Below are 72089 nucleotides of genomic sequence, written 5' to 3'. Positions count from 1 at the left end.
GTTAAGCACTTTATGTGCATGATAATATTGAAGCAACATCATAAGTTTATGCTATAGACTCTAGTATCAACACTATGTTTTAGATGAAGAAACCGAGGTGCAGAGAGGTTAAGTTGCTTACTCCAGGTCCCATGGCTAGCCAGGCCAAGGGCAAGGAACTGTGCTGTAAGGAATAACTATGTTACTTAGAATGGAGTTTTTTGAGGATCAGTCTAGTGTGGACATGGATAGCACCACAGAGAAACACATGAAAGCAGCAGAACTTCATTATACTCATTGGTCCTAAAAGTGGGATGTGTGGCACACCGAGCAGGGGTCCATAAGGGAGGAGCACCCTGGACTGGGCTCAGTAAAGTGGACGGGGAGCCAGCAGAGAGTGAGGATCTGTGTACCTTTGTTGAGTGTCAGGGTGCAGTATGCAAGCAAAGGGGTAAGGGGGCTTCACTGATGTGTTGGAATGTGACCAGTTCTTAGAGGAACCTGTGGCAGGGACCAGCTCTATCACACAGGTGCCCCTGGTTATCTGGGCAGGGTGCTCACAGCCTGTTTGTGAGTGTGTTGAAGCATCAGGAAAATAGGAAAAACTTACAATATAGACTCTAACCCAAATGTATTCAATACTCAAGTGTCTCCTCCAAACTACTAAACTTCCCAGTTCTTTATTAAGTTCTATTGATCACAGAGCTTTATAGTTATTTTTTAAAATATCAATATCCTCATTTCCATGCTTTATTTTCAGCTGCTTCAGGTTAAATGATTCTAGCATCTTACAGTTGTATCCTTAAATACTAGCGTTGTCTTACAATATGACATTTGATCATATTAGTTATTGTCACTAAATCCTCCCAAAAAGACAAAAAAAGTCAGATTGAACATACACATTTTTATCAGTTTAAAAGTGCTTTTAACCAAGGAGAAATGACAGAAATCTATGCCTTTATTCATGGGAGAAATAAAACGTATTTTCCAATGTAAGTGACAGGTCTTATTAAAATACTTCCTTCATTTAGTTTAGAATATATATATGTGGATCTTAAAATAGATATTTTAACTATTTGGTATAACTACTTCTATTTGAAATGTACTTTCCTGTGCATTATTGCACTGAAAGCAGGGAGCCATTTTTCGTCAGGTATAATTTTATTACTATTAACCCTTTTCATTCAGAGTAACTCCCTAATTAGATCTACTTTTATTTCTCTGATTCAATTCAAGTGCAGAATATTAAATCTGGGGAAACCATCAAGATCATGAAGTAAATCCCCTCCTTTTAGAGATGAGGAAGGTAAATTCTAATTCCATGATGATGAAATGTTCATACGTGCATATGGCCTCCCATTGTAATTTCCCAGTCTCCTTTCAGCTAAGCTTCTTGTAGCAAAGCTATGTGTCTATGTGACTAAAATCTGTGGAAGGAATGAAAACAGAAGTATATTACACTAGCTTCCAGAAGCCTTCCAAAAAGGACAACTGGAATGTTTTCTTTGTCCTGTTCTTTATTTTTTCCTTGTTTTGCTGCAGGAGTTCAGAGGTCACCCACTTAAGTTAAAACAAACAACATCAACAACAAAAATGTAGCCCAGAAAGAAAAGAGAAAAGGAAATAAATTTCACCTTGCTTAAACTGCTGCTATTTTTCTGTCACTCACAGATAAGCCTACTTCTAACTAGTACACAACTGCCTTGTCAGAAAATGATCACAAATTCCCCTTTTGTACACTACCACAATCTACATCTTTATAGACAACATGGAAATAAAGGAGATAAATTTCCCTCAAAAACAAGTCAATTCCCAGATTCAAAAAGACAGATGCACCCCTACGTTTATCGCAACACTATTTACAGTAGCCAAGAAATGGAAGCAACCCAAGTGTCCATCAGTAGTTGAATGGATAAAGATGTGGTACATATACCCAATGGAATATTATTCAGCCATAAGCAGAAAACAAATCCTACCATTTGCAACAACATGGATGGAGCTATCGGGTATTATGCTCAGTGAAATAAGCCAGACGGAGAAAGACAAGTACCAAATGATTTCACTCATCTGTGGAGTATAAGAACAAAGCAAAAACTAAATGAACAAAACAGCAGCAGACTCACAGAACCCAAGCGGACTAACAGTCACCAAAGGGAAAGAGACTGGGAAGGGTGGGTGGGAAGTGAGGGAGAAGGGGAATAAGGGGCATTATGATTAGCACACATAACGTAGCTGGGAGCGGGGGGTCGGGGGGGTTGCGGGGGGCGGGAGCGCAGGAGAAAAGCAGTTCAGCACAGAGAAGACAAGTAGTGACACTATGGTATCTTACTACGTTGATGGACAGTGACTGTAAGGGTATGGTGGGGACTTGATAATGGGGGGAATCTAGTAACCGCAATGTTGCTCATATGATTGTATGTTAATAATACCGTAATAAAAAAAAAAACCAGCGGATGATCTCAGACACCTCTCCAAGAACATATCACATGGCAAATGAGCATATGAAAAGGTGCTTAACGAAAACAAACAAACAAAAAAAAAACAAGCCAGTAAAATCTATGCCCTGTGAATAGATTAGTAATAGGAGTAAAAGAAGAGTATCTACAGTTTTGAAACTGAAGAGTTCTTTTCATTTTTACTTTTAGCAGTTTCATTGAGATATATTTGCAGGAATTTAAAGTGTACAGTTTAAGAGAGTTTAACATTCATAGACACCAGGGATGGGACTAAAAAGGTACTCATCTCAGATGCATTATTTAAGGAGACACCAAAACCATACTTATCTAGATGTATATTTTTTTAAAAATTAAATTGACAAGCAATGACATTTGGGCCATCCACTTATTTTTGTAAATAAAGTTTAATTGAAACCACAGCTTGGAATAGGGTGAGTTGTGTGAGATGGTTTCCTGCAAGTGCAGTCAGATCTTGTCTTCATCTAAAATTTTGGTATTTTGTTCATTATGTTTTAATAAATAACTTGGATTTTAAGAAACATCACATTAAAATATTATTTATCTAGATAGTATACTGAGTGTTTGCCTTCTCCCACACCTCCTTCTAACATCTCAGCAAGTATTGGGTGCAATCTCAGGAGCACTTAGAATCCCTTAATGGCAGACTTGCACTGAGGATCTGGCTGGCCAGCTCTGTTTTTGACTGCCCTTGAGGCAAAGTCACTCCAAAATTTTGTGCTAACGTTCTCCTATAGCATGCTGTTTATCACTAGAAGAGATTTTTAGTTGCAGGATGTGTTGGAATATGGTTTCACTCTTAAGTTGATGTTTATTAGTAGGATTCAGGCAGGAAATATACTGGAATTTGTACAAAACCACACATAGCCAAATCATTAGTTAGAATTGCACTTTGGAGTTTTCTAAGGTATTAATTTTAAACTAATGTTTATGAAACAAGCATAAAGCCAAGCTCAGTATGGCAAATATAGTATAATCAGGAAATGTCTGACTTAAGCTGCATATATAAGTAGACATGAATATATATCAAAACCACACACAGATTTACAGGGACTTCCTGACTGAATCATAAAGAATCATGTTTCTGAAATTCTTGAGCAGTTACTCATTTTGAAAAGGGTGTGTTTTGGAAAATAAGGGATAAGTTTGAATTATAGTTTTATAATAAATGTTGTATTTGCTTTAAACATAATCATCTTGAAAGTAAAAAACTTTGATTCAGGGAAGCTTAGCAGCGTGGGCTCCTCTGTTTCTGGAATAAATTAGAATATGTTGAAAGGAATATAAAGATGAAAACATTTCATTAATGTCTTATTTACTTGGATACAACACATCATCTTTGCTTTATATGTATAACCTATGTATTGATTTCTGTGTTCATTTATTCACTTAATTTATTCATTAATATATTTTAAGGAATAAAGCTGAATGACAGGAATTGATTATTCAGGTATGTCAGTTCCAGGGTTTAGCCATTAACCTGGCCTTTTTTTCACCCTTTCCTTTTCTCTTCCCCTACCTTTCCATCTTCCCATTTCTACCATTTGGTAGGGGGAAACATCCAAAACTGAAAATAGAAAATAAGACAAAAGACACTGTAGTAGTCTTGACTTTGGCTGCCTTCTCTTTTATTTTTCCTTTGCTATTTTGTCTTTTACAGCAGAATTAATCTCCTGCCAATGGTCTCTCTTAATCATGTAAGATATATGCCATATGTGATCCAGTACCACTCTACATTCAGAACAATGGGGCAATAGAACAGTGGACACAAATGCTGTTGTACCAGCCAAAATGAATCACCAACCACTGGTAAGTGGGCTGGATTTACCTAATCCTGCACATGCCCTAAGGATAGTCATCCCCAGGAATCATCTCCCAGCAGTCAGAGGGTAAAGAGATGCCTGGAACAGCACTTAGACATCCCTCTCCATATTGTTTCCCCCATCCCACTCCAAACTGGACTTTATACTGGAGGGTGGTTATGGTGAAGGACCATCCTGGAGTCATTCCTATCATTTGACTGAGTGTTGTTTGCACATCATTCATCCAGTCATGTTGATGTATGTTACCTGCATCTTCAGGATTATTTGCATTTCTTGAAGACAGCTCTGTCCAGGCTATCCTCATCCAGTGAAGATTGAAATGAGTACAAATGAGTATTTGCAATAACTTGGTAATTCCTAGAGGATCTCTCTAGAGATCTCCTAGGCATCTCTACAATGGTAATGACCCTGGTAAGGCAGGACAATATGAATACTCCCAGACTCTCCTTGTAGTCAGACAATACCTGAAATCTTTGAAAGAAAAGGCATATTAACCATCTTACACTTATAATTCAGCTTACCCTGCCTTCATGGGTGATGTCCATCTCAACTAGTCTTTCATGATTCTAAATCTGCCATCCGGTACTGGACCCAGAGGAGGAGAACTGATATATCCATTCTAGTATCTCCTAACACAATTCTTTCTGTGCTTCCCAGCTTCCAGAACACTCCTTCAAATTACACCTCCAAATACCTACTGATGAAACTGAATTCAAACAGTAAATGAATTAAGTAAAGGAGCCGGAAAAAATGTTAGCATACAAAATTAATAGTCTATAAATATACAAATGATAGTGAGATATATAATGTAAAAGAAAACCACATTTATAATAGATACACAATAAAAGATAAATTATGTATAAATTGACTTAAGAAATGTAGAAAACATATATGGAAAAAACTAAAATACTCAGGAAGAACACAAGTCAGCTTCACTAAATGAAAAGACATATTTTGTTCTAATTCAACATACAAAGATGCCGCACATACTTATCTCCTTCAGATAACTTCTAAGTGTAATGTGATCTCAATAAAAAATACCACCAAGTTGTATTTTTTTCCTGGAGCTAGACACATTGATTTTACAGTTCATATAGAATAATAAAGATACAATATTTGCTTATGAAATCCTGAAACAAAAAACCAATTGCAGGTGATTAGTTTAATAGTTATTGAAATTCACTGCAAAGCTTCCATACTTAAAAGTGTGATACTGATACATTAATAAACAGAAGACTAAAGGAAAAGAATAGCAAAGTTAGAAATAGACCCATGTCCATGGGTCTTTAGTATATGATATGGGAATTTAGTATGTGATAAATGTGGAATCTTTAAGCAATGGCAAAAAGGTAGAATTTTAATAAAAGATATTGGGACAAATGATAGTAGAGAAAAATTAAACTTGAAACCACACTTCACATTTAAAATGTGAACTCCAATAAATCAGAAACAAGTCAGAAAGCTAGTGTAAAAAATAACATAGAATATAGAAGTACTAGAAGAAAACATACAAATTCCTTTATATTCTGAATATAGGGAACATCTATTATCTAAAATCAGAAGCAAAAAAAAGATAGGTAGGTAAGTTCAACTACCTTTTGAAAAGTACTTTTGCAAGCCACCAAAAACTCTAGACAACAACAAATTAAAAAATAAATTGGGATGAAATATATGCAATATAAGTCATAGAAAAATAACTAATATTGTTGAATAAAAGTTTAAAAGTTGATGCTAAAAAGTCTTTAACAAACACTAGAAAAAGAGGCAAAAGTCTCAAACAGGCAGTTCACAAGATACAAAAGCCTAGAATATGTGTAACTGAATTCCCAGAGGTAAAGGGAGGACCCAAAGTATATTTGAAGAGAAAAATGGCCAAAAATTTATGAATTTAATAAAAATTATTTACCTCTAGATCCATCCAAAAGCTTAATACATCCCAAGTATGAAAAACACAAAGAAAGCCCATCATGTAAATTTCTGAAAACTAATGGTAAGGAGAAAATACAAAAGCAGCCAGGGGGTGAGGTTGGGGAGGGAGCACATTGTTATGGGGTGAATGTGTCCCCCCAAAAAAATTTGTATGTTGAAGTCCTAGCCTCCAGTACCTAAGAGTGTGACTGACTGTATTTGGAATAGGGGCTTCAAAGAAGTGGGTAAAGTTAAATGAGGTCATCTTGGTAGGTCACAATGCAGTCTGGTGTCATGATAAGTAGTGGAAATTTGGACACAGAGAGACCCCAGGTGTGCACACAGAGGTAAGGCCATGCCTGGACACAGTAAGAAGGGGACTATTGGTAAGGCAAGGAAAGAGGCCTTAAAAGAAAGGGAGCCATGAATGAAACGGGGGTTTATTGAGACTGTAAGTCCACTGCCACTGATGCAGTTTCCAAATCTTAAATAAACTCAATCTCACTTGAAGGAAAAAAAAGAAACCAACCTGTCTAAGCCTTGATCTTGGACTTCTAACTTCCAGAACTGTGAGAAATAAATTACTTTTGTTTAAGCCAGCCAATATGTGGAATTTTTCTATGGGCAGCTCTAGCAACTAATGCACATATTAGGAACAGAGAAACAGTGACCCCAGAATTGACTCTTCAAAGTTATAAAGTACAGAAAGGCACTTACTTCTCAAGGGTTGTGTTGCTGTTAGTAGTGTAGGGCATTATAAGAGTATAGAAAAAGATGGGAATAAATTACTGGTGGAACTTTTATACCATAGAGATTTTTTTAATCTTATAATTGTACCTTGCCCAGCATTTTCCAAAGTATGATCCTAAGAACATTAGTTCTATAGATTCTCATTCCCCCATTTGGCTCATGTTCTTTGTGCACAACTATTTGGAAACCAGGTGAGGTCGGTCATGAGTGACTTGCAGGGCAGGATTTGAGCTTTCTATGTTGTTCGGAGTTAATACTGTCAAATGGTATAAAAACATCACTTGATTCCTGCCTTACATTAACCAAGACATTATTTAAGATTTACAACATAATGTGAATAGTTGTATTCATTGGTCATCAGACTATGGGGACCCAGTTGAATATGTAAAATATCCTAATGCAGTTCTTACACGTAAGTATATGTATATTTTTAAAAGACACAGTGAGGGGTTACTTGATTATTTTCTATTACCTTGCAGGCTTATTTGTTAGTTAATGGAAAACCCAGATACACCTTTAAAAAATGTTTTTATTTAATTGTCTAATGCTTGGAGAGAAGGCTGTCTGTTAGTGGCTCACAGACAACCACTTGTATATAATAGGGCAGAGATACAGCAATGCTAGATGGAAAAGTAAGCGAAATAATCATACCCTTTGAGGGCTGACCTTCTTGAATTTGCATTTAGAAGCAGGGTTTCAAACCCTTTAGATTGTGTATGATTAATCAGACTATATTGTCCTAAAAAATGAAAGATGCTAGATTACTAGCACTAGTGGCATAATGTTGCTGCCCATTAGTCAGAGACCACAAGTAACACACCTGTTGGCAAACACACTTGGCTTTATTGATGTTCACCACAGCATGGGAGACCCTTTGTCCTGGAAACCATGGGGTGCCTTAGAGGTAATAGAAGGAACTCACAGGATTTGGGTCTGTGGTAGGTGGTTTAGGAGAGGGTTCAAGGAAGCTGTCAGAACAAAGGAGTAGTTCTATGATTGGATACCTTAATGACTTTTATTTCAGAAGCCAGAAAAATGCTGTAACTTGTTTAACATTCAAAAAGTCACAGTTACTTGTGTTAACTGAGAGAGGTAGGTTTTGGGTCATTTCCATGTTTTCACAGTGACCTAGTGTCTATCCGTGCACAATTCATGATTATGAACTGGTTTTGTTTTTGTTTTGCTTCACTGTGGTCACAGGGTGGCCTTGTTTGATGTTGGTCATCTGTGGGGTTATATTCAACAGAAGAACACCATGGCCTCAGTGCAATACCAGGTCAGCTACGGGTACCCTTTTGTTTTAGTTTAGGCTGCTAGGACAAAATCCCATGAACTGGTGGCTCATAAACAAAAGAAATGTACTTCTCATAGTTCTGAAGACTTGAAGGTTGAGATCAGGGTTCCAATGTTCTGGTGAGGACCCTCTTGCATGTTGCAGACCACCAGCTTTGTGTATCCTCACACTGCAGAAGGACAGAGAGCTACCTCTGTGGCTTTCTCTTATAAGGGCACTAATCCCGTTCCTGAGGGCACTGCTCTTCGAGCCTAATTAACCTCTCAAAGGCTCCTTTTCCAAATACCAGCATACTGGGATGAGGGCTCCACCATATGAATTTTGGAAGGACACAAACATCCAGTCCCTTGCACCTTTCTTCAAATGATAGATTATAACAAGAGTAGAAATAGGGATTACTGTTTCCTTCAAAGAAAAATATTGGAGTTTGCTGTTTCTGCAGCTCAAGGTAAGAGAAAATGTTTTGCTTCAAAGTGAGAAAAGAGCAACTGTGATTTCAGTTTGACCAAGTGTTTAACAGCTCTTTCCTTCAGAAAATGGAATTCCTCCAGTTCAGTATATTTACCAATAAAATCACCCTTTTCTATTCCTTAGACCAGGCATTGTTCATAAGCAGTAGGACCATTGTCTCAGGAAAATAATGGGTATAAGATAGGTCTTCTGTAAAATGTAAAATATTCCATTGAGGAACCAAGAGCTCAGCAACATGACATATTAAAATACCAAAATATTAGTAAAACTTTATTTTTGTAGCTTATTTCTTAACTTCTTAGCTTTGGGTCTATGTGTGGGAAAATTGGAAAACTTCACTACTAAAATCAGTTTCATTATGTGTAGTATGATTTATAATGCCTTCTGCTCTTTGTGTTAGTTGAAGACAGCTCATGAAACAATACAGATGAAGGTTTAATTAAGCTTAAGGATCAGGTTTTTTCTGTCTATATTCTATTTATCAGGCTAATATTTGGAAACTGTTCTAAGTATGTTTATTTCAGCTTTTTAAATCTTTAGCTAGAAATTCAAGAATAATTTTTGCAAAGAATAAAAATGTACTTTCTTATATTTGGTGATGGTGAATAATGGACTGTGGTTTGTTACTTACGACTAGTTTTTAAGATTTCCTCCACCTTAGCCCCTTAAACAGCTTTTAACCATGGTATATTCAGGTTGCTCAAATCCAGTATCATACAAAAGAATATATTGTTCTTCCACTAAAAATTTATGTAGGCATTCATCTGGAATTTTAGTCCTTCCATCTAAAATAGATAATGTGAATGAAATACTCTTTGCCATTATTTACAAAAATAATATAAAAGACTCTTTAGACAATTGTCTAGTCAGTATTAGGATCATTTTAACGTGTTAAAATTTTTCTTCTGATTATAATTAATCTCTCTGCATAGTTAGCACATCAAATGATTTACATTGTCTGATTAATGGTAACCTGCTGGACTCACAGTGCAAGATAAATGAGACCTTCAAGTTTCCTGGAGAGTCTGTACTTTGTCTAAAGCAAGGCATTTTTTAAGGACTGTTGGTATAACTTTTCATTTGATTATGTAGTGTTTTTCTTTAATAGGAGCACTAAATCCTTAATAAAACTATTGAGTTACCTGGGGAGAGAGATTGCATCTAACATCTGCTAGTTTGCTAGAGATCTAAGAACAGAACTATTCACTGGTAAATCCTCAAAATACATTCCTTGACTAATTTAGAGATAATCTGGGCTATTGATCAGATTCTATTTCTATTTCTACATTTTGTTCAACAAATTCAAATTACTGGGTGTGAAATTTTGCCTTATTGATCTTCAGATATTTTCCTGATTTATTAGTAACTTTATCATTTTATTCATGATTAGTTGTGCAAAAGTTTAAATTTGGATACTTCCAATCCTTCCTTAGGACCACAGTAGAATGCTACAATCTCAATCTCTTGCAGCTGCAATTATAAAGACATGCTGAGCTACTAGAATTACAGATAAAATAAATTTTTTTAAAATTTAAGAACCCTTAAATTTAAAATTCATCATAATTTATAGGTAAGCAATAGACCCAAGGAGAGGTCAAGCCATTTCTGTTAGGTTTAGAATAGGAATTAGAATGTGATCTAATTTTCTCAGATGTCATTTATTGATACAATCTTTTCATTACTATTGACCTGTTCTCTCTACATATGCAAAAAGCATAATTTTTAGAAACTGCCTAAAATAATAAAGGTGTTTCATTTCAGTTAGTGCTGTTGTAGAAAAATGCTATGTAATTTATATCCAGAAAATTTGTTTAACTCATATTTATTCAAATAATTTACCAATTAATTCTATCAGTTTTTCCTAGTAAATGATCATAAAATCTTTAAATAAAAAACTTGCTCTGCCCTTCTAAGACTTATACCTCTTTCTCTGTTTTTTTTTTTTTTTCGTTATGGCTTGGACTAGAATTCCATTAATATTTTAAATTACGTCAGTGATAATAGGCTTTATTATAAGAAAGATAAAATTCTTTCTGTAGCACCTGAAATTAAAAGGAGTGCACCATTATTTTCTCTATTATGTTTAGCACTTGCCATATTATTTTTATATAAAATTTTTATCAAGTTAAAAAAGCTCCTTTCTCTTCCTGGGTTGCCAAACATTTTCATTAGAAATAGCAAATTGCTTTTACTATATTGATTGAAATATTCAGAAGTTTTATTATTTAGACCAAGAATTGACAAACTTTTTCTGCAAAGGGCGAGATAGTAAATATTTTATTTTAGAATATAGACCACATATATAGTCTCTGTCATATGTTCTTTGTTTTATTTGTTTACAACCCTTTCAAAATACAAAAACCATTCTCAGCCCAAGTGCCATATAAAAATAGGCTGCAGGCTGGATTTGAACCAAAGACTGTAGTTCATCAATTGCTGTTTTAGCTAATTAATGTAATAAATGATAGGGACAAATTGTCTGAATTTGTGTTGACAATCCCTGAATCCTGGAATTAACACTACTTGATCATGTTATATTATTTGCTGGCTAATAGTTTGGACTTGGTGACCTAGTATTGTATTTTGTGTCTAGGTTCATAAGTGTAAGAGGCCTTAAAATTTTATTTTCTTGTATTATTTGTGGCTTTGAATCAATATTCACAATTCTAACATCAGGTTGGACCACATGAAATTTCCACTAATAAAATGAGCCATATAGGATACATGCTTTTTCAATTTTCCAGAACTTTTATAAGACAGTAATAAGTAATTTATAGCTTGGCTGATTTAATCTATAAACCAAATGGGTCTATAGTTTCTTAAAGGGAATATTTTTATTAATATTGTAATTATTTAATACCTATTTTTCTATTTGAGTTCCATATTTTTATTGATCCAATTTTGGGTATTTAAAAGTTTTTCTAAGAATTTATTCATATGATCCAGTTTTCAGATTCGTTGGTGAATAGTGACTTTAATAGTCATGCTATTTTAATCTTTGTGTCTCAGTGATGATTTTTGTTTCCATTTTGTGCTTTGTTAATTTGCATCTTTTCCATTTTTTACCTCCTCTCTTCTCCTCTTAAGCAGATTTGCTATCTATCTTATTCATCTTTTTTTAACAAATATGATTTGGAATTTGTTAATATTTTCTCTTCATTCTTCATTTCACTTGTTCCTGCCCTTACCTTTATGTCCCATCTTCTTTCTTTTAGTTCACTTTTTTGTTCCATTTCCAACTTCCCCAGTTGGTATTTAGCTCATTAATCTTTCCTAATTCCTGATAAAGGTGTTTAAAGCTATCAGTACTCCTCCAAGTATGGCTTTAGCTGAATCCCACCAATGCTGCTGACATTATACATCTTTTTGTATACTATTATGTATCTACAACTCTATCTAATTATATGTATCTATCATTTTCTTCATTATCAAGTTGTACATATCTTTACATTTCCTTTATAATTTTATATTTTTGTCAACAACTATTTAGCAATATGTCATGTAGTTTAAAAACATACTGGTTTTCTTAGCTGTTCTTTTATTTCTAATTTTTATTTTGGTAAAAGAAAAATGTCTCTGAAAGACTGATCCTTTGCAATTTATTTAAGCTTCTTTTATGGCCTAATACGTGATGTATGTTTTTAAATGTTCTGTGTGTTCTGAAAAAGAATCTGTATTTCATATCTGTTATTAAACAGAGTAGAAAGATATAGATAGATAGATGATAGATGGTGGATAGATAGATAGATGATAGATGATGGATAGATAGATGATAGATAGATAGATAGATAGATAGATAGATAGATAGATAGATAGATAGATAGATAATAGATAGATAGATGATAGATGGTGCAAATACATACTACCTCAAGATTTGTTATTGTATTCTTCAAGTCTTCAATATCTATGTTTGCTTTTGGTCTTGCTCTATCAGTTTCTGAGAAAGTTATTCTTGAAACCAACTATAGTTGTGGGTTATATCTATCTTCCTGCTGTTTAGCTGTAGCTTTGATATATTTGGAGTCCATATTATTAGATGGGCAAATGTTTATGATAAACATATCATCTTGCCCTATTGTATCTTTTATAGGAACAATGTACTTATCATACCTTTTCACGGTAAAATCTATTTTATCAGATATTGGTATTACTTCCCCAGCTTTCTTTTTAGTTATATTTACCTGGTATATATCTCTCCATCCTTTTATTTTCATCCTGTTTGTGTGTTTTTAAGTAGATCTCTTATAGAGAACATCTCAGTGCATTCTGTTTCTGAATGCAATCCGAAAGTCTCAGTTACTGTGTTTTACATTTGCTCAATATCAGACAAATTTTCTGACCACAGTTTTATGTATAAAGACTTAGGAAGAAATAAATCCCAACTCTGAAGTCTGTAAAAGGAAGTAGTAAAGGAGCAAAGGCCTAGACAATTTGTACATGTTTCCATCATCACAGCAGGGATTTTTCCCTTCCTGCTTATTGTTTCAACAGAATCAACATCAGTAATCTGGAATGTTACTGCCAATTTCCAGTAATAAAGACGAGGCAATAATTATACAAAGATAATAAAGGGAGAATCAAAAACAAACTTTTATAAAGATTTTCCTTAATTTCTTTGATCAGTAATACCTTCAGTGGCCTCCTGTGCTAATTTTCAGCTACTCAGCATCCAAACATTCTAATTTAGGAATTATACTTTTACTTTTAGATATTAAAAAATGCCTAGCCCAAGGTCACAAATATATTTCCTTTGTTTTCTTCTAGTAATTTTATAGAAAAAACATTTTGTGTTTAGGTCAACAATTCATTTTGCATTTATTTTTGTGTTAGTTACAAGGTATGGATCAAAATTCATAATTTTGCATATGGCTAATCATTTGTTGTTGCATCATTCAATTTCCTCATTGAGTTGCCTTGTTACCTTTGTCAAAACTCAGTTGACCCCCCACCAAAAAGAAATCTGTTGACCATATAGGAATGGGTCTATTTCTGGGCATTATTTTCTGTTCCATGGATGTATTTCTCTATTTCCATGCCAATACCACACTGTCTAATAATAAATTACTGTTACTTTGTTGTACATTTGAAATTAGGTTTTAAGTCTCCAAATCTTCTCTTTTTCAAAATAGCTATAGATTTTATAGTTCAAATTCATTTGTATAAATTTTATGCAGCATGTGAATTTCTACAAAAAGATAGATTTTTTTTTTGGAGGATGGGTAGAGATTGTAATTAATATGTAGAGTCAATGGAATAGAATCAATACATTAACAATACTAAGATTTCCATTTTGGAACATGGTGTATCTATCCATATTTTAGGTTTTTATTTTTACTCTATCTCAGTAATTTTGTGGTTTTCAGTTTACAGGTCTTGCATATTTTTTGACAAATGTTACCCCTAAAGTTTCATAGTTTGATGCTATTTTAATGCCATTTTAAATTTCAGTTTCAGATTACTTTTTGTTAGTATATAGACATAAAATTGGTTTTTATATATTGACCTTGTATTATGCAACCCTACTAAACTCATTATTAGTTTTATAGATTCCTCACTATTTTCTACATAAACATATTGTATGTTAATAAGTTTTTCCTTTTTCATTTCCAATCTGGGCATATTTTTGTTGCCTTATTGCACCAAGTAGAGTCTTTAGTGTGACGCTGAATAGAAATCATAAGAATAGACATATTTGTCCCATTCCTGATATTTGGAGGGAAAGTATCCATTCTTTTCTCATTAAAGTCAAGGAAGTTCCTTATATTTCTTATTTGTTGATAAATTTGTCAAATGTTTTTCTTCATCTAATGAAGAGATTATTTTATTTTTTACTGTATGAACATGGTGAATTACAGAGATTAATTTTTGAATATTAAACAAAATCTTCATTTCTGTGATAACCCTCATTTAATCATGTTTGATTCTCCTTACAAACCATTGAAATAGATTGACTAAAATGTTAAGAAATTTTACATCTGTTTTTGTGAGGTATTTGGGCCCATGGTTTTCTTTTTTCTTTTTTTGCATTGTCTTGTGTACCAGAGAAATACTGAGGTTATGGGATGAGCTGTGTGAAGTATTCTCTCTTCCTAAATTTTCTGGAATAATTTATATAAATTTGATATTATGTCTTCTTTAGTAGAGTATAGCAGTCAAACCATTTGGGCTCCAAGTTTCCTTTGTGGAAAAGCTTTTAACTACAAATCTCCAATATCTTTAATACATGTAATGCCATCCTATATAATTATTTCTTCCTGATAAGCTTTAGTAGTTCATGTCTGTCAATGAATTTCATCTAGGTTGTCAAATTTATTATCATTATGTTGTTCATAATATTTAATAACATTTGTAAGACCTGTAATTATGTCACCTCTAATGTTCCTGATAGTGGTTATCATTTGTTCCACCTTTTCTTTCATCCTGATTAGTCTGGCTAGATATTTATCAATTGTGTTGATCTCAAAGAAACAGCTTTTGTTTCTCTATTGTTTTTCTGTGTCCTATTTTATTGATTTCTGTTCTTAAATTTTTATTTACTGTCCTGTTTAGTTTGGATTTAACTTGGTATTTTTATCTAATATTTCAAGAAGGAAGCTGATGTCATTGATTTCCAATATTCCTTCTTCTGTAATTTAGGAATTTGGTTCTATAAATTTGTCTCTAAGCAGTGTTTTACCTGCACCTCACATATTATATATGTTGTGTTCTCTTTTTCATGTACTTGAAAATACTTTATAATTGCTATTTCAATTACCTCTATGACTAATGGATTATTTAACAGGGTGTTATTTACTTTCCAAATATTTAGAGATTTTCTAGATATATTTTTTTAATTACAATAAAGTTGGCGCACAACATAATGTTGGTTTCAGTTGTACAACATAGTGACTTGATAATTGTATACATTACTAGATGCTTGCCACAATAGTTGTAGTCACCCTTTATTTATACCAAGATATTACATTATTGGTTCAGTTGTCTATGTTGTACTTTCATTCCTGTGTCTAACTTATTTTGCATTTTGCAATTTGTGCCTCTTTATCCCATTCACCTATCTCACCCATCCCTCACCGTCTTCCCTATGGTAACCAAGAGTCTGTTGTCTATATTTGTGGGTCTATTGCTTTTCTTTTGTTTTGTAGACTCCACATATAAGTGAATTCATATGGCATTTGTCTTTTTCTGCCTGGCTTATTTCACTTAGTATGCTATCCTCTAGGGCCATCATGTTGTCAAAAATGGAAAGGTTTCTTTCTTTTTTATGGCTGAGTAATATTCTATTGTGTATGTGTACCACAATAGGCACATGGGTTGCTTCTATATCTTTGCTATTGTAAACAATACTGCAATTAACACAGGTGTGCATATATCTTTTCAAATTAGTGTTTTCTTTCTTTCGATAAATTCCTGGAAGTGGAATTACTGGGTCATATGTTATTTCTATTTTTAGTTTTTTGAGGAACCTCCGTATTTTTTGCCACAGTGGTTGGATCTATTTACATTCCCATCAATAGTGTAGGAGGGTTCCCATTTCTCCACATCCTCACCAACACTTGTTATTTCTTATCATTTAGATAGTGGCCATTCTGACTAGTGTTGAGATGATACCTCATTGTGGTTTTGATTTGCAATTCCCTAGTGATTAATGATGTTGAGCATCTTTTTATGTGTCCATTGGCCATCTGTGTGTCTTTTTTGGAAAAATGTCTGTTCAAGTCCTCTGCCCATTTTTTAACTGGATTATTTGTTTTTTTGGTGGTGTTATATGAGTCCTTTATATATTTTGGATATTTGCCCCTTTTTGGATATATCATTTGCAAATATATTCTCCCATACAGTAGGTTGCCTCTTTGTTTTGTTGAGGGTATTCTTTGCTCTGCAGAAGTTTTTAGTTTGATGTAGTCCCACTTGTTTATATTTGCTTCTGTTTCCCTTACCCAGGAGACATAGCTATAAAGATATTTCTCATGTTGATGTTCATGAGATTCTTACCAGTTTTCTTCTAGGAATTTTATGATTTCCTGTCCTATATTTAGATCTTTAGTACATTTAGTGCTTACTTTTGTATACGGTGTAAGACAGTGATGTAGTCTCATTTTCTTCATACAGCTGTTCAGTTTTCCCAACACCATTTATTAAAGAGATTGTCTTTTCCTCATTGTATGTTCATGGTTTCTTAATCATTTATTAATTGACTTTATACTCATGGGTTTATTTCTGGACTCTCTGTCCTGTTCCATTGGTCTATGGATATGTTCTAGTGCCAGCACCATACTGTTTTAATGACTATAGCTTTGTAATATAGCTTGAAATCAGAGAGCATAACACCTCCAGCTTTGTTGTTCTTTCTCAAGATTGCTTTGGCTATTTAGGGGTCTTTTATGGTTCCAAATTTTAGTATTATTTGCTCCAGATCATTGAAAAATTCCATTTGTATTTTGATAGAGATTGCATTGAATCTGTAAATTGCTGTGGACAGGATGGCCATTTTGACAATATAGTTCTTTATATCCATGAGCATGAAATAGCTTTCCATTTATTTGTGTCTACTTCATTTCTTTCATCAGTATGATTGTTTTCAGAGTACAGGTCTTTCAATTTGGATGTCTTTTATTTCTTTTTCTTATCTGATTCCCATGACTAGGACCTCTAGTACTATGTTAATAAAGTGGTGAGAGTGAACATCCTTGTCTTGCTCCTAATTTAAGAGGAAAAGTTTTCAGCTTTTCACCATGGAATATGATGTGGGATGTGGATTTGTCATATGTGGCTTTTTATGTTGAGATATGTTCCCTCAATACCCACTTTATCATGAATGAATGTTAAATTTTGTCAAATGCTTTTTCAGCATATGCTGAGATGATTAATTGGTTTTTATCCTTCCTTTAGTATATTGACTGACTTGCTTAGATATCTATCTTTAACTGACTCCCAGTTCAATTCCATTGTTGTTGCTTTAAGCCTCTAAACTTTTTGGTTGGCGTGTAATATAGCAATTAGGTGATTGATTATTAAATATCTAAGCAATGTGACATGCCATATCAGTCAGGGTTTTGTAAATAAAACAGGAAGATATTTAACACAATAAATTATGTGCATATAAAAGCATTAGTAAAGTTGGAAAAACAAAGGTCAGAAAAGGCATCACTGACTTTTAGGAAATCTGCAAGTTGCAGGCAGTGATAAAGGAAATGATTAGTTTCAGGATACCATTGTGGAGCTATCAGTTGCCTGCATCACTGACAGGTGATGCATGGAAGGCCTGAAGCCACTGGAAAAACATGTCTGTCTTTTACCAACACAATGGCCTATTGCCTCTTGAGCAAATGGATCTGATTCTCTTTTATCTTCCAAGTATTGTGTGGTACCTCTCAACCATGGAACCTAAACTAGTACCCTGTTGAAAAAGTAGGGAAAACCCTGCTGAAGTGTTGGGAAAAGTAGGTTGCAGGCTTTCCAGATTCTGGAGAGACAAAAGGATAAAATAATTCTTAACCCACTTTTGGTTAAATCCTAAAGTAGGATAAGGATTTACCATCTCTTTCTTGTCTTCATTTCTTCCTGAACCTTTCTACAGTGTTGAATATAACTGCTGGAAGTAGGACCAGGGTTGCTAGACTAGGTACAAAGCTAATGCTATGCTGTCTTTCCAAGTGCCTAGGAGCATGTACCCTAATGGCATTCCCTTAGTGGTGTGTGTATATACTCAAACTGCAAGGCCATATAGTGTTCCAAGATTCACAAAACAGTAAAAAATTTTATCATTTATAAAGCACTTCCATGCATATCATCTCATTTGACCCTTTTAATACTTCTCAAGTTTGACAATAAAACAGATACGCAAGGAAATGAAGTAACATTCTAAAGCCATGTGACTAATGCTTATCAAGAGACAGCTAGATATCAAATCTGATGCTAATCAAGTGCTCATGTTATTTATAACTTCCTAATCTAGAGTGTATAGGACTGCTAATCTACAGAAAATAGGATTAAATAATAAAACGTCAGCTTCCAATAGTAGGCACTTCATAGTTTCTGGCAATAAGGTGTCTGGGAGATAATGCATATATATGTGGTATCAATGCCAATTGGAGGTAAATGTATGGTTAGATTACATGGAAGCAGCTTGGTAACTAATGTTATCTAATGTAACCTTAAAAGTTATTTCATTTCTTAGAATGGCATTTCAGAAATATTGTGCCACCCCTAAAGTAGGTAATAATTTAGCCAATATGTTGATTTCAATAAAATATTAATACTTTCTCCTTATCTTTACAACACTAGCATTGAGTTATATGTCTCCTGTTGAAATGTAGGATTCTACTACTTTTTTTTGAATATTTAAAATGTTGGCAGATTGCAACTTTTAATGTATTTTGTATTTTTCCTGAGAGATGATTGGCATAGCTGATTACTCCTCAAAACTATAATGAGTTTAAATACATCTAATAAAGTAAAAAGAAAATAATAATCAAAGAAAGCACCCTGAATCTAAGAAACTTTAATACAGTTCTGGTATTTCTGGGAGCTAAATTCATTTCTGAAACTATTAATTTAAAAAACTATTTAATTATCCTAGATTATTTAGAAAAGAATAGCTTTATAAGATTAACAATTAGGCTGAAAATTCCTTGCTGAAGTTTTTTTTATTATACATCTACTACATTGTAGCTTGAAAATGAAATTTGATTTATGCATTAAATTAATTGATATCTGTAAATAAATGTGGGCTTAAATAGTAAAAAGCATAAGCAGACTGATATTCTCTGTAATAATATTTTTATATAAGCATACACACTTTAAAGCTTCTGTTCAAAAATTGTTATAATTTTAAGACATACAAAAGAGTGGCTTTTATAATACAGAAACCTGAAATTTTTTTCAATAGATTCTTATTAGAAATCTAACATGCGAATAATGATGAATAATTGTTGGAGACTTTTTATCCTTTTTCCTGCTGTAAAATACTTTTGGCAAAATTTTTGGCCCTAAATCTTGGATCTCTGCCTGCAAATTTGTAATGATAGATAATGATCAAATTAGTGTGCATAAATCCAGGTTTTAGAAATGATGCCAACTTCGGTCATAGGATTCATTCAAATTATGGAAGATATTTCTGGTTGCATGTAGCTTCATGATGAGGAGAGGTAACCTCTCAGGAGCCACATTTCCTTGTAAAGGATGCTAGCATAAGTCCCTATGATCATTTAACCACAAAGTTCTGCATTTAATTTACAACATTAAAAGAGTTGTTCTCTAAGTATTTCCTAGAGTCCTAATCTCAAAATCAGGGTTATACAATATCTTTGTTAGGGTGAGAAAAAGGAGACTTTACACAGGAATTTCTCATAGAATATTCATCCAGTGCTATGGAACAAAAGAATTGTTATGGAGTTAATGCTAGAACTTTTTGTTTTGCTTTGCTTAATTTTTCTAATGAAAACAGTTCATATACCAAAGGATATTTCATAGCTGCATTCTCATATAAAATATTGCACATAATTTCAGGGATTCGTGGACCTCCTTTGAAGTCTAAATTTGGTCCAGGGATTCCAGGTAAGGACTCTTCCTACTCAGGACACTTCAAATGTAGACCCAATCTATCAGAGCTGCACATGAACATTTTTGACTCCCCATAATTTCCATTTGGTATAAGGTCATTAGCGTAATTTGAAGGATTCTGTTTTTGCTGTAAGGATGCACTTAAACACATTGTGATCCTTTGCTTAGCAATATCTTCATAATAGCTTTGAGGAAGGTACTTTCTGCTCTAAAGAGCAATTCAGTATTGTGCTCCCCCTAGACAATTGGTGTTCATCTTTTGGATTCTGAGTTGTATAATTGATTGTGATTTTTCCCTGGGAGTTTTCTCAGCAACCCACACTTATCAAGTAGCTAGACTTTCACCTACTAGTGAAGTGATTTGTGTATTTGCCTCATTGCTGACTTCATTTTGCATTTTCATTGCCATTTTCTTTTGCACTGTTTCTAATTTGGGTTACAGCATTGTATATTTGAACAATATCCTAAATCCTTCTTAGAAATTCAAAAATATGATTTTAAATTAAGTTTCTTTTGTACATTTAAGGAAAATAATTCAACTAATTAAGTTGTCTTGCAAAGTATCAAATGTAGTTGTAGCACATGGCAGTGAAAAATACATAGGGCTTAGTATCAGACAGATCTGAGTTCAAATAATCTCTCTTACTTTCAATAATATTGACAAAGTTTTGTAATCTCTCAGGAGAATCAGCTTCCTAAACTCTAAATGCAGAAACAACCTTACTAAACATCTCTCATATGCCATACATCATAAGTTATTATATAAGATATGCATTGTCTAATTATTTTGACAACCGAGGAGGAAGTTATTATTTACATCTTACAACTGAGAAAATAGAATTTCAGAATTATAAATAAGTTTTCCCTAGAGTAATACAGTTACTACATAGTAGAGTAGAGATTGATATCCAGTAAAGAATCCCTTGTAAAGTTGGAGTACCTATAATATGAGGGACCTGCATTTTGTTTTCTGGTTGGATATCCTTTTAGCCATCAGACTTCCTACTCTCTGTGCTAGCAAAGCATGGGTCAAAAACATTGGAGTTGGTTTGCTAAGATTTCCAGTCTGAGAAAAGAGAGAAAGACAGTGTCATCTCAATGACAGTGTCAAACAGTGCCCACCAGTGTTTCTAGACTCATAACTCACCAAGAGGCTAGATAGCACACAGAGCCATGGTTTTACAGGGGACCATAGGAGTGTGGGTCAAATACATGTACTTTTCAGGGGAATGAAATGTGAGGCTGCCAGAAGGATGAAAGTGTAGGATTTAATTTCATAAGGGACCACCAGTGTCCAGGTGAACTGCATGGGAGTCAGGCCTTCACCTATAGGGCCCCACCTGTCACTATCAAGCCCAAGACAAGGAGCAAGTTGAGGAGTTTGCACTGATTAATGAGAGGACCACAGTTTTGTCAGGAGCCATCATCCAAGAAGACAGCCTCCCCACCTCCACCCAGATCTGACTTTTCTAGGAAGACACACACTAGGGACAGTGTCAGGTAGAGATGTGGCAACCAGAACATCCCCCTACACACACACTTCTAAACCCCACACCATTCACGTTTAACCTCCTGGGGATGAGGTGAGTAGGAAAACTGTAGGATAGGGACTGTTTAGTAATGGAAAGTTATTGAAAATGAATTGTGCAAGTAGATTGAGATAAAGTCGTGGTAGAGGACTCCAAGGTGAATGTGTCCCCCAGAGAATTTCAGTGATCCACCTGTCAACTGTGGATGGGTTAGCTGTGCAACACAGCGCATTTAGTGCAGTTGTTGAAAGAAAAGAAAACCACTTTATATATTAGCTTTGATGCTTAGGTGATTGCCTGGGACATAAAAGGTACACAGCAAACAATATTTTCTTCTCTCTCAAGTCACTTCTACTTTTCTGGAGTTTACAAATCAGAATTTACAGTGCAAATTTATAAATTCAATATGTTCATTAAAAAATAGGTATCAAAAGTCTTCAACATTTTTATTTGATGAATGGAATCATTAAATCTTATTTAACAAATATATATTGAAAGTCAAGTATGTCACATGGCTCCATTTGATAAGTTTTAGGGAAGCGGATTATAATCAGAAGTAGCCTTAAACTCTAGTTTAGATACTTGTATTTCAAAAAAGTTTTTAAGATTGTAAAAAAAAAAGTTTTGCTTTCTGCCACTATTATAATTAGGTTTGTGCTAAATTCAGCAAGTTCAGATTGAAGAATTATCAGTGTCCTAATACCAACCATTAACAGTCGAAGAGTACTCAATTTTTGAAGTTCCACTAAATGCCAGCTAGCAGCTTTACAGAACTTAACTCACTCTTACAACACAAAATGTAGGGTTTGTTACCTTGTTTTTTTTTTTTCCAGTTTGGAAAATAGCAAAAACTATGAGACTTAGAGAAGTTAATTTCTTTATCTCTGTGATTGGGTAAGTTATCTAAAGTACAGCTACAACTAATACTAGTAGTGATAATAGTGATATAGTTGTGGTAATATGTGGCTTGTTCCAGATAAAGATGCTAAGCTGCTAGATGTTCAAGGTTAGATGCTTAATTCTTTGTCTATCTCCAAAGCTCTTGTTTTTTCACTGTCACACAGCTACTCATAGAAACTGAATTGTTCGATTTGTTCACCATCCTTCATGTCATCCTCAAGCTTCTACAGCTAAGTCTGAATTTTGTAACTAGCCACAAACGTTTTCTTACTTCATTCCAAGTTCTAATTAGGTCTCAAAACACCATTTGTTACTGAAAGCAGGTTGTTCTTCACCTACAGAATGTGACCTGTGAGTCAAGGCCCTGACTTGTTTAAAAGTCATCCCAAGTGGCTTGCTGACATGAATGAAATAGACTCCCAGGTGTATGTTCTCTAGTGGACCTTGATTATTTACAAGGCAGAGGGGTTTAGTAAAATATTTTTCTCCAGACTAGAATGATCTCAAAAGACTATTTTTTAAAATAGGCATTAATCCTTTGGTGAAATGATATATAGCTGAGCCAGAGGCATTAAAGTTGTTAGTATTTGATGATCTGAGAGGAACTTAAGGCTAGAAAAATATTTCTAGTTTGCAACATTAGGCAGCACTCATTAATTTAAAAACTATTTCTATCACTGCTTCAAGCAACTTTAGACTCTCAGATTCATCATAAATAGATTTGTTTCTAGCTTTGTGAGATCATATACTACTAGTAAGATCACAGTGTCAAATATTGCCAGATAATTGACAAATCATTTTGTAGATGGACCCAAAAAAATCTCACTTTTAAGTGAATAATTATAAACCCAATTAGACTGTGCTGGGTAGAAATAATTATGCCTAAAGAAGAGTACCTACTCTTTAACACATCAAATTACAATGTTATTTTATAATCATATAGGTAAAAAATGTAGTCAATGAAGCAGTTTTCTGTGGGAATTAAAGCTGTGTTAGTGTGTTTGAAATCCTTTAAGGACAAAAAGTAGACATTTTATGTTTCCTTACCCTTAAGGAGAGTCTTATTCCAAACAATGGAATATTTTGCTTGTAATGACATATTCTCTCATGTATGCATTTTTTTAAAGAAATTTTATAGAAACCTAAAATGCATAGAAGCCTAGAAATTATTAGAGTTAACATAAATAATTCAGTCCTAGGTATGATTACACATAAATGTTTAAGAGGGAATCCTGAAGCAAAATACAAAGAGAAAATTAAATAGGCCTATTAGTTGCTATATTATAAATAACTAACCTGGTTATTGCTAACAGATTTTTAGGCTCATTATTCTACCTTTAGTATTATTATGGTGGCCCTGTCTTTTAAGCACAGCTTTTTTTAGCTTGAGTGGAAACCAGACACTTGTGGCCCAGTGATAACTGCAGAAACCACTTTGCCTAATTTGGACAATCTGGAGACTGAGAAATGAAAAACAGAAGAACCACTGTTCTTTTGTGAGTCTTCATGTAAATCTCTGAATTTTAGATTATTGTTATTATAAGATTAAATATTTGAGTTGTCAGTATGCCAAGGGATTAAAGGATTAAGGGTGAGGTAACTACTAGGGACTAGAACATACTTCTAGCAGAAGTGAAGGAAAAAAAAGTAGTAAAACAGTACTTTCACTGTCAAAAATAAAGCACCTTCAATGATTCATTATATTGTGGGGTGCTACTCTTTCATCAAGTTCAATAATCAAATGTTTAAACAATGTCTTAACCACAATCCTATTGCCTGAAAATTAATAAAACATGAATTTGGTAAGTTATTTAGATAGGGAACTATTAAATTCTAAGGAATGACATGCTGGTAAGCAAAACAGCTTCCCAGAAATATTTAAGAGTCCTCTCTGAAGCAATAAAATTATAGTATTTGGCAGTTTTGATCATTACCTGTATTATGCTACATATTTTCTTAATTTTTGAATCTTCCAGTACTCAGCTCTCTAGAGACAGAGTGCAAGCTACTGGAGATACAATGCTAACAGACCAAGATTGAAACATAGCAGGCGAACAATAAATGTTAGTTGATCATGATATTGGTGGGGTACATAAAGGAAACTTTTAGCAAAGTAATGAAAAATATAGTGTTTCCTTTTAGAAATTAAAAGTAAAAACTATTTAAGCAAGAGTTGATGATTCCACATGTACCTATGTCCTTAAAAGTATTCTGTGAAAAAGAGGTTATCCTAAATACATCTAGACTGGAGTTATTACTTTTTACATGACTATTTCAACCCAAAATGTGTGTTGTAATGAACAGGTGGTGTTCACTTGCACAGGACACTATGCAATTCATATGTGCACCCTTTTAATTAATACTTCTCCAGAGCCTACTAGGTGCCAGTCCCTGGGAAGTAAAGTGAACAAGCAAAGTCCCTTTTTCATGGAGTTCACAGTCTAGTGGAGGTAGACAAACTCAAAATAAATTTTAAGAAATATATAACATGTCATGTAATAATAAGTGTAATCCAAAGAAAAATAAATCAGGAAAGGGGGAGGGGGGTAATGGTGGTGGAGGTGTGCTGTTTCATACAGGGTGGTCAGGGAAGTTCTCTCTGATTGGACGAGAGGAAGTGATGAAGTGAGCCAGTGGCTGCATTAGACAAAGGGGAAAAGAGAAGGCAGAGCTCCTGAGACAGAGCATACTTAGTCTGTTGGAGAAACAGTAAAAAATTCAGTCTGGCTGGAGTCAGGTGAGTTCAGAGCACTGCACAGAGGTGGGCAGATCTGGGAATAGTGTTGGGTTTTTTGCAGGGACCTTGTCTCTTACTGTGCATGAGCTGGTAAGCACTGGTTGGTTTTGTACAGGAGAGTGATGGGATGTACCACTTTTCGAAGGATTGCTCTACTTGCTCTGTTGAGAATAAACTATAGTTGCACAAAGATGAATATAAGACCTGTGAAGAGACTTGCAAAAGTCCATGTGAAGGAGGGTGAGGATTCCTTTATGGGGGTTAGTTATTGCAGAAGTGATACGGTACTGAATAATTTCTGAAGGGTGAGCTGATAGGATATGCTGATAGATTACATGGGGAATGTGTGAGGTGTGAGATAGTTTGCCTAAAAACTGGAAAAAAGTAAACTTTCACTAAGATAGAAAAGGAGAATTAGGCCTTAAGGGTGGAATTGAGGAGCAAAGACACCAGATTTGAGCTCATCAGGTTTGAGATAATTGTTTGGAACAACAACAATTTGTTCCAGGTTTGGAACAGTGTAATGTACCAAAGCCATGATATAGTGGTACCCAAGCCCTTCACTCACCCCAGCTCACCCAGCAGGAGGAAGAGAAATGGAACAGGAAGGGAATGGAGGTCTAAGACTGCTGAACACCCAGCCCTGGAGATCTGCTCTGGGAGCATGGACCTACATTGCATAGTGCTCTGGAGATTAGTGGGGTTGAAAAGCTAATACAGGCAGAATACCTGGAGAGACTGAAATTCCAGCCATGTGTGGAAAACAGGGATCCACATCTGGCTGCTCTAGGACACAAGAAAAGCGGGCAGTCTGAGAGACTTCCTAACAGTAAGAGGGCAACTAAAGGGGCAAGGATATCACAGAGCTTACTGTTCAGGAGAAAGGACAGGTGGACAAACTTGTCCAGGTGCACTCTGCCCAGCAGGTTGGGAACTTTCAGGAGCTTCATGCGCTCCATCCCCATGGCTGACTATGCAGCTCAACAGATCCCCACCGTGATACCCAGCCTGCTGCGCCTTCCTCCTAGTCAGCTCGCACCTCACTCCCAAACCAGAAACCCCTGTTCTGGTGTCAGGCAAGCCAGAGGGAATCCCCGTCTATGGCAGCTACAAATGCAAAACATAGAGGCTTACACCTTTGTGCTTGGTCCACTGGTTCTGGCAGTGAAGATAGGCATAGCAGCTGAGAGGCAGGAAACAGCTCTTTCCTCCCCGCAAGCATCAGCACCACTCCCCTGAGATGGCCAGCATCACTCCAGGGGCTGAGCAGCTCCAGGGAGTAGAGCTTCTGGATGCTAGAGGGCACCACATACAAACATGAAATGTCAAAGGATTCAGGTTCAAACCAAAATCCCACAAACACCAGAAAAAGAGTCACATGATATAGAACTCATCAATTTTCCTGAAGGAGACTTCAAAATAAAAATCATAAACATGTTTTGAAATACCCAAGAACTCAGGGAAGAATTTCGGATGGAGATTCAATCATTATAGAACATAGTTTAGGAAATGAAACATAAAACAGAGGGATTTAAAAACAGATTAGATAGAGATGATGGTAAATGGAATAGAAATTAGAGAAGAGGAATACAAAGAAGCTGAGACACTGAGAGAAAGAAGGATCTCTAAGAGTGAAAGAATATTGAGAGAAATGTGTGACCAATCTAAATGGAACAATATTCATATTGTAGGGGTACCAGAAGAAGAAGAGAGAGAAAAAGGGGTAGAAAGTGTCTTTGAGGAGGTAATTGGGGGAATGAGATAGTCTCTCAGGCCCTGGAGGTGCACAAACTTCCCAACACAAGGGACCCAAGGAGGACAACACCAAGACATATATTAATTAAAATGGCAAAAATCAAGAATAAGGACAGAATATTAAAAGCAGCCAGAGAGAGAAAAAAGATCACATAAAAAGGAAAACCCATTAGGCTATCATGAGGCTTCTCAACAGAAAATTTACAGGCCACAAGAGAGTGTTGTGATATATTTAATGCAATGAAGCAGAAGGGCCTCAATCCAAGAATACTCTAACTGGCAAGATTATCATGTAAATTTTAAGAAGAGATAAAAAATTTCCAGATAAGCAAAAGTTGAGAGAATTTACCTCCCATAAACTGTCTCTACAATGTATTTTGGAGGGACTGCTATAGATGGAAGTATTCCTAAAGTTAAATAGCTGTCAACAGAGGTAATAACACCACAATAAAGAAAGTAGAACAATTCATTACTAAGTAAATGCAAAACCATATCAACTATTCCCAAAGTCAGTCAAGGGATAGACAAAGAGTACAGAATATGATACCTAATATATAAAGAATGGAGGAGGAAGAAAAAGGAGGAAAAAAAGAACCTTTAGATTCTGTTTGAAATAGTATACTGAGTTAAGTCAGACTGTTAGATAGTAAAGAAGTTACCCTTCAACCATTGGTAACCACGAATCTAAAGCCTGTAATGGCAATAAATACATATCTATTGATACTCACCCTAAATGTAATGGTCTGAAAGCACCAATAAAAAGATATAGAGTCACTGAATGGATAAAAAACCAAGACCCATCTATATGCTGCCTATGAGAGATTCACTTAGAACCCCAAAACATGCACAGACTAAAAGTGAAGGAATGGAAAAAGGAATTTCATGCAACTAATAGGAAGAAAAAAGCAGGTGTTACAGTACTTGTATCAGACAAAATAGACTTCAAAACAAAGAAAGTCACAAGAGACAAAGAGGAATATTACATAATGATAAAGTGGTCAGTCCAACAAGAAGATGTAGCCATTATGAATATATATACACCCAACACAGGAGCACCTACAAATGTGAAACAAATACTAAGAGAATAAAAAATGGAAATAGAGTGCACAGTATACATTCTAGGAGACTTCAACACTCCACTCACTCCAACAGATCAACCAGACAGAAATGAGTAAGGAGACAGAGGCACTGAACAACACATTAGAACAGATGGACCTAAGAGACATCTACAGAAAACGCCACCCAAAAGCAGCAGAATACTCATTCTTCTCAAGTACACATGGAACATTTTCAAGAATAGATCACATACTAGACCACAAAAAGAGCCTCAGTAAATTCAAAAAGATTGCAATTGTACCAACCTCCTTCTCAGATCACAAAGGTATGAAACTAGAAATAAATTATGCCAAGAAAATGAAAAATCCCACAAACACATGGTGGCTTCAGAACATGCTCCTAAATAACTAATGGATCAATGACCAAATAAAACAAAGGTCAAGCAATATATGGAGACAAATGACAACAATAATTCAACACTGCAAAATCTGTGGGATGCAGTGAAGGCCGTACTAAAAAGGGTAGTATATTGGAATACAGGCCTACCTCAGGAAAGAAGTACAATCCCATATGAACAGTCCAAACTCACAATTAACAAAACTAGAAAAAGAAGAACAAATGAGAACCAAGGTCAATAGAAGGAGGGACATAATAAAGATGACAGCAGAATAAATAAAATAGAGAAAAATAAAACAATAGAAAGAATCAATGAAAGCAGGAGCTGGTTCTGTGAGAAAATAAACAATATAGATAAACCCATAGCCAGACATATCATGAAAAAAAGAGAGTCTACACACATAAAGAGAATCAGAAATGAGAAAGGAAAAATCACTAAGGATGCCACAGAAATACAAAGAATTATTAGAGAATACTGTGAAAAATTATATGCTAACCAACTGGATAACCTAGAAGAAATGGACAACTTTCTAGAAAAATACAACCTTCCAAGGCTGACCCAGAAGAAATAGATCAAATACCAGCAATGAAATTGAATTGGTAATCAAAAAACTACCTACGAACAAAACTCCTGGACCAGTTGGTTTCACTGCTGTATTGTATCAAACATTTTGTGAAGACCAAATACCCATCCTCCTTAAACTTTTCCAAAAAGAGGAAGAGGAATACTTTGAAACTCATTCTATGAGGCCAGCATCACTCTAATATCAAACCCAGGCAAAGACAGCACACAAAAAAGAAAACTACAGACCAATATCCATGATGAACATAGATGCAAAAATACTTGACAAAATACTAGCATACCAAATTCAAAAATACATAAAAACATCATCCATCATGATCCAATAGGATTTTTTCCAGGGATGCAAGGATGGTACAACATTGAAAAATTCATCAACATCATCCACCACATCAACAGAAAGGACAAAAACCACATGATCATCTCTGTAAATGCTGAAAAAGCATTTGACAAAATTCAACATCCATTTATGATAAAAACTCTCAACAAAATGGGTATAGAGGGCAAGTACCTCAACATAATAAAGGCCATATATGACCAACCCACAGCCAACATACTTAACAGTGAGAAGCTGAAAGTTTTTCCTCTAAGATCAGGAACAAGACAAGGATGCCCCCTCTCCCCAATTTTATTCAACATAGTACTGGAGGTCCTAGCCACAGCAATCAGACAACACAAAGAAATAAAAGGCATCCAGATTGGCAAGGAAGAAGTTAAACTGTCCCTGTTGGAGATGACAGGATATTGTACATAAAAAGTCCTAAAGAATGTACTCTGAAACTACTAGGTCTAACATCTGAATTCAGCAAAGTTGCAGGATAAAAAGTGAATATACAGAAATCTATATATTCTGTATACACTATGCACTATTCCTATACACTAACGATGAACTGACAGAAATCAGGAAAACAATTCCATTCACAGTTGCATCAAAAAGAATATAATATGTAGGAATAGACCTAATGAAGGAAGTAAAGGCCTATATTCTGAAAACTGCATGACACTCATGAGAGAAATTAAAGAAGGTACCAATAAATGGAAACACATCTTGTGCTCATGGATAGGAAGAATAATATTGTCAAAATTGCCATCCTTCCTAAAGCTATCTACCGATTCAATGTAAACCTATCAAAATACCAACAGCGTTCTTCAACGAACTATAGGAAATATTTCTAGATTTCATAAGGAAACACAGACCCCAAATAGCCAAAGCAATCCTGAGAAGGAAGAATAAAGCAGGAAGGATCATGCTCCCTTACTTCAAGCTCTACTACAAAGCCATGGTAATCAAGACAATTTGGTAATGGTACAAGAACAGAACCATAGAACAATGGAATAGACTAAAGAGTCTGGGTATAAACCCAAGCATATATGGTCAATCAATATACAATAAAGGAGCCATGGACATACACTGGGGAAACGACAGCCTCTTCAACAACTGATGTTGGCAAAACTGGACAGCTACATGCAAGAGAATGAAACTTTATTATTGTCTAACCCCATACACAAAAGTAAACTTTAAGTGGATCAAAGACCTAAATGTAAGTCCTGAAACCATAAAACTCTTAGAAGAAAACATAGGCAAAAATCATCTGAATATAAACAATGGCAACTTTTTCCTGAATGCATCTCCTCGAGCAAGGAAAACAAAAGCAAAAATGAACAAATAGGACTATGCCTAGCTAAAAAGCTTCTGTACAGCATAGGCATCATCAGCAGAACATAAACGCATCCTACAGTATGAGAGAATATATTTGTAAATGACATATCTGAAAAGGAGTTAACATCCAAAATATATAAAAAAAACTCACACACCTCAACAAACAAAAAGCAAATAATTCAATTAAAAAATGGGCGGAGGTTCTGAACAGACACTACTCCAAAGAAGAAATTCATACGGCAAACAGGCACATGAAAAGGTGCTCCACTTTGCTAATTATCAGGGAAATGCAAATTAAAACAACAATAAGATATATCACATCACACCAGTTAGAATGGCCAGCATCGAAAAGACCAAGAACAACAAATGCTGGTGAGGATGCAGAGAAAGGGGAACCCTCCTGCACTGCTGATGGGATTGTAAGCCAGTTCAACCATTGTGGAAAGCAATATGGAGGTTTCTCAAAAAACTAAAAATAGAAATACCATTTTACCTGGGAATTCCACTCGTAGGCATTTACCCAAAGAATACAAGTTCTCAAATTCAAAAAGATATATGCACCCCCCAGTTAATCACAGCACTATTTACAATAGCCAAGATATGGAAACAACCTAAGTGTCCATCAGTAGATGAAAGACTCCAAGAAGTAACTAATGGTTACCAAAGGGGAGAGGTAGGGGAGGGAGAGAGAAGGGGATTAAGGGTATGATGATTGGCATACATGGTGCGGGGGACAGATCATGGAGAAGACAGTGTAGCTCAGAGAAAACAAGTAGTAACTGTGGCATCTTGCTACACTGATGGACAGTGACTGAATGGGGTATGGCAGGGAGTCGATAATATGGGTGAATGTGGTAATCACATTGTTTTTCATATGAAACCTTCATAAGAGTGTATATCAATAATACCTTAATAAAAATTGTATAAATAAAATGAATGAAAATGAATGAAAACTGCCAACCAACATTTGAATTTTAAGCAGCCTGTCAGTGCACTGATTTTGATTTGTTTTGTTTAATATGCTTCAATATAGGAGTGCTAGAGAATTTAGTGATTCCATGGCTTACATCTAGGCAAAGAAGCTAATGACAGTTGTTGGGTAGGTGGATAGAAGCAACGCAGGAAACCTATGTGTGGGACAATAACTACTGTTGTTCTTTCAGGAAGAAGGGCATCTTGCTCTCATGACCTGAAGAAAATCCCAAATACATGGATTCAAAGTCTACCTATTTGGCTCTTGAGATGATAAGGTATTTTGTGTGAAGAGTTCTTGTGTGGAGAATTTTGTTCTAGTCCCGTTTTGATAAGGTACCAGTTTGTGGACTTCTAGGGCTTGCAAAATGGTCACTTAACATGAGATTTTTATTCTTGTTCTAAGAATTGGCACCAAAATTAAGTTTATTGTTTTCTGAATATATTATTTTACATATTTCTTTTTATGTGTTTTCCAGTTATCTCTTATCATAAATCATAATAAAGAAAAATTAAACTAAATATGTGTGTATATATATATAAATCAACCTCCAAAATGATGAAGTTTAAGAATCTCTATCTAAGAAAGTAAAAATGAAAAGTCCTACCCCTTGTCTTGAAATTATTAGGTCTCTAGCTTTTCTAACTCCTTATTTAAAAAAAAAAGTTTACATAAATGAATATGCTGCTTTGTAAGTTAATAGTGCATAAACCAAATGAAATCACTATGTCAGAAATTTAGTGCATATACCAAATTAAACCACCATGTTCCCTCTTTTTGGAACATGTCTAGGATTTTACCAGAAAATTTCCAGATAGTCAGCTGTGCAAAATCCAACTGAGGGCAATTAAATGAAAATAATTTTTCTTCTAAACCTGAAAGAATCTAGTGTTAGAACCACCATGAAAGACCCAAAGTTCTGTTGAGTAACGTTTGTAGAAAAAGGATACCAATGTTTTCCTTTAAAGAAACATGGTAAAATAATTACAGGGATATATCTGAGACTACTTTGCTACTGAAAAGGAAGAGAAATTTAAGAAAGAAGTATCAAGTTGTTGGCCCTTGGCACATATATTCAATATGCCAGAAAGGGCCAAGAACAGAAACACGATCTTTTTTAAACGAAGGGTTCTTTTTGGAGATAGGGCTAGAAAATAGATTTAAATGGATTAAGAATGAGAGTTTTAAAATTTTTCAACGTGATGAATAAATGACATCAATTGCCTGTTAAAGTCATGAGCAAGCCCTGCTTCTATAGCAACAACTGAAATCAAGTGAGAGAAATGAGCCGTCTCTGTTGCCAGAGAAGAATATTTTCCCCTAAAGTCCAATGTAATTACTGATACTTGTTTAGCAACTGCCATTAATGTAATTGTCTGTTAGTGTGTCTCTCACCCATGTTTGCATATATATGTTCACCTTAGAGCTGCTTATAATTTATCTTCAGAGATTTAGAAAGCAGTTACACACTTATGGACAAAACATGTAACTCTTCCTCTGCTCAGAGAAGCAAGCACCCCAGCATGTTATACGTAAAGACTCATTTCAGAGCTCACTGTACATAAATATCACTGTGTGCTACTAGAATGTAAACACAGACATCTATTGAATCAGATGGATATAAATCTAACACTGTATTCAAAAGCCCAGTGAAATTTCACTGCTTCCTAAAGGCTATGAGTGCCTCATTATTGGTCAGGCAAGACTAAACATATATATTTTTATATCCGGTGGATGAATACATTTTGTAGACTCTTTTGAGACCTATAAAAAAATGCTCTTGGAAAAGCATCTCTAAAAGTTATAATTATGAAAAAAATGTCTGTATCCTTTGCATTTCATCTTTATCAAGAGCTAAAATCTAACCAGAGCAGAATAAGATTTCTATTGGAAACAAGAATGTTCTATGGTTTCCCATAATTATTTCATTTCTAGATATTTGAGATGGTTTTGCTAATTCTTAGCACACTCTGAATCACTTACTGTCTCCAATTCAACTGAGTAAATGACAATATTAAAACCCACTAAATGTAAAGATTTATATTATTAAACACTTGTATCTATCTATCTATCTATCTATCTATCTATCTATCTATCTATCTATCTATCTATCATCTATCATCTATCATCTATCTATACCAGGTACTGTGCCTAGATTAGTGTTTGGTTGAAAGGAATCTTGGGGGGCCATCTTAGAATTCTGCCTACCACAAGGGAAAAAATGTACATGAAATATTGATTATTACAGAATAGTGATTTTTCTGTGAGACAAAGTAAATTTTATGGGATAGATTTAAAATCACTTGTAAATTATTTATGTTCCATTTATTATTCAAACGTTGCTGTTCCATCAATAGAGTATCAAAGGTGGGCAATAATAATATATTTAGTTGTCTTTTTTGTGCGTGCTAACTTTCAGTAATATAAAAGTGATAATTTTATATGTATTTTCAATATTTTAATTATGAAGATATATTTGTCTAGAGTAAAATATTTGACTAACAGCTTATTATCTAATTTATAACTTTCACATGTTTAAAATATGGTATATGGTAGGACCTTATGTATGATATATGGTATATAGGTATGGGTCTGCTCTTTTCCTACTAAATAAGTCTCTGTCCTTTCTTTTCAAGGCTATGCGATGAAAGTGCTTATTAATACCAGCACGTGTGGGGCTGTTATGGATGATCAAGACAATTTGTTTTTCTATATTCCTTGATGCCCTGAGCTAACCTACAGGTTCTCTGGACTTGCCAAATCACAGATATAGTGCACACAGGGCAATCTTGCACTTTCAAGTTACACCACAGAACCTCACTATTCTGGACTATAGAACAAATAAAATGCTCTTGCTGCAAATTAGTTTTCCAAATAATTCCCCACCCTTTATGTTCAAGAAGCCCATGGTTTAGATGATATGGACGAGGCTTTGCACAAAAGCAATCAAGAACTAATTTTTACAAGCTTAAATTTTTACAAGCGATTACCTTTCTGGATTTCCTATTATAGAAAAGAAAAGTAGTATTTTTGCCCCCAATAATAACATCGCAAGCCTTTTCATGAAGTAACGTGAATATGTTAGGCAGTTTAAAAGAGAGATCATTTGAATCATGGGTCCTGACACAAATTCACCTGAGGTAGCTTCTCTAAGCTATCCCTTTCTTTTTTCCCCAGTAACTTATTGGCAGAAGTAGCAACTGTGATGTATATGGATGGGTTCCTTGTATATTCTTGACTATGTACAAGGAGCTCATCCGTACAAACCTAATATACTAAGCACATATCAAATCTTAACTGCACAGTATTCAAGGTAGATGCAACATGACATTTATTCAATGGTAGTCCTATGGTCTTTGAAATATTAAAGTTGGCTTATTTGAGTCAATCAGACTTCTGAAAACAATTGAGGTAACAGAATTTGACTGATAAGGAAGCACATATAAAGGCAGAGGACTGAATCAAGGACATATGGTCACCAGAACATTCAGGAGCTTGGCCACTATCTCTGAGATATGCTGATAATTGATAATTCAAACTAGTGACTATCAGAATGCACTGTTTTCAAATTTTGTCATAAATCCTGATCGCTAAGTACTTGAGGCATAAGTAATCCACAGCTAAAACTATGGTGTATTCTCTTTATCAGCAACTCCCTAGAATCCTACAGGCTTGGTGATTTTTTGCTTTACTCTGGGACTCTAAAAAATCTATAATTGACTGATGGTCAAACTACATCCTCTATGTCCACTGTCCATTATATTAATAATAATGCCTCAGAACAGTTCATGGATTTTTCATCCTCATATGCATACAGAAATTCTTAACTGGTTGTACTAAGTAAGGATTCCTATTTTAAAAAATCACGATTCTACTCAATGACGATTGTTCCTAATCTTGATTACATTTTCAAAATGCAATTACTTGGGAAAGGAAAAGAAATAATACCAACAAAGACTTGATGTTTGCCCTGATGGCCACATGGTGAGAAGCTGAGAGGTTTTTAAATTTAATACCCATTGGGAATTCACAAAAAAAGGCTGAACTTTGTGCAAATATCTCTAATTCACAAAACTATCTAATGTTTCCATGAGCAAACGTAGGTCTCCCACTCTGGCAGAGGAGGGGAATGCATTTTTGTTTAATTACGTGTTATTTCCCAAATTGTATGTTATCAATCCCCAAGACTCTGTAAATCCAAAAAATACTATATTAGCCTATAGGGAGAATATGTAACTGGATTTCCTTTTCTTAGAGATATGATCATAACCCAACTATACAGGAAGACTGAACTCTGAAAGCATTTAAACTTCATTGTATCATAGGTCCAAGACAGATAATGGGGGAGGGGTACGTTTGTATCACTAAACTGTCTCCCTTTTTAGGTAGCCAGAATGTTGGGATATGCTGTTCCCAAATATTTCAATAATGACTTACATTTTAACATGTACCTGAGCAATGCAGACGAAAAGGAAAAAAAGGAAAATCATACATACTATATACCAGAACTATTCAATAGAACTTCCTGAGAGATGGAAATCTATATCTACACTATTCAAATGTGGCTGTTCAGCACTTGAAATATGGTTAGTACGGCTAAGGAACAAAATCTTAGTTTTATTTAATTACAATTAATTTATATTCAGATGTCCACATGTGGTTAGTGGCTACCATATTAGTAGAGCTATAGACACAAAAATATCAACATTCTATTTTAAAGTTTGGTTAAGAAGAATACAAACATATCACACATTTGGGATTGATCATTTTCAAATCTCTACTCTATTTTCTAATTCCCAGTAGGAAACTAATCCTTGAGTTGCAATTTCTATATGGCCTTTCAATTTATTCTGGTTAATGATTAACAGTACACAGGCTGTACTTCCCTAATAGATTGTAAAAGCTCCCAGAGAGAAATAATATGACTTTAAAATGTTCCTCTAATGTACTGTAACCATCTTTAGACATTTAAATATTTATTACAACAATTTGCTTGGGTAGAACATGATGTATGCCTTTAACAGATAAGGGTAATTTAGATCAGCAAAATATCTAAATGTGCATATTATAAAAATAGGGAAATGATTTATAGCAGAGACTGCGTATTCCTTCTGAAGTCCTTGTATGTCTGTGTGTGTTTTAACTGTATGAGTCCCAGGCAGCAGGTACTTTTCAAGGTACCCTAGATTTTTGTCTTCTACTAGCTTTGGTGAACATCTATGACTATATTGGTGCTTAAAGTGACCACTTAAAAAATAAGAGCTTTACAGCAACCTCAGGCTTCTGAAATGATTTTGAACAAATCAGGAAAGCACTAAGTGAAATTAATAAATAGGAGTCATAAAGTCTATTTATTATAATTCAAATTTTAACTTGCAATCTCTCCTATTAAGGGTCATTTTTCTGTGGTATAGTTATCAGTAAAAAAAATACATGGCACATCTGTCTTGAGTCAAACCAAGTGGCAGTTGGTTTTCCACACTGCCTTCTTTTCCCTGCCACACTCATTACTGTGAGCTGCCACTCACTTCACTGTGGCTGCCCTTCTGGAACACTAGTGTTCTATCCTCCCATTATGATGTTGCAGTTTTCATATAGGGAAAATTCTCACTTCTCTTTCATGATAACCAGAGGGAATTTAAACCTGGAATAGTGATATAGGGAATGGACAGGAAACCTAAGACTGGATGCTAATGTTCAATAAAAAGTGTTATAACCTCTGAAAGATCCTACATGGACTAACTTGTTAGCCTCATGTCCATCAGGAATGTAGTCCTCGCCTCATCTTCTCTCAGACAGTAGCCCCTTTAAACATTTACCCCTAAAATCCCATGTTGGCCTCAGGTTCTAATGTGTTTTCTTCTCTAAACAGGGGAACTCTCAGGTCTAAGGAACCCTCAAGGTCACATTTATTTCCCCATGTCCAAATTGCTCATAATAGTCTGGGATTGCTTTTGCCACTCCAAATCAGGGTCCCTTTGTCATTCTACCTCACACATGACTGGCTTTCCTTGGGACAGAGCCAGTTCTTTTACTGGGTTTCCCCTTCCACCCAGACTGTCAAGTAAGAATGAAAGAGCGAATTTCTCTATATGACAATATTTTTCTGATAGTTCTATGACTTGGTTTTCTGAAATCTCCTGGTAATCCGCAAATCCATCCTAATTTATAACTGGAGAATGAAAAAGAGCCATGAGATAACAAAGAAATAAAAAAAGTTTGACAGTAATAAACAAGTGACAGGTCATGAGAGAAAAAGCCATAAGAGCAATTAGAACAACATGGATTTAGTAATTCCTGAACACTTCCTTAAATTGTTACATTACTAAATTGCTATGGTAATTAGTAATTTGTAAATTTTTTCTAATTTAATATATTTATATTAAGTTGGTTTAATTCTGTAGTTGAGTGCCAGTTGTGGACTTCAATAGAACAAAAACCTAGCATATCACCTCTCATCCTTCCAGCATGCTCTCGACAGATACATCATTGAAGTGGAAAGTAGCTATTGGCTAAAGTCTTATGTTAATCAACAAAGGTACTAGCTGTATCTTAATCCTGTCATTAATCGTGTGGCATTAAAATTATTTTATTTCCCTGTTCAACTGGAAAAAGAGGAAAATTTACTCCCTTAATTTCAATGTTGATGTAAAAATGTATGTGAAAGAGTTGCATTTGAATTGACAAAAACAGATGATCATTTTATAATATTTTTCATAGTCACAGAAATATAACTGGATACTTAACAAGAAAATAAGTTTTTTTCAATCATTTTCCTACCTCAACTCATTTCTCATAATATAAATGGGCAAAATAGGGCTTCAGAATCTTGATGACTTGGAACTTATGCTTTTATAGAAATATTACAGTAACCACTAATGGCAATTTATTATCAGGGTTGTCTATCTGCATGAATTCTAAATGGGAAAGAAGAATTTCCCACCTACACTGGAGAGAGAATTTTCCCCGATCCTGCCTTTTTTGTATATGTTTGAAATGGAGCATAGTAACAATCCTCAAAGGGCATAGAATTACTATGTCATGGTAATTCTACCATTTATAGAATAATAAATTCAACAATTTTCATTGACAGCAAGATACTGTGAAAAATACTGTTATTGGTAAAGAAATACATATTGATGTAAATTAACAACAGGAAAATGGTAAATGGTAAAAATGGAATGAGTTATTAATTCTACTTGAGGGTATTAAGAAAAACTGCATTTGAGGGAATATGAGAGCTGAAACTTGAAGACTGATTTCGATTTTAAAAGGAGAAAAGTGAAGAGAAGGTATATATTATATATACATTGCTATACATATGTAATTATATAAAACTACATAAAATGTTTTATATTCTAGTTGCATATGTATACACATATATGTGCTTAAGAATAGAAATAAATAGCATATTTGTGGAATCATGAGATATTTAGTGGGTCTGGAAACCCAGCAGGCTTATGAAGAAAAGTTGTGGGACACAGGAAATGTGGTCTGAGGCAGAAGATAAGGTGATAGAAATGTTCTGAATGCTGTAGCCATTTTGGACTTTTCTTGAAGGGAGGTTAATGGAAAATTATTGGTGTTTTGTAATTAGAGGAGCAAAACAGGCTGGTTGTCTTTTAGCAGTTCAGTCAATGCCTGGGTGGATGAGGGTAAGGAGAGGTGCAAACACCGGTGAGGAGACAGAGACTAAGCTGAGTGCTCTTGTTAATAGGGAGAGGCGATATGATCAAGGGTGCTCCCGGGAAATGATCAGTAGAAATTGTTTGCATATTGGACATAAGGTAAAAAGGAAAAAAAATCAAAGATGACTCTGGAACATAGTGATTAGAAAGCTGAAGTAAATGGTGATGTCACTTAGTGGGATGAAAAATCCAGAAAGAGGAGCACATTGGCAAGGGCCGTTGAGCTGCACTCAGTGTATCTATCTAGTATGAACTTAAACTTTTTAGAAGTGAAACTGTCCTGGGTGCTGAAAAAAATCCATGCTGTGGCTCTGTGATTGGGTTTCTGAAGAATAGTAGAGATACAGGTTTCAAGGTACTGAAGTTCCGGGTGTCAAATGGGTCACGAATATTGAATTCATCAATTTATTTATAAAGTAATAGCAGGATATAGACTGGAAATGGAGTAACACTTTTTCCTAGGTAATGATTTTTGAAATTTCCACCGTTAAGTCATATCCTCTCATTTTGTATATCTCACAGCCTGGCCATCAGAAGCAGTTTGGAATTTGTTCAAAATGCAACATGTTAAACCCCATCCATTACTCATTAGATCCCATCCACTACTCACTAAACAGAAATTCTGGGCAATTACAGGGCCAAAATCTGTTGTAAGGGGTGGTTTTGATTCACACTAAAGAGTTTCAGCGTTGATTGTACATTGTAATCATCTGGGGACTTCAATATCTACTGATGCCCAGACCACCTCCAGTGATTCTGATGTATCAGGCGTGTGGCCTGGCCATCAGGACTGGAATTGTTTCAGTTCCCCAGGTGACTCTAATATGCAGCTAACACTGAGAACTACTGCTCTAAAGATTGACAACAAAGAAATCCCAAGGGCAGTGTTCCTCAAACTTTGAAGTGCAAACCAATTATTTTAAAATTACAAATTCTGATACAGTAGGTCTGGGATGCATCCTGAGAGTCTGTTTCTAGGCAGCTTTTCTGTGATCTTCACCACAGACCACACTTCAAAGAACAAAGCTCTGGAATGATTTGTCAGACATGTATGACACATCTTCCACAGACAATGAAGAAACAAGGATTCTCTGGGGATGACTTGCACAGCATGGGAATTGGCTGCTCAGGAAAACAGATCAGAAGTGGGATTAGAAGCCAATCAAATTTACAAACATATTCAATCTTTAGAATATTTTTAGATCAAATTATCCAAAAATACAACTGCTTTTGAAAAATACTAATCTTTTTAATTGAAATATAGTTTATGTAACATATTGTTTTGGTTTCAGATGTACAACATAGAGACTGGACAATTATATACATTACTAAATGCACGCAATGATAAGCACAGTTACCATATAAAGATATTATAATATTTTGCCATAGGAGAGGGGAAAGGGGAGACAGGTGAAGAGGATAAAGAGGTACAGACTTCAATTGCCAATTAGTCAAAGGAATGGAAGTATAGCATAGGGAATATAACCTGAAAGACTAATTCTTTAAATCAAAATACTGGACCGAGCTATCCTAAAGAGGTCAAAGTTCAATTTTTGTAGGTAAGCTTAAAGAGAATCATTGGACTGCTTATTTCTGCCATGTTTTGCTAGAGAAGACATGGGTCTAAGTTCGTGATATAATTTTGACAGTCCTATTAACTGTCATTATTATTCTGGAAAGAATAACCCACTTGGGCTCATATTAATCCACTCACAAGTCAGTAGAGGAGTATGTTTTACTTGTGTATCCTCACTTATTAGTAAAAATCAACCTATTATTTTGGAACTTTAGGACTAGGAGAAAAAGATTCCAAAAGGGGATTATGTAGTCTTTTTTTTTCCATATTCAAAGAAATGTGCCTTTGTGGTTTTAATGAAGGATGCAGGAAACTAATTTAGCTGCCTCCTGTTATCAATGACAGTAGTCACATCATTACTTATGTAATTGGGCTCAACAATTTCCTAATTAGCAAAGGGTTGATCTAAGCCTGAGGTGACAGTCTACCCTGTGGCTCTTGAATTCTAGACACGTCTTCATTAATCTAAAGAAAAATAATCACATATGTTAGAACGATTAAATAAGACCTCTGCCTTGCAATTGAATCTCTAGCTTTCTCGAGTTAGAAGACATGGACATTTCCTCTTGTAAATTACATTCTAGACTTGCTAACTGATTAGTAATGAATGACCTCATCTTGGGTGGGAAAGGGATGAGATAATAATTAGTAGTAGTTACTAAATATTAAATGGAAATGGTTCATATGGAGTTAGATACCATGCATTCTATGAGTTAACCCAAAATATATGACCATCTTCCATTTTCCCAAGGACAAGATCCAAAAGATTTTTATTATTACTAACTATACCATATTAACATTTATTCTGTATATAAAGTTGTAAAATATCAACCTTTAATATGTAATGTATTAAGCCATAAAAATATAATTAAAATCACATATTACATGATTACCATATTAATACAGAAATATGCTTTTTCACATTTCATATAAATATTTTATTCAAGCTCTCCATATGCATCTTCTAAAGTAGTTTCGTCATCATCAGAGCTCCTTGTTGATTCCTCTAAGGCATTTGTTCTAAGCACATCATTTTGTTGTCCACATTTTTTGAGATATAACACATTCTGGATCTATATATTAAGTTCTCTCTGGAAAATTTATCCTGAGAGTATAGAATCACAAAACAGTAGTACATTGGCTTTTTATATTGTCCTTTGTATATGCATTTATGATTCCCCAACATAATCATTTTCTGCTTTGCTTTTTAAGTAGGCTTTAAAAGGCTTTTTGACAATAAAACACCAGTACTGTGAAGTCATGCCTGTGAGGTTAATGAAGATGTCTATATTAAAATTTTTTCCTGTTTCCTCAGCAATTTAGTCAATCATTTAATACTAGTTTGATACATGTGATTCAGACTAATGTGTCTTCTTCCTCAAATAGTACTTGATCAGTCAAACTTTAGTAAACAGAGGATCAGCAATAAGTGGACTTTATAAGACTGTATATAAAGTATAATCTGTTATCTAAAGGTTAATATTTTAGAAGGAAAAAAACATTGCTTTATATTTGCGATGCCCAGCAATTTTAGTTCAAAGACATTTGCCATTGTTTTAAAACTAATTCATACTAATTATCATCACGTCTGAATTCTATGTTCAATTTATTGATATTTATATCTGAAACTGATCATGACTAATACAAAAATTACAACAAGCAACTCTAGTTCTCCTTCAACTCTCCCAGGGATTCTAGGAGATATTTAATTTTATTTGGTATTTCTGCTAAACTAGCTAGACTAAATTCATTTTCTATATATATCCTATGCAGTGGATATGTAGCTTCTTAGAAGAAGCTAATATAGAAGAAGCTAATATAGAAGAAGATACCTAGCATATGGCATGCATTTTAAAAATCACATCCTTTTTCAGTTCTATGATTTCATTTGGAAAATGTTTGTACACTTGCTTTTTAAAAAAAACACTTTATGGTTGACATTTTTGGCATGATGTCCTCAAATTCCTAAGAACTGTTTACCTTAGTTTTTTTCATTGTCTCTGAAAGCCAGGGAATGGTAATGAACATAAGAAAATCAAGTTTTCCACCACTTTCTGAAGATGTCTCTAAACCAAACATGTTCCAGATTATCAGAGACCACGTCAATTTAAAATACTCTGCTCCACCATCCCCATAAGTATACTTTTATATATGACATCTATGTTTCATGTTTTGGTTCACAAAAATGCCTTATCCTTGGAGCTTCTGGGTTAGTAAACAAGTGGAGATTCAGGCAGTGGCACATTAGGAGAGACTTTGGAAACTATGAGTGCTATCATCACACCATGCCCTACACATCTCTTCCATCTGGCTATTTCTGAGTTATATCCTTTTATGATACATTGGTAATCTAGCTTAGGGTTCTGTTCTCAGGTGGTGTTCCTTCTTAGACAATCTGACAGGAGAATTAAAAGAGAATACAACAAAAACACAGTTTATAATGATTACAAATTTGTCACCAGAAAGACTTGGAAAATGTAGTCTCACATTCTCATTTTCACTGGACATATACATGTGAATTTTTCATGCATATAAGAGTCTATCACAGGGCGAAATTGATGGCACCTCTATCTGCTTATGAAGAATATAGATAGAAAAAGTATGATCTGAAAAAAAAAGAAATGCATGCACAGAGTCCAGTTAAAGGAACTGTCAAAAGTTAAAAAAAAAATAGAGCTGGCACTTAAATTAATTGTGAAAGAGGAAGAGAAGCAAAAATATACATGGAAGAAAAAATTAGGAGATTTCCTGATATTATCATGAACCATCAATTTAAAGTTGTTTGAAAATCCTGACTTCCAAGTAGATGAAGAGAGTAGAATTTAGACCTTCAAATCCATTTGTTAAAATAATTAATGAAAAAAAGAAGAAGAAACTAAGACTTTCAGAACAACAAGAACTTGAGGTAAAAGAAGAGGGAGAGCTAGAGGAAAACCAAGTAATGAAGAAAGTTCTGAGTATTCTAATGATGAAAAAGACAGGGTTGAAAAGTTCAGGAAACAACACAGACTTTGCAGGGAGGAAAAAGTGAAGTATCAAGAATGACTCAAGGAGGACCGTGGACCGTCATCAAGGCCCTGCTTTATGAGATCAAAGCAGAAGAACAGAAGCTTCAAAGATTCTGCCACAAAACACAAGCTGATGAGTAAAACCCTTGAAGATCATTTGAAACTTGAAGCAAAACCCGGGATATTGAATTATCAGACACCAAGGTTGGCAGTAAACAATTGACATCCATGTTAAAAAGTTCTGAACAGCAGAAGAAGCTACAGGAGGCTGAGAAACTGTACTGTTGAGAGAGGAAAACACTTTGTTATTCAGTGGGTCACCTGAAGTCAAGACACAGAAGAGGATGGCTGTTTTATTGAACGTGGAAATAGTCCTACTAAATGTGACTTGGAGGGAGCATTTCTCCCCCAAATTGATCATTATTTGAGTATATTAAACACAGGGGTACACACATCATAAAAGTTCCATGTAAATTCTTGATACATTTACACAGGTAAAGATTTGACTATTGGACCCGATGCTTATAGGTCAGACTTTTTAACTACCCCCCACCCCACACCTCCCAGTGTGTGCTCTTTGTAAGCTGTTGCTCTCCATAAACGCTGTTCTTTTTCCTCTGGTCTTAATCAAGTAAGCCAGGTTGTTGTTTCTTAATATTGTGAAATGTGTCCCAGGAAATGAAAGGTTATCCTGTGCTAAAAACGAAGATTGATCATAGTCTAGGAACCTCTTTTTCTTACCATACCTGCTGCCTTTCATGATTGAGCCACCCACAAACACTATTCCTATTTTACCTAATGTGTATGTACATATGCCATGTTTGTTTTTATGTCTTAATAGGTTTATTGTGTTTTCTTATGTGTTAGCTTGGGAGTTGTTAAAAATATTTTTATACCAAGAGAATATAATTTAATGGTAATAACAAACTGAAGCAAGAAATGGAAACTACTGGTTATTCTAACTTTTCACAAGATTAAACATAGATTTTTGTTTTCTGTTTCTTAAGTGCAATTAAAGAGAAACTGGCTGGAGGAACATTTATAAAAATAAATACTTTCATTTGAACAACAAAAAACACTATCCTTAAATATAACAGCTTCAGTTGAATATGAGGGTAATTGAATTCCAATATCTGTCACCCTGTTAATTATCTGGATTAATTTGGGATTTGGCTTATCTGGTTGACATTGTGTTCATCTTCCCCTGAAGCTACATGTTGGGGTCCATGGAGCCAAATGCTGAAGAACTATTATGCCCTCAGTATATCTGTCCTTCCTGCTAGAAACTCCAGACTAAGTGGGCTGTGTTAATTCATTGATCCAGGTTGGTTGTGTGGGAGAAACGGAAGTAGGAAAAAATGACAAGAGAATGGGATCTATGGGGTCCGTGGTCCAAGGTATTCTGTTTAGCATGGAAGTAAATGTATTCTTACATTTAAGAGTATTCATATTTCACAAGATCTATTTTTTTAATTAAAAAAGACAGATCACTCATAATTCTACCATGTAGAGAAAACCATTATTTCGCATTTTGAGCTTTGTTTTTTCAGGGTTTTTTTTCTATCTACATACACTAATTTAAAAAAAATAATTCCTAGTGTACATATTAATTTGTTTTTGTTACCTAAGATTGAATCTTGAATATGTTTTCCAGTGTACAGAATATTCTATTGCATCATTTTGATGGTTGCATATAGTATTCAACCACATAGAGATTATATAACTTTTAAAACCAGCTTCTTATGTGTTTTTTTCTCTCATATTTCATTTTTAAACATACTATTTTTGAGACAAGCATTTTCATAGATAAATATTTAGGCAAATGTATAATTATTTCTTGGAATAAGTTTCTAAAAGTCAAACCTAGATCAAAGAGCATATGTATTTTTCAATTTTAAAAACATATTATAGAACCTTTTTCTGGGAAGTTTCATCAGAATCCATTCAATCAAACAGGATTTATGAGAAGGTCTTTTTCTCATTCCTTCAATGATAATGGATATTATCATTTTTTTAAACCTTGACCAACCTGAGAGTCAGTTAATAATGACTTGTATGTTTTTTAAATTATTTATTTTCCATAATCCTTATTTCCATTTTCTGGCTAAAAGTCTATGAAAGAACAGCTTAAGACCATTCAGTGTCTGTGCAGATACACTTTCTCCAGTTTTAGCTTTCTTTTTAAAGTTGTTTAAAAATACTTAACAAGCAGCTTTTATTTATATTTTTATAATTCTTGGCCCAAAATGAGGTATTGAAAATAGATTTTCAGGAAAACTACTCTATCAGTGGTAAACAGACTTGTTTAGACAGGGAAAGCTCAGTAAGAACATTGGTCCATAATCAGAAAGCAAAACAAGGGTGAGCAGTCAGAAGCCAGAAATGGAAACAAAGCACAATGAATAAATTCCCTTCTAAGGGAAGAATAATAATAGGGATCGGTTCAATATAGGATCTAAAGAAATATGAGTCACAGATAATTCCAAAGTCTGAGATTGAGAAAAATGTACTGGTGCTAGAACTATCAACATTGGCACTCTGTACATTTGTTTCTCTCAAAGTTTATTTTGTTCTATTTGAAATAAATTGAGTTTAAGGGGACAACAATCCACAAATATGAACACTGAAGAGGTTTTAGAAATGTTTTCTTCTACCGTATCTTTGGTAAGTATTTTGAAATAACCCAACTCATGCTTTGCTCTACTTCATTATTAGACAATATATGTAGCTACCATGGAAAGAGGATTTTCTTATTCTTTCCTCTAACTTCCTACTTTGGTTCCATTAATTGTCCTGTCCCATATTGGTCCAGGGTCATAGGTAAGTGGTTCCAATTACCTCCTATGACATGAGACCCAATATACAATCTGCTTCTGTCCCTGTCCCTATGTGTCAGAGCCACCAACCACTGCTATATCTAAACTCAAGCTTAGTACATATATGGAATAATGGGCAATGGCTAATGGCTTGACTGGTCAGGAGTCTAGAAAGAGGAAGATTGAAAGATCAGGACCAAGGAGGTCTGCAGGAGAGGCATAAGGATAGACATGAGAAAGGCACAAACAGAAAACAGAAAAGTAACACTAATACATCCCTCTTTCTCGGTATAGGAATGCGACACCTTGTGTCTAACAGTTTGTCATAGGAATCCCATAGACAGGATTCTCTGGTACTTTGCCCACTTGACAGTCCCTTATCCACAATTTCAAAAATTCAAAGATTTCTGACATCCAACATTTATTTTTATTTTTTTAAATGATATGGCAGCAGAAATTTACTGGAATTGACAAGACAACATTTATAGTTTTAATTATTTATTTTTTAAACTGAGTATAACATATATAACATCATATTAGTTTGAGATCAATAACATGATTCAATGTGTATGTAATGTGATATGATCACCACAATAAATCTAGTTAGCATCCATCACCACACATAGTTACAATTTTTTCATGTGATTAGAACATTTAAAATCTATTCTCTTAGCAACTCTCAAGTAAATAATACAAACATTAATAATATTATTAATGACAGTCACCATACTGTACATTATTTCCCATGACTTATTTATTTTATAACTGGAAGTTTGTGCCTTTTGAACCCCTTCACCCATTTTGCCCACCTCCTACACCCCCACATCTGGCAATCACCAATCTGTTCATTTTTTTTCTTTTGAACTTCACATATAAGTCAGACCATATGGTATTTATCTTTCTCTCTCTTACTTCACTTAGCATAATGTTCTCAAGGTCCGTGTATGTTGTCACAAATGGCCAGATTTCTTTCCTTTTATAAATGAATAATATTCCAGTGTATGTGTATATCACAGTTTCTTTATCCATTCATCCATCAATGGACACTTAGGTTGCTTCCATGTCTTGGCTGTTGTAAATATGCTGCAATGAAAATGGGGGTCCATATATCTTTTTGAGCTAGTGTTTTTGTTTCCTTAGGATAAATACCCAGAAGTGTAATTGCTGTATCATATGATAGTTCTATTTTTCATTTTTTGAGAAACCTCCATAACTATTTCTCCATAGTAGCTATACCAATTTACATTCCCACCAACAGTGCACAAGGGTTCCCTTTTCTCCACATCTTCATCAACACTTGTTACTTATCCTTTCAATACTATACATTCTCACAGGTATGAGGTGGTATCTCTTTGAGATTTTGATTCCCATTTGCATTTGGTGCAAATGTTGAGCACTTTTTCATATAACTGTTGGTCATCTGTGTGTCTTCTTTGGAAAAATGTCTATTCAGATCCACTGCCTATTTTTTAATTATATTGGTTTGATTTTGTTTAGTTTGCTATTTAGTTGAATAAGTACTTTATATATTTTGAATATTAACCTGTTATCAGATATATAGTCTGCAAACATTTTCTCTCACTCAGTAGGTTGCCTTTCCATTTTGTTGATGGTTTCCTCTGCTGTACAGAAGCTTTTTACTTTGATAAAGTCCCATTTATTTATTTTTGTTTTCATTGCCTTTGTTTTTGGTGTCAAGTTCAAAAGTCATTGCAAAGACTGACGTTAAGTAGTTTACTACCTGTGTTTTCTTCTAGGAGTTTTATGGTTTGTGGTTTTACATTCAAGTCTTTAATAGATTTTGAGTTAATTTCTGTATATGGTTAAGACAGTGGTCCAGCAACATTAAACTAAAAAGCTTCTGTACAGCAAAGGACACCATCAACAGAACAAAAGGTATCTTACAGTATGGGTGATATATTTTTAAATGATTTATCTAATAAGGGGTTGATATCCAAAATACATAAAGAACTCATACAACTAACACCAAAAAGACAACCTGATTAAAAAATGGGCAGAGAACCTGAACAGACGTTTTTCCAAAGAAGAAATACAAATGGCCAACAGGCACATGAAAAGATGCTCCACATCACTAATCATCAGGGAAATGCAAATCAAAACCACAATGAGATATCACCTCACACCAGCAAGGATGGCCTCTATCCAAAAGACAAGAAATAACAAGTATTGGTGAGGATGTGGAGAAAAGGGAACTGTTGGTGGGGATGTTAATTGATGTGGCTACTGTGGAAATCAGTATGCAGGTTTCTCAAAAAACTAAAAGAAAACAATATCCCAGATTCGAAAAGATATATATGCACCCCTATGTTTATTGTCCCATTACTTACTATAGCCAAGATATGGAAGCAACTAAAGTGTCCATCAATAGATGAATGGATAAAGAAGAGGTGGTACATATGCACAATAGAATAGTATTCAGCCAAAAAAGAAAGAAATCCTGCCATTTGTGACAACATTGATGGACCTAGAGGGTATCATGGTAAGTTAAATAAGCCAAGTGGAGAAAGATAAATACCATAGTATTTCACTTATTTGTGGAATCTAAAAAAATAATGAACAAAGTAACAGTAGATTTATAGACACTGAAGAGTGATGGTTACCATGGGGGAGGGTGGAGGGTGGGGTGGGGTGGGTGGGTAGGGAGGGTGAGGGGGATAAAGGGGCACAAAAATAATATAAGTTGGTCATGGGGATGGTAGTACAGCATGGAGAATATAACGAATGATTCAGTAACATCTTTCTATGCTGACAGATAGTAACTGTACTAGTGGGGGTGAGAATTTAATAATGTGGGTAATTAGTGAACCACTATGTTGTATACTTGAAACTAATATAAGATCATATATGAACTATACTTTAATTTTTAAAAAAAGCCACCAATACAGTTCAGGAAAATAAAAATATCTCCAGGTTGACTTGAAAAAAAAAAGATAGTGGTGAAGTTTCCTTCTTCTGCATGTGGCTGTCCAGTATCCCAACACCATTTACGGAAAAGACTGTCTTTCCTCCATTGTATATTCTTGGCTCCTTTGCTGAAAATGTATTGACCATATATGTGTGGGTTTATTTCTGGACTCTCTATTCTTTCTAGTTTAATTATTATAAATAAAGCCAATAAACTGAAGATCCCAAATGATACAATATATTCCAACACAGTAAGGATTACATTAGTGAGGGGAGCTTCAACATCACTAAGAATTCAGATGTGGCTCTCTTCTGTAGGCTGATACAGTAGAAGGTAGTACAGGCCTGAGCTCACTAGTGACATGAATACCATGTCACTACACATAAATAGGATCCCCCAAACAAACAACACCAGTGGCATTGCTTAACCAACAGAAGTCTGGTGTGGGCAATTGATCATAGTGACCCTCCTGTCACTCACCAGCATTGCACTAGAGTTTCTCATTTCACATCTATGGCTGCAGTGAAGATTCCTTACAACCAGTTGGTGGAGAGGTTTGGGTTCATGAATGAGTCAGCTGGGTATGTGGTACAAGACAGAAATTGGTAACAACTTCACTAGAGCCTCAGTCAGGGTAAGACAGTGGTAACAGAAAATCATCTCAATGATCAGAGGTTCACATAGTGTCCTGGTTCTACTTTGTGTGGGCAGAACTAGAGCCCAAGCTTAGTACATATATAGAATAATGGGAAACGGGAAATGTCTTGGCTGATGAGGGGCTTGGAAAGAGAAATGTTGAATGGTCAGTTTCAAAGAGTTCTGGACAGAGGCACATGGACAGAAGTGTGGGAAGGGTCACACACTGTGGAGATCTTCACATCACATCATAATGCCCAGCAAAGATCCTCCACCATGGAAGAGGAAATAAACACCCTCGTAAACAAAACTGAATTGGCCAGTTGCTACAAGCCAGACTGTCATCAAGCAGCCCATGCTGACACAATGGACACATAAAAGAAATCTCCCTGATGACAGGAATGGAGACCACATGGCCAACCATATGGGCTGTGCTTGCCAAAGCCAGCTGAATACACTGGACCTCTTCCATCTTGGAAGGGACAGTGGTTCATTTTGATAAGAACAAACACATATTATGATTATGGAATTGCATTTTCTACTAATGGACTCCTAGCCAGCACCATCATCCTAGGATCTATACAACACAGGATCCACCACTACAGGAGTCCACATAATGTTACGTCATATCAAAAGACCCACTTTATAAACAGAGGGTTTGCAGCTGGTCCATGACGTACAATCCACTATTATTATTATTATATACTGTGCCATTCAGAAGCTGCTAGCCAGATGGAACACTAGTTTACTGAAGCCAAAATTCAAGGGCCAGTTTGGAGAGATACTTTATAATGACACTATTCCTACAGATGTCCACTTTAACTCAAAGACCTTCATATGATGCTATGTTCCCAATAACTCTAATACATGGTCCAGGAACCAAAACACAGAAGCAGGATTAACCCCACTTATCACTCTCAGTGACTCACTTGGCAAATTTGTGGTTCCCATTCCTGATGTTCTGGGCACTCTTCCCTCAAAAGGGGAGCATTTCCTCCAAAAGATACAGCAAAACCCCTGCTGAACAGAAGCTAACGATTGCCACCTGGATACATCAAGCTTCTCTAGCAAGCGACCAGAATGCAAGTGTTAACACAAAGGTAGCAGTAATTGACTTTTATTTTACCAGGGGGAAGGGGGCAGTATGTCCAATACTCCCATGGTCACTTGGGCCCCTCTCGTTGCCCCTTGTCCAGTGTTGGTGGTCAGTGGAAAAGTTCAGAAACCTTTTCTAAGAAGGGCTTGACGACTTGGGGCTTCAGAATCTCAGGGATGACCATCTGGTTCATGCCCCAGAAATGAAGGATTTATTCTCAGCTGCTGGGAGAGCTACCAGAAGGCCTCCAATTGTCAGCCCTCTTTCAGCTCAAGAAGACTGCAACACCCACAGTTCTCTCTTTTTTCCAGTAGCAGCCAATATCCGATTATCAATCAACACAGTGGGTGTGAAGACTCACCCTCCTCAGCCCGATCCGGGCGACTCCAGTGGACTGTGCTACAGCAGGAACTCCCCATGGGGTTGCCTGAAGCCTTTGTTAGAATTGCCGTCCTGCCACTGGGCAGTCCTGTGCCCAATCCTGCCTCCTTCAACTCCCTTCAGGTTTGGATCCCACCAGCGTATCCTAATAAAACACTTCCCTGAACCTCTCTCTCAAAACCTGATTCTTGTGGAACCTAGCCTGAAACAACATGTTTATTTAAGGGGTGCTACCTCAGACATTGCTGGGAATGTTATGGACTCCATGGTGTAAATACTGTATTCTTTTTTGTTTAATCTGAAAATTTTTGAATTCTAAAACACATTTGGCTCCAAAGTTTTCAGATAAGGGATGGAGGGCCTATGTTTACAAAAGTATAATCATTCTAATAGGGAATAGAGGCCACAGGGAGTAGATTATGAATATTTTGTTTGCCTATGACCCAACATTTCCACCTTTTGTGTCCTTTTTCTGTGAAAAAAATCAGTCTTCCTCTACCACTGCTTGACTCAAGAATATTTCATAGGCTTTGCTCTCCAAGAAGGTTCACTTTTCCTTCTCATAATTTCAAATACTAATATATAGAAGACCAAGGATTCATCTTTACATTTAAATTAGATTATGTCTTTCCCAGTACAAACATGCATTTTCTAAGAAATATCCTCCTTAAATTTTCTACATTAAAACTAAAACTTGGCAAATTATCCTCCTCTAACAGCTCAGGTTTACTCTATAAAGGTTTCTCTTGGACATATTATAGAAATTGCTAACACTGTGATTGGAATTATCCCAACTAATAATTATACATTTTGTCTATGCTTCTCATAGAGATTGCTTCCATATAAGCATGGTTTCTGAGTGTTCTCTGGCATTACAGCTCCATCAAGTGGTAAAATTTACACGAAGCTTTCAGTTTCATTTCTGTACTAGAATTTCTATCAAGGCTGTATTTATAACCAAATACCTCTTGTTTCAAAGCACCAACTGAGCTATTTTTAATTTGAAAATTCTAATGATCTTGTTTACAAATAGAGATGGAATATAAGATTCTTTATGGTATGGAAACTAAACAGTCACATTTTCCTACTATTTGCAATTTGATTCTTTGAATGTCTTTAAATTGCTATGTGCTATCCTGGGAATGGCTATCGTCAGGCCCCAGGTCTTCCCTGACTTTGGCGGAGATGTCAGCCCCTTACCACATGGGCCTTTCCATAGGGCTGCTCACAACATGGCATCTTGCCTCTTTCTGAGAGCAACAGATCCAAGACAGGAGAAGAGGAAGAGAGGAAGAGAAAAGGGAAGTCACAGTCTTTTTGAGACCTAATCTCAGAAGTGACAGCCCATCACTTTTGCTGGTCTTTTTTTTTCTTCTCATTAGCAATAAGTCACCAGGTCCAGCCCACACTCGAGGAGAGAGGGTTTCACTCAGCAGGAACACCAGGTGGCATAGACCACTGGGGGCCATCTCAGATGCTCTTACAAGTGCTTTCCTGAGTAAATGGATCTCTGAAATGCTCATACTTTATAAAAAATCAAATATATTACTATTCACTTACAGAAACCAATAATTTTATTATTGATAGTAGGGTTTACTATGCTTTGGGTACTGTTCTACATGTTGCCCACATAGTAACTCATTACATCTTAACTCTAATCCTTGTAACAACCCTATAAATTAAGTGCTATTATTCCAATCTCACAGATGAGGAAACTGAGGCAGAAAAATTAAGTAATTTGTCAGGATCTGAAACTAGCCCATCTGATTTCAAGGAGGGTAGAGAGTTTAAAGTGATTTCTATTTACCAATCAACAGGAATTATGATTTGAAGATGGGAAACACCATTAAAATAGAAGTAAAAACAGAATTTTAGCAATGGTTCTCAGCATCCCATTACTCCAATTGATACATTTTTGTAATAAATATTGTGACCCAACTTTTGCTTTGCCAGCAATTGCCTTAGTTTACGCCTGTATCCTGGTGTAACTGTTAATAATGATTCTTTCACCCTCAAAAGTGTCCAAATTTGAATGAGAAATTATATGACCCTAAATATAAGGCTATCAAGTGTAGCAACACATCTGAAGAAGACCTCATTTCATTATTTAAGGAAATGTAGGCTTCCCACTACAGCTCCACAGCTCCAGAATCTCCAAATGATTCTGACGCAGCCCTAAGGATTGGTGGTCACTGTTCTGGATGGTGAAAGCTGTAAGAACGTTAAAGGTAAAATAAGTTCGTCTCATTTAAGGAGAAGCACACGTCAGTTACCGAGCTCCACACATATGGAAGAGACAAAAATTCAAATGTAATGAAAAAATTAATTATAATAATACCACGCTGTTTTAGAACGTATCTATCACTTTGTCCTTTGTAAATGCAATGTTAAATGCAGATCTAGTAAGTTAATTATTTCAGTAAAATTACCCCAAATAGATAGACTATACTCCAAGATTTTGTCTTAAAATTATTTTAGGCTGCCTTTATTTACTAAACTAAGTTGTTAAGCAGGTGAATGCCTACCTCATCAATAAAACATTCATTTTTAGCATTGATAAGGATTAAACAGATTAAAAATTGTTGAAACATCTACTACAAAGTAAATACATAGAAAAGAATTAAAAACATGCAAATTGCCAGGTAATACCATTGCAGTGAGGGAGGATGTATTTTGGTCTTTAACCAGAAGAGGGCATTATGTGACTGCTCTACACACACACACACACACACACGCACACACACGCACACACGCACGCACGCACGCACATTTTTTTAAATATGTATTTATATATATATATATCTTTTTAATCTAGAAAGACTAGTTCTGTGGAAAAAGAGGGATGAATAATAGCATCCAAAAGCCATACTCTGAAATCTTTCAATGGTCATTTTTCAAATGTACTTAAAGTACTTAAAAGTACTCAGCACCATTTTCTACCTGAGACTTAATACTTATTATTTCATTTTACATATGGTAACTGTTTTATTACAGCCAAGAGTTTACAATGGAGAAGGATCATTCACTGTTAAATTCAACAGATGCTAAGAGCCCCTATTCTAAGTTCTTCATTTTAAAAATGATAGAAGTGAAGTTCAGAGCTGTTATGTGGCACGTCTGAGACACCATAGGCTGGCACTGTCCCTGAGACAGGGCTCTTCTCCGACTCCCCATCTTAGGCTCCAGCTCACCATCACATCTGAGTATCATCCCAGACACTGACACGTAGGGCTTACTGATTCTTGTCAGAACTTCCAACAGCACCAGAATGAACAACTCAACCCTAAATATTGAAGTTAACACACTTTATCTATCTATCTCACTGAAATGTAGTTGGTAAACAATATTATATTAGTTTTAGGTATACAACATAGTGATTCAATGTTTATATACATTATACCATGATAAACCTAGCTATGAAGTTAACACAATTTAAACATTAACATTTTCATTGTGACTAGACTTAAGAAATGTTTCTAGTAAAATACAATTTCTCCTTTTCAAAATGGAATCAAAATGCTCCCCAGTGAAAGGGAGACTGTACAGAGAAGACAGCAAAGCCCTACCCCAATCTTCCTGCTATTCCAAATAATGTCCATCTCTGGTCACAAAATGTTAGCACTATAGAACTAGAACACCAACAATCAGATTGTCTCTCTTATTTACAAATATTTTATAAATGAAGAATCTAAGTTCCTTGGAGGTTAAATGATTGGCTCAAGAACACAAACTTGGCAAATGCCAGAACTGTCAGATAACTTAAGGTCTGTGGATGCAGAATTGTATGATGGCCTTCTCCCCTGTTTTGCTCCCATAATCAAGTTGCCTTTTGAGGCAAAAGGGATTTTGCAGATGCAATTAATGTTACTACTTATTTGATCTTAAAGTAAGATTATAAGTGGGTTTAATTTAGTCACATGAGCCCTTCAAAGGAGGGTAATTTTCTGCAGCTGGGAGCAGAAGAGGCCTTCAGAGATTTTCAAAGAGGATTGGACATGAGGAACAAGTGTTCTTCATTGCTGAGATGGAAAGGCCAGGTAGTAAGAGAAGCAGAGACTAAGAGCAGCCCCCAGCTGACAGCAGGCAAGGAAATGAAGAACTGTAACTGTGAGTAAGTGAATTCTGCCAACAACAGGACTGGCGGGAGCAGATGCTTCCCCAGAGTGTCCAGATAAGAGCCCAGCTCCAGCCAATGGAACCTCAGTTTCAGCCTCTCGAAACCTTAAGCAGGATGCCCAGTTAAGCCCACATGGAATTTTGACCTGGAACTCTGAGATAATTACTGGATGTTCTTTTAAGCTGTTAAATTTGAGTAAATGGGTGCATAGCAACAGAAAACTAGTCCTAGGTCTAACCTGATAGCAGAAAGCATTTGAAATTTTAAGAAAGAGGGACTTAAACATAGGGATTTTGTTACACAAATGGTTGAAGAGCAGAGAAACTAAACAAAATGAGGCAACTCTAATTAGCAGTTTCAGAAAGCTCCTACTACCCCCAGGTGAGAGGGATGGTGGGCAGTGAGTTGGGATGGTGGGCATCACACAGCAGGAGCTGGAACCACAGCCTGTCCAGTAGGCACTGAGCCATTGGACGAACTGTGGTACCTCCCAGACACACGCACATACAGAGGCACAGGCAGGGTACAGCTTCCTTTCAGCCACCTTCCCGTCTTCCACTAGAGACCCTGCTGGATGCTGACACATGCAGGAGTCAGAGAAAGGCAGCCTGCGGAGGTCAGACTCCTGCCACACACAGCAGGCAGGGAACCGACAGGAAATAGAACTTAAGGCTAATAGGCCCAAGACAAGCACAGATGGCATCAGAACCCTCAAGAAGACAAGGCAGTTGGAGTTCAGGCACTGTGCCAGATAACTTATTTATATTCTCTTTCTTAGTTCATAGTTTCTATTAATAACTTCTTTTGTGTATTCTTATTTTTACTGATTAGGAAATAAAAGTCCAGGGAGGTTCAAAAATTTGTCCCAAATTATATTGCCTTAAATAATAGACCCAGTTTTAAACACAGGTTTATATAACAATCACAAGCTAACTTAAGTCTCTACAGGCTTCAGATGCTTAATATTTGAAATAGTAGGAACATATGAACAAGACAGAAAAATTATATGCTGGTTTATGTTTTACTTCCCTAAAAAGAGAACTTTAATATTCACTGTAAAGAAAATACATTTCACATCGCTATGATCAATAGTAACACATCAATAGATTTTGTGTTCACATATTGATGTTAAGTTTATGAGTCCTTCAGACAATATATTTGTGATCACAGAATCAAATCTGAATGGAGCCTCACAAGATTAAATTATACACACATTTCACAAGGCATTTTTGAGACTACACTCTGAAGATCTATGTTGCAGCAATCTTAATTAGTGTGAAAAGCTACCTGATATTTTTAGTGTTGATTTTAAGATATATTAATAATAAAATATACCCTAATAGAATTCAATAGGAGGAGAAATATTTACAGTATAGCATTGTAGAACAATGGTCCCAAGTCAAGTATAAATAGCATTGACTGGAGTAGGGAAAGTATTAGAACTTCTATTTATATTTAATTTTTTCCTAAAATGAGTAACAAATTAGCCTTTGACACTCTTTAGTACATGAATTGATGCTGGCTTGGCAAGTCAGATCCTCATATAGGTCCCACATTTCTAAAACATCCAGGACATACTGACATGTTTGGAAGGTAGCATTCTTCCTTTTTGGTCTGTTACAGAATTTTTCTAAGTACTAAAATCTTTCTGTCCCTATTAAATATATTTGTAGATAACATATTATGTAAACTGTACTAATCTTATAAAAATAGGCAAATAGCATAAAATAGATCCCTTCAATAAAATTGTTTATATATAGCTTATAATATATAATATTAGCCACAAGGAAGTAAAATCCTGGATGATTTAAATACATCCATTACATTATTCTCACAAAATTATATTCTTAGTAATCATATTTTAGTGAGAAAAAAATGATTTTGTACCATTATAAGTAAACAAAACTGATCTTTTGAAACAGTTATTTAGTATATTTTGTCTTTCTCACTGATTTTTATATTTCTAATTTTCCACGTTTTTTTAAGACATAAACAATCCATGAGTACAGTTGCAAACGGACACAACATGAAACTAAATAGGGGTGTATATATATTGGAGAGCATGCTCAAAATATGAAGGGAGGGCCTGGCCTATAAAGTTTGGAGGAACTTGTTTAGAAAATCTTAAGAATACAGAAATACAAAAGAATAATTTGCAGTTTACAGTTTCATGAACTAAGGGTAAGTTTACTATTGTGTGACATTGTCCAAGGCTGCAAAACTACTAAGCCTTAACTCCGGAATTTGAACCCAAGCAGTCTTACTTCAGAGCACATGTTGTATCTCCCCTATCAGCACTTTCTTTATTTCTTATACTTAGAAAAATGTTTCAAGATAGTATTCTGACTGCATATAACAATAGACAAAAGAGTTCTTACATATACTTGTTTCTATTGTATGATATAAAGTTTAATAAGGAGCTAGTGATGAAGTATTGCCTAATAGTATCTTTTTATTTTCAGACAAGCCTCCTTTATAGAGAACCTGTGAGTTATTAAGGTGACTTCCTTTCTTCATACATATATAAAATACTTTATAGTATACAATACATTCATTTATTTATTCATTTTCACACATTTAACAAGTATTTACTGAATGATATTTAAGTGCCAACCACTGTTATAGGTATAGGCAAAACAGCAGTAATGAAAATAAAGTTTCGTTTTTTAAGTACTTCACTTTCTAATATTGGACACTGCCTTAGTCCATTTGGGCTGCTATCACACACTACCACAGACTGAGCGATTTAAACAGCAAACACTTACTTCTCACCATTCTGGAGGCTTGAGAAGCCCAAGATCGAGACGCTAGCAAATATGGTGTCTGGTGAGAGCCCACTTCTCCGTGCAGAAGGGGCCAACTTCTCACTGCGTCTTCACATGGCTGGGGAAAAAGAAGACCGCTCTCTAGGAACCACTTTTGTAAGGGCACTAATCCCACTCAATAGAGCTCTGCCATCATCACTTACCTCACAAAGGCTGCATCTTCTAATACCATCACATTGGGGGTTGAGATTTCAACATGAATTTCAACAAATATTTGGCCCGTAACAGACACTAACATATACATGGCCGGCATGGAAAGAAGAAATAAGTTCGACAAAAATACAGATTTTCTCTTCTTTAATTCTATTCATGCTCCATGATTGACCCCCACAAACATAAGCCCTAAGCAGCGCTGCAAAAGAAGAGCTTTTTTTCAACAGTTCCTTTCACTTCCCCTTTGGCAAATTCTCTTCTCTCCCACTTGCCACAGCCCTCACCCAACCTGGATTCTTGTTCCTCTGGTCTGATGGGCCGCCAAGGGCACCCATCACATCACTCCATTCTAGATCTCTTTCCCTGGAAGTGCCAAACGCTCTGTGTGATTTATTATTCCTTCCTGGTTTTAATATGTACCTCCCTGTTCTATTCTCTTAAGATTATAGATAAGTTCCTAACTTGAAATATTGTTTTGATAAGAATGTTATGAGATAAAATGGATTAAAAACTAATTACCAAAGAGCATTCGCAATCATTCTATCTAAAGAATTTTGATGTACATTAGATTTGAGTATGATGAAAAACACTACTCATGCTCTCTTCACAATTTATAGCTTTTTCTATGTATAACAGTCTGTCCCAGTATCTTCTAGGTGATCAATCTCCTGGAAACCAAGCATGGACTCACAAGCTGAGGGACAGATTGAGTAAGTAGGAGTTTGTCATCTACTGTTCATGACAGAGTCACCAAAAAGGGCTGCTCTTAATTGCCAGATCAAGGATGCACTTTGTCATTTGAACAGGCAATGGTCCACGTAGTGTGAGACCACAACAAAATAAGGCTTTCATATTGCAACACAGTGTTGGAAAGCTGTTTCAGCATAAATATATAGAGAAAATATTCATGCAGGATTTACTCTTGCCTAAGTAAACGGTCTGAATACCTTTTATATATAGACCCTGAGGTAGATCACCACGAGACTTTCTCTAGTCTCCCCTGCTCCACTACAGGATGTAATTGTCTCCCCCATTGCCATCCCAACTTCCCCCAGCATAGACACAAACACATACACACACACACACACACACACACACACACACACTTTAAACCCTATGCAATAACAGAACTAGAAAGAGATGGCTAATCAGCAATCCAAAACACAAACCAAATATAAGACCTCATGGGAAGAAGCAAAGTGGAAAGGGAGAGGAGCTGTGGAAGAGCATCTATGCTGAAAGTGACCACCTATAGTTTGGAGGTGACCAAAGGAGGTGCTCCAAGCATTTAAAATTAAAACCATACACATTTTGGGTAGAATTTAATAGAATACTAAACTACTTCAATATTTCTGCCCTGCTGGAGACACTAACACAAAGCAAAGGCTTAGCTGTATATGTCAGTTTTCCTGGCTGATTTGATCATACAATTATTCTCTTTTTTTTTTTTCAATAGAGACTTTAATTCTTTTTTTTCTTCAATAGGGGAAAAAATACTAGAAGACATACAGCAGGGAAGCAGATGCTACTAACCAAGATTGTTAGACAGGGTGTAAATATTAATCCATATCTATATCTTAATCAAAGTATTCATTATTCTGAAGGAATAAATGCTCCACCATATCATTTACATTATTAACAGAATGCACCCCCATGAAGAAAAATGGACTTAGAGCAAATTATAATTTAGTTTAAAAAATGCTTTCAAGTAAAGTACACAGTATGCATAGTGATGATTTCATAGCTAAGGCCAGTTTGTGAGAACAATATTTGGAATAAATCATTTAACCAAACAACCAGAATTATGCTATCTTGGAAGTTTGCCTTGTTGGTTTCCTTCCAAAAACCTCCTACAGGAGATGTCACCTGTGCAGCGTTTTGAAAGTCCAAGTTGTTTGGCAAGGACTCTTAAAAATTTTTAAAGAAAAATGAATTGCTTTTGAGAAAAATGAAATGCATATCCATGAGTGATATGACAGAGGGGCAGATGTGGTTAAGTACCCTGGGTACCATTTTGTACCCTGGACAGATCACTTGAAACCACCAGCCATAAATCAATTTGAAACCCCTGTGTTCTTTGTTATTCCAGTGTGGGTAAAATTGTAATATTTCCAGAATATCTCGCCTGGCTTTAGTACATATCAACAGGCGTTTCTCAGGTGGAGAGAAGTTCACCTCCATATCAATGGGTAATTACCTGGGCAACCAAGGGCTAATCTGAACGTGAAAGGTGAGGGGGAGGGGCTGGTTTGCTTCTGCCACAGTAGGAAAAAGAGATGGCCCCTAACTACAGTTTGTAAACAATAAACAGGTTTTAAACTTTATTTTTACCTTTGACTGATTTTGGTTTTAGAGGTGTTTTTCCCCGGGATTTCTTCTCCCTGGAGTTACACCCAGGTACTAAAAGCTAAAGTGTTTTTGAATTTTTAAGGAGAAACATAAGTCTGGGGATGATCATTCTGAACCATAAAAAAATGTGTCAGGCCAATATTAAGTATGAAAATTGAGAAACAAAGCATAGATTTCTAGGGAAGGAAAATAATTTTCCTTTTACCCTTCTGAGTTCTTGGCTGAGACCAATAAAAGACAGGTTAATAAGAGAAAAACAAACAGAAGTTTATTAACATGTATACTTCATGTATAAATGGGAGATACCCTTGGGAAAATGAGTAATTCAAAGAGGTGGCTTAAATGGTATTTAAGAAAGGGAAGGAGCTGTATAGGCTCTTTAAGGGAGAGTAAATGATTTTAGAAAGATGAATGGGCCCTTAGAAGAACCAATGGGAAGTATGATAGTTTGTGACAATGTTTGGGTGTCATGTCAGCTTTTAGTCTCCTCTCCTGTGATGAGTCAATCTTCCCTAGTCGATGAAATTCCCAGGGAAGGGATTCATGACAGTGGAGTCCTTTCTGAGGATCTGTATTTAGGTCCACAAGAGGAGTTCAGAGAAAGCCTCTCTCTGCATCTGCTATTTTTCAAATAAGTACATTCAAAATAATCAATGTAACTGTAACTCAGGGGATAGGAAATCCCAGGGCAAAATACCTCTAAAACCAAAATCAGTCGAAGGGAGAAATAAAGTTTAAAACCCATTTATTGCTTATAAACTGCAGCCTGGGGCCGTCTCTTTCCTGATCCAGCTGAAGCAAACCAGCACTCCCCTTAACCGCTCAGATTCAGATAAGCCCTCTGTTGCCAGGTAATAACCCATTGATATGGAGATGAACCCATCTCCACCCCTGAGGAACACCTGTTAACATGCAGTGCACTAAAGCCAGGCACAATATTCTGGAAATATTACAATTTTACCCACAGTAACAATGTGGCATATTTTAGGGCAGCATATTCTGAACTCCTAGAGTCATAATTCAGGGTGGCATATTCTGCTACCTTTCAGGTTCTAGAGAGTTTCCAGGATATTTCTCTTCAAGTAGTGTATGAGTTGAAAGTTGAGAATGTGTCAGTGTTGGTGCATGATTTGTTACTAGTTTTTCAGTAAGTCTTTGGAAGAATAGAATAAGGTAAGGATACATAGGCTAAGTTTTCATTACCCAATCTGGCAAAGGGCTTAAAGATTTTGAATTAAGAATTGAGTTTATAAAAACTGGGCACGGTGCAGAGATGACCATGGAACTTAACCAAAAAATCAGGGATAAAATAAACTTGTCTTCTTAATTTCTCAAATAATGCAATAAACTTGGGTAGAATAGAGGCTGCACACAGCAAATTTTTGAAGCCAAACAGGTTGACAGGAGTCGTGACTCAGCACCAAGCTTGTACCATAATAAGTAGGACATAAGTTTTGAAGACAAGTCAGTTGAACTTAAGAACCTCCAAGCTCCACCTTTAGCAAAGGAGGTAAAGCTCAAGACAGATGACTCCCTTTAAATTCCAGGAAAAGATTTCCCAGCTTTTGTTACTAATATGAGTATAAGTCATGTAATCTCCAAGGACATACTTCCACATAATCACTCCTTTGTGTTGGAAGCAATGTGAAATAGAGCCATCTCCAAAAAGTCATAAGGTTCTAGCCTGGAGCTAGCTGAGTCAAGATCACTGGGTCCAAGAGTTCACTTCACAGTTCTGTGACCCTACTCCAATTCAACTCTATCCTCAAGGTTCCTTTCCCATGGACTGGTAGAAGGTGCTGATTCAGATAAAGTAAGAACCTTGACAGTTCATGTGGAACATACCAAGTCACTATAAATTTGTCAGTGTTTCTATCAGCCTATGTCACCAATTTCTCCTGACAAAACTTGCTATGGTTTAGCCACTGTGGCTTGAATGCAAAGATAAAAAGTACATGAGTTGACGGAGTCAGCACATAATTTCCAGGGAAGGTTTTGTGGGGGGCAAAATGAATTCTGAATACTGTTATGGAAGTAAGACCTAAAGGTCTTACTGAAGTAAATGCATATACAGTATCAATACCAGATTCTTTGAAGAGTTTGCACTCTACTGTCATAAGCAGGTTGTGAGAAGAATTTAACCACACTCCTAAAATACTCCAGAAATGCTATCTTGATGTAGGAAAACAAAGGGAGTCTGTTTGCAACTCAAGGGCTAACAGCTTGCGCCCACCCTTCCTATTTATAAAGGCCCAGGGAACTGAATTTGAACAACTTCATAGTTTGCCAGCTCCTGAGCAGTACAAAATTTTCTCTCCATGAGGGGACATATGCTGTGCAAAGGAGAAACATTATAGTTATATTCAAAGAGGATTGTTTGCAAAGAGACCAGTAATCTGAGGGTTTTTTTAAAATAAATACCTATAAACAGCCAATTCTCCAGTTGTGTTTTTGTTCATTCTTAATGGCAGAAGAAACCCATAAATTCAGAGAAGTAGGGATGGGTATTTTATATACTTAAAAAAAAGAATTAGTAAAATCAATACAATGCAAATGGGAAGGTTATTTGGGGCACTCAAAGCAAATAAAAACTAGTAGCCAGGTCTTACAAAAATTTCCCTATAAGCAAAGAAAGCTGAGGTGAGAATTCTTGTTCAAATAATTTGTTAAGAAATTGCTCTCAAGAGGAGAAGTTAGGAATGCAAATTTAAAGGCATGTGGAATAAAGCACAAATTTCCTAGACAGCTCACAGACTTATGGTGGGTAGGATTATCTTTACTTTCACCCCTCATGTGGAGGACAACCTCGGAGGTAGCCCTGCATGAACCCTGCCAACAGCTGCTTACACCTTTGTGTAATCTCCCCTTATTGACTGTGAATGGGGCCTCTGACTAGCTTTTAACCAATAGAATGTGGCTCAGTGTTGGACCGTGTTTTCATTTCCTAGGGCTGACATAACAGTGTCATAAATTATTATAAACTAGGTGGCTTAAAACAACAGAAATGTATTCTCTGACAGTTTCAGAGGCTAGAAATCCAAATTCAAGGTTTTCTCAGAGCCATAGGCTCTAGGGAAGAATCCTTCCTTGCTTTTTCTTAGCTTCTGGTGTTGCCAGCAGCCCTTGGCACTCCCTGGCTTATAGCTGCATCACTCCAGTCTCTGCCTCTGTCAGCATAAGCCTTCTGCTTTCAGTGTGTCTCTGTGTCTTCACATGGCCTTCCTATAAGGATACTAGCCATAGGATTTAGGACGCACAGTCATCCAGTATGACTTCATCTTAACTAACTGTATTTGCAAAGACCCTATTTCCAAATAAGGTTATATTGAGATTCTGTGTAGAGATAAATATTTTTGTGAGGGAGGGGAACACTATTGACCCTAATACCAGTGCCATTTCCATGATTATACTAGACAGATGCTCCCTGATGGCTTGATGAAGTCAAGAGCCATTTTGCAAAAACCCTAGTGTCAAGAAACTGAGTGGCCTTTAGGAACTATGGGAGGCACCTAAGAGCCAAAGGCAGCCTCCAGCTGATAGCCAACAAGAAGCTCAGTACCTGAGTCCTACAAACACAAATGAATGAACTCTGCCAATAACCTAAGTGAGTGTTATGGGTTGAATTATATCCTTCAGAAAAGATATGTTGAAGTCCTAGTACCCAGTTCTTCAGAATATGATGTTTTTTGGAAATGGGTCATTGCAGGTGAAATTAGTTAAGGTAGGGTCGCACTGGAGTAGGGTAGGTCCTTAATTAGATATCACTGAAGTGTGTACAAGAGAAGAGGAGAAATGCACAGGGAGAAGATGGCCATCTGAGGACATAGGCAGGAATTGGAGTGACGCATTTACAAACCAAGGAATGCTAAGGATCGCCAGCAAACACCAGAAGCTAGAAGAGGCGAACAAGGGTTTTCTTCTGCAGGTTTCAGAGGGAATATGGCTCTGCCAACACCTTGATTTTGGATGTCTAGCCTCCAGACCTATGAAACAATAAATTTTTGTTGTGGAATCCTTAGGAAATAATATAGTGAACTTTGAAACAGAATCTTCTCTAGATAAGCCTCCAATTGAGGATGCAGCCTGGCTGACACTTTGGAAACTCATGAAACTCTAAGCAGAGGATCCAGCTAAGCAGTGCCCAGATTCCTGGCCACAGAAACTGCAAGATAATAAATATGTGTTTTGAAGCTGCTAAGCTTGTGATAATTTGTTACACAGCAATTCTGAACCTACATCTTCATCAATTGGGCACATAGCACTATGTAATGGCCATTTAAAAAGTGCATACATATCATTCTGAAGGTTAAAATTCCATTATTTAATAGTGTTGTCTTTAAGCTGATGCCTCCACTATGCCTACAAGAGGTTGATAATTTCTGGATGGCATGCTTTGTGGTAGAACCAAGAGGACCCCTGGCATAACTCTGTGATAAGGTGGGCCTCCTGGTCCATAGCAACATTGTACAGGACCTCTTGTTGGTAGATCAGTGAGTGGGAGCACTTGGGGAGTAGCCTGGCTGAAAAACTAAGCAGGGAAAATAAATCCATATGCAGAGTATGTGGCAAACTTGGTCAGTATGAATCTGTGCCTTTCCAGACTAGAAGGGCTCTGAGATAATCAACTTGATATCAACTGACTGGTTGGTCTGGAGGTATGATGCAATTTTGAGGGGTCAGTGTTGGTCTCTGTTTCTGATGGATAGAGGTTCATTGTATTAATTTTCTAAAGCTTCCATCAGAGTATCAACCTTGATGAGAAAGAGCGCATGCTGTGGGGCCCATGAGAATGGCATCCATCCCTGCCAGCATGTCTGTTCCATTCATGAGCTCTGAAAGGAGCTGGGGTGTTCAGGGACAGAGGCTGGCTGACATTAACTGGCCATTTTCTTATCTATTTTTCTCTTCCACAATGGCCACCAGTGTATCTGCTCAGTATTCCTTATTTTTGTTTTTATTATTTTGCCTGGAGTCCTGGTGGTGGTTCCTGTGTCTTCACAGCTTAATGATTACCCAATGATTTCAGCCCCAAGGCTTTTAGCCTCAGCCAATTTGTCTGTGTGGGATGGTGAACACATTCAAAACTGAAGCCAGTTACAAGCCCTTCTGAAGACCTGGACAGCTAATGGATTATCCATCTTTATCTAGTAGACCCACTCAAGCAGACCTATTTCCTTGAGCCTTTAAATTCTTTCTTCCACAGTTTGCCTACAGCAGTCTAGTATCTCTATTTCATTTACAGTGGGCCATTGCTTTCAAAAGCTATCTTGCAGCATATTAGAATCAAATCCTGGAGCTGAGCTCAAAGTAGTGAATCTCCATATTGAGAAACCCTCTCTTAGGTATCTCCCTTCTTGATCCAACAGCGTGAATGTCCACCACCAGACATTCTCTTCTGGTTCACCTCAATACCTGGAGCCTGACTTTTTCATACTCTCCTGCCAGTTGGTCATTGTTTATGACTGCAGGGAAGAGAAGCAGTTCTCCTGAGCTAGGTGGCTTCTATTTGGCTGAGGCTGAATCCTTCAAGAAGGAGGCAGCTGACATCATTCACAACACTTGGCTGATGAGCACAGCAACTGGGAAAGGGGGACCTGGGCAAGGCACCAAGAGCATTCACTTTACACCCACTAGGGAAGCTCACAGTGAGATGTGGGGAATAAAGATACTCCCCAGTCTCCATTCTCTTGTGTCCATTGGAGTTTTGAACTGTTTGTACATTCTAGATACTATACAAACATGAAGGCTGTACTAACACAAACTGTACCACACCTCCTTGAATATTAAATGGCATTTTGCTGGAGTTATCTTTTTCTGTTTTTTAAAAAAATCTCAAATTTCCTTTCATTTATCCTATCTAATTACAGGAAATACTAAAAACTGCTCCCTTTCTGACTACAGAGTAGAAGCTATGTTACATAATCCTTAAGATGTAATAATTGATTGGTTGTTTGAAATTGTTATTTGAAGTAACAGAAAAGACAGGGTGTATCTCTTAAACATTTCATTTTAGCTTAAAACACATAAATGTTTTACATTTATTCATCAGTTTGGAGAGAAAGCCTTCCCTCTTAGTTTGGGGTCTGTGTCTGTGTCTCACACACAAAATGAATACAGTTTATTTTCTCAAAAGCGGAGTGAAATGAGGTATAATTCAGAAATTCCTACATTTTATAAATTTTGCAGATATTTTTATTTTTGAGTTGCCTTGTCCACTTTAATTGAACAGCAACTTTTTTATTAACTCATTATTGATAATTTAAAAACATTCACAGAAAAACTCTATTCCATTATGTACTCATTTATTTGTGCATTAAGTGTATATCTAGTTAAATTACATCATTACAGTGACAATTACAATGACCTGATGGAACTTGAAAAAGTGCATCTAATTCTTGGCAAGTATATGAATCAACTGATAAAAGCAACAGAGCCCAGCGTAACAGAGATCAGCCAAAGGCATTTAACCAATCAGTGTATTTTGCATTGGCTGTCAATCTATGCAGTAAATTGCCCAGAGGTTGAGAGCATCTGCAGTGCTCTTCTCTTTACCGCCTTGGAGATTGAGGGGCACGTTCTGGCCTGATTTTTATGACCTTAGGTCGTATGAGCACCGTGACAGTAACACCTCCTTAAAGGAGAACTCCACTAGAATCTTCTTCACCCTATTTTGTCTCACAGTTTTAATTGTCAAACTTATTATTAATTTGTTTATTTATCCGGTTTCGTGCTGGAACTTTTTAAATTAAAAGCCTTATAAGCCATCATAATAGATTTTAAAATTCTGATTAAATAAGGGCCCTCAGTCTAATTTATTTTGATTGTCATTTGCCACAAAAGAAAGTGGCCACTGAGGTGGAGTCATGAGGAACCCACTGCGAACACCACTATGGTAAATGATCACCTTCTTTCATAATTTTTCAAGTCATGTTATGTTGCTGCCGATAGAATGTCATGTTTTTTATGGATTCAAATCTCTTATACATACCAAAATTGGTTTTTTTTTCTTTAATAAATTGTAAAGGGTGTGGAGTTATGGAATGACTGGTTGTTAGAAATCTTCCTTGAGTGATTTCTCACCACCTTAACTTCTAGCCTGAAAAATAACCAAAGAAACCAGTCTTCTGTATGGACTTTATGCTGCTACCCAGAGCAGCTTTCCTTCTCAATTAAGTGTTCCTCTTTTAACTCTGAACTTGAAAGCTCAATCTAAATGTCATAAAAAATAGCAGCTTCAAGAGTTGGAATCTGTGCACTCTAGATCTTCAATGTCCTTTAAGTCTAAGACTAAGAGTATTTTATAGCTTTACACTCAGCGGGCCACAATACAGACTGTAGCAAAATTGGATGATTGTACCTCGTAATGAAGATAACAAGGAAGGACTTTCTGTGAGTTACTGTGAGAGTAGCCAGCATTCAAGAAAGGCTTCTGGCCCTAAAATCACAGAATTTTCACATTCTAGGGACTTTCAAATCATGGCTTCCCCAGAAGCTGTAAGCATTGTGGCGACACAGGTTGGTAAGTGGCATAAACTGAATTGCCCCAGGTCATATGTTAGTGCTCTTTCCTCAATGCAAATAGCCCTTTACCTTTCCCGTTGTTCTAGGCGTTATTTGTGAATGAATATAAGGAAAATAATGAACCCAGCCCCTGAAAAATTATGTATGTTCAAACATGTGCCAGAGTTTGCACATATCATCTGGGTGAGGAACTCAGTTTACTTACCACTTTGAAGATAAGAGATTTCATTTCCTCCAAATGCTGGTGAAAGCAGAATATTGTAAATTCACTCTTTTTAGTGAGATACATGGTGCTAACATGTTCAAGGGCAGCTTATTTTTCTGTATTAGAGAAAGGTACTGTATATTCTTGGTTATCAAAAGCTCATATGGCTACAAGGATCAGGGAAGCAGTAATACAAATGAGGTAAGCAGACAGCCAGAAATAAGATAATAAAGTTAGTGAATTGTAGTGTGAAGCAGATAAATATTTACCTAGGTATATTAAAATCCTACCAACAAAGATACTCTTTTTTAAAAAAGTGCAGCATAACTTTTTTCTAACAGATGATGTTTTTTAATTGACATTCTCCTTGCTGTACTTTTCATTTCCATGACTTATTTATTTTATAATTAAGTGTTGTGCTTCTTTGTCTCCACCTATTTCACTGGTTTCCCCAATACACGCATGGCAATCGCCTATTTGTCCTCTGTTTTTATAAGTCTCTCTCTGTTGTTTGTTTGTTCTTTTTTTTTTGATTCTACAATAAATTAAATCCTATGGTATTTTTCTTTATCAGTCTTATTTCATCAGCATAGCATCCTCTAGACCCATCAAGGTTGTCACAATGGCAAGATTTCATTCTTTTTTATGAATGAGTAATATCCCATTGTATATATGTACCACATCTTCTTTATCCAGTCATCTATAGAAGGACACTTAGGTTGCTTCCATATCTTGGCTATTGCAAATAATGCTATAATAAATATAGGGGTACATATATCTCTTCTAGTAAGTAATTTTGTTTTCTTCAGGTAAATACCCAGAAGTGGAAATACTGGTTTGTAAGGCATTTCTACTTTTGGTTTTTTGAGGAATCTCCATACTTCTTTCCATGTGGCTGCAACAATTTACATTCCCACCAACAGTGTACAAAGGTTCTCTTTTTTCCACATCCTTGCCAACACTTGTTATTTCTTGTCTTTTTGATAATAACCATTCTGACTGGCACAACATGCTATCTCATTGTGGTTTTGGTTTGCATTTCCCTGATGATTAGTGATATTGAACATCTTTTCATGTTTCTGTTGGCCATCTGTATGTTTTCTTTGGAAAAAAATGTCTATTTAGATCCTCTGTTCACTTTTTAATCAGCTTATTTGGGGTTTGTGGTGTTGAGTTGTATGAGTTCTTTGTGGATATTAACCCCTTATCAGATCTATCATTTGCAAATATATTGTCTCATTCAGTATGTTGCTTGTCATTTTGCTGATAGTTTTCTCTGTTGTACAGAAGCTTTTTAGTTTGATGTCCCTCTTGTTTATTTTTGCTTTTGCTTCCCTTGCTTGGGGAGACATAGCCAGATAAAAATTGCTAAGACCAAAGTCCAAGAGTTTACAGGAGTTTTATATTTAGGTCTTTATATTTTTTACCCAAAAAATAAGTACTTGAAACAAACAGGAAACTGACAATAATTCTCATACTTATAAAAATATAAATCCCATGGCACCCATATCTTGCAATGATTAGTCTTCTTGCATAATGACTTTACACTATCCACTCTGCATGCAGAAAGAAAATACTAGATAGAAAACTGAGCCATTCTAGTAAAGGATAAATCAATTGTGGTATTTCAACTACTTTCCACTTTTGGTTTTAATTGTCATTACAAGGTTGCCGTGTTGCACAACTCTAAATGGAATCACTCACATCCTAGTCTATGGGATTCTCCGTTCACTGCTTTTAGGTCTATTGAATGCACATAGTGAGTGGAACCATCATGTGGGTGTGTTTGTAATTTTCATTAATCTATCACAGTACAGTATCAAAGCAGATAAAATAATCAAAAGAGTTCCTAAAACCAATTATAGAGCCTTTAAATTTGTACAACAGCATAAAATGATTTCCTAATATGTGTTTACTAAAAAAATAAGTGGCACAATACATTAATATGTTTAATTTGGGTGTGTAGCATAAAGGTGAATCTTCGGTGAAATGAGTTTGGAGTAACAGAGTCAAACAAATATTTTCTCTCTTTGTGCTTTTCAGGGACTTTATTATCTTATATTAAAGAAAAAGCTAGCCAGTAGGTCATTTTCCAAACATTTTATCATGGGCCTCTTCTTAGGATATTTCATAGAAAATTTTGAAGCTGTACTTAAAGAAAATTAGAGAGAACCATTAAGGGAAAACTCATAGTAGCATTTATTCCATGTGATCAGTTATTAAATAGCTCAATTTAGTATAGATCCAGCTGAGAATGGTATTACAAACTGAGTATAAAATATGAAGGATCTGAAGGAATAGAGTGGATTGGTCAAAACATTTTTATGAAGAGAGGCCATTTGCAGATAGCACCAGTGCATAACAGGTCATAGCCAAGTGTCAAAAACAATTTTCGGAATAGTTAACACCTCAGGAGCTCTGGTTTTAAATGACATTTTTATTGACACTTTCTGTTTTCTGTAACCTTTCTATAGGCTGACTGGAGATAGCTCTTACTTAGGAAGGCAAGGATTTCTACCCCCTGGGGTGTCTAAGTTGTTAAACCTATTATGTTCAGTTCAGGTGGTAGATGTTAAGCACTACAGAATGTAGCCTTGAGAGGCATTCACTCCACTCTTAAGAGCCTCCTAAAGCCTCTGTTGTGGAAGACTGATATGAAAGAAAGATTTTAGATGTCTCCATGGATAACCTAATTATTTTTAACTTTGTGTTCTTTCTTTGGTGCTCTGAGAGTGGGAAAAAAAAGTTTTACAGAGTTTTGTTTGTTAGTGTGTTCCAAATAGAGATTTGGTAATATTTGTGCCTGCAGAAATTTATCACTTTGTGTCCTACATTAGACTTAAGGCTGCAAGCAATTTGACAGTTTAAAAATTCCAGAACCGATGACTTTATTTCCCTATCATCTCTCTTTGTATTTCTGGCCTTTCATTATGAACCGCAATTTA

General features: G+C 35.7%; 1 pseudogene; it reads left to right on the top strand.

Annotated features, from left to right (window-relative positions):
* The first annotated feature begins 26375 nt into the window (after positions 1-26375).
* LOC108408820 (nucleolar protein 10 pseudogene) lies at positions 26376-44604 on the top strand (annotated as a pseudogene).
* Positions 44605-72089: the final 27485 nt, after the last annotated feature.

Source organism: Manis javanica, chromosome 5, assembly GCF_040802235.1.
Source record: "Manis javanica isolate MJ-LG chromosome 5, MJ_LKY, whole genome shotgun sequence".
NCBI lineage: Eukaryota > Metazoa > Chordata > Mammalia > Pholidota > Manidae > Manis > Manis javanica.
Note: the sequence above shows the minus strand (reverse complement) of the source record. Positions and strands in the feature narration are given on the sequence as shown.